We start from the raw sequence: 64154 nt of genomic DNA on the forward strand, positions 1-64154 counted from the left end.
GGTATGTTAAAAATGTAGATTTCACACCTCAAAGTACGTACCTGATTGCTCTCGACAACCTATGAATTAAGCAATGAAGGATACAAAAACCAAATACGGATCTTAGATTGGAGGGATCAACTTTACTTTAAGTGTTCTTAATTTCTAGATCACTTCGTCAATGTCCGGAAGGCTCAGCCATATCCGGTATTATAAAACTGCCCCAGGACGTCACAATTATTTGAAGTTCAAATCACATTTTAATGTTTATTTTTCACTCCAGAGGTTGGTGTACGAAAACAAATTTATGTCAAATATTTTAAAATACCGTGGTACACGACACATGCGTCACGAACATTTTTTCCGTGATAAATATATACCTTGAGCGTTAACATCATGATAACTGGTATATTCAGTTTCCATGTTTGAAAATTTGTGGTACATAATTTTAGTACATTTTAGGGTAAGTCAGCAGGATTCGTATTTCGCTATGTCACAACCGTCCGGTTTGGTATATACGCTACTAAATCGTCACCACATAGTCATATCAAAATAGTTTATAATACTTCGAGGCAGTTGTCAAAATTTTAGTAGATAAGATAAAAAAGAAAACTACAACCCTGCCGTCTCTGCCTATGTAGGATTACATATCCCACGTGGAACATCGATATGGAATAACTTATGACGTCATTATCACAATAGTAGTTTTCCCTCCTTCCTCCTCCTCATCATCCTTCCTCCGTCTCCCTCCCTCACATCCCTGTCCTCCTTTTTCCCGACCACAGAAAATAGCAAGTGAATAAGGCGTTTCTGTGTTCGCCTGTCGATTTCTTGAGTAACCTTTTTCAAACGAATGTAGCAAAGTGCAAAACACATGTTAGATATACTTAGCATTGTCATCCGATGGTACACTTCTCTCCCCCCCCCCTACCCACCCATAAAAAAATCAAATATATACGAACTTGCTTCTCCGGTGCTTGTTCTCGCCAAGGGTCGCCAAATCTTGTATTTCGTCACTAAGATTGTTGCATTTCTGCAAGCGTATTTCTAAAGAAAGAAAACATTTCATTGCGAAAATTTCCAGTAAAATGACATGACGAAATAAAAGGAAGTTTTTTCACTTCCCGATGCTTTCAATACCAAACTGATAAGTAATTGATATGAGATTGTGCCATTATTATACACAAGGAAGGAGCAGTAAAGGAATTTAACTACCTGCATGATCCTTCAAAATAAACATTCTAAAATACTGGTCTCGCAGTATCATACACTTGTCAAAGGTTGACAGATTTTGTGATATATACTCTCACGTGTTGAGCGAACTATTGAATATCGACGTTTCTCTCTGTACCGGTCCATGAGTGTATTTTGTATACAATATTACACTAGATTGATGTTTTCAAGATTCAATATCTCATAAAACTGATCTACACCGTTGATGCCATCACGGGGTACCTCATGTCAACCGTCACTCGGAACACCTTTAGGCTCCTCGTTAACGATAGGTCACTTCGTGCCTACGCGGATGGGGCGATGGCTTGCTTATTTTCAAGGGCTACCAAACCATATAAAATACTGCATACCCTTATAAGCGTTTTAAAGACGTTCCTGTGCGTCCCTCTTTAACATATTTCTATCTAACATTGTCTCGTTTCCCTACCTACTTCCCCGATGTTCTGTAGGCATGTGTTTCCATGGAACCGTTCCCACTTTCCCTAGATTTTGTGGGCATGTGTTTCCATGAAACCGTACCCACTCCCCCTATGATCTGTGGGCATGTGTTTCCATGGAACCGTACCCGCTTCCCCTAGGTTATGTGGGCTAAAGTGTTCATGGAACCGTACCCGCTTCCCCTATGTTATGTGGGCTGGCGTTTCCATGGAACCGTACTCGCTTCCCCTAGGTTATGTGGGCTAGCGTTTCCATGGAACCGTACCCGCTTCCCCTAGGTTCTGTGGACATGCGTTTTCATGGAACCGTACCCGCTTCCCTTAGGTTTTGAGAGCATGTGTTTCCATGGAAGCGTCAGACATGCCATCATCAGCCCCATCTTTCTTTTGAGCATTGTTCGAGTAGTATCACGAGGGGATATCATAAGTTTTGAGCCTCGTGCCTTTTTTTCTTAGAGCAGTACAATACACTTGATATAAAACCTTATCAAAAATTGACAAAACTGAGTATAGGGTTGTGCATCCTCGATATTCCTGGAATTTTTATAACATTCGCTCTTTGCACCGTTAGAAAATGTCATAACAAAATTGAAGGTTCCGTGTGTGACATTGGTTCCAGGAGAAAATAGTGACCAATCACAGGCTGATACGTTCCTTTTGAAGACTACAAAGGAGTGACACCCAGCTTCAAAGACATTACAATATACGTTATGCGACCTCGAGATTCGTTTGATGTACATTAAAAGATCAAACTAGTCTTCTCGTCTTGTTCACAAGGTGTCGCACATTGAACGTTCAATTTTGCCATGTAATGTACCAGGAATGGAGAGAGCGAAAGTGATTGTAGTCCCTGGAGTATCGTGGATGTGTTGAAGACACTTTTTCTCCGATTAATCCATAAGGTATGCGACGGACCTTCCCTATGTTGTTCTTATGATGTAGCCACCATCTGTACTACAAGGAGACCCCGCCTCAAAATGGCCATGGTTGTTGATGGGTCGATAACCCAAACAAACAGATATCCATTCCAGCAATACCCTTCCCCAAAATCATCCTGATTATTGCTTCCTCGGCCAATCTCTCTGAAATGATGTCTTAGTGTTAGCCTGCAAAACTCATTTATATTGATCATAAATATTACGTTACTAGTTCCTTGTTAACCTGAGGCAATAGATCTCCCTTAATCTAAAGAAGATGATGTGTTAAAGTCACGATGATGATGATGATGATGATGATGATGATGATGATGATGATGATGATGATGACTGTATATGGTATGACGATGATAATGACTAATAGAAATAATTATAACGTGCCACATGCCGTTTAGATAAATATATATCTTTGTCTTGTTTGACGTGAATCTCTGAAGTGATTGTTGATACAAACGTATTAGGAATCATCGGATGTGTATAGATCGCCCACTTCATCTGTACATCTACATATATGTACAAAACTTATACACGGAATTAATAGGTGACTAAGGTCATTATTCAGTTGTAAATATAGTATTATACCGAGTCCTGTGTATAATAAGCAAGGATTCAGGTTCAGAGGTCAGAGGAGTGCACTTTTTTAACTGAAAATCTCCCCCCCCCTGATTTTTTCTATATAGTTTTCGATATTGACTCTGTCCCTTTTCAGTATTGTATTGCTACATGCAAGAAAGGTTGACATAATCAATCGAAGGGGCGAAGCTCTGACAGGGGGTTTGGGGGCGAAGCTCTGACGGGGTTTGGGGGCGAAGACTTCCCCTCCCGCTATTACTTGCAAGGAATAAAGGCATCCATCTCGCAAACTTAGTGCGAGTATGTGACGGTTTTCCTGTGTCCCTGGTTTTTTATGTTAGTTTTTGTTTTAACAATTTAAAAAGAAACGGCCTATAGTAATATATGTATTTTGGATTTCGACAAATCGTCAAATCAAATTCCATATCTACGTTTTCGCTAAGGCTGTCTTATCCATATAGTAGCTACTTCAAATTCTGAATATAAGAAAAATAAAGGGACCGTTCTGCATATGAATAACACGATACCCGTCTCTCGAGGTCCGTTCTTACGCACATAAAAGAATGAGAACTAAAGAGCGTCTAAAGAAAAAAATACAGAAAATTTTCGATGAAATTACAAAGTAGCAAATTATCAGGGTCTGATTTATTATAAAATGTTCTTCGCATGTGATTGAAGTGTCGTTGACAGATAAGTATGTGTGAAGATATAATCTGAAGTTCTCGCCAATGGTGACCTGGCCAATGTAAGGTTGGGGGTGGGTGGGGGATGTACCGTCGTCTAGATCCACCAGTGGATATTTTTGATATTGGTGAAATAACGACAATATTGGTGTCGGTGTACTATGCAATTATTACAAGAGTTTGATCATTCATTTATCAATCACTCGGTGTATGCTATGTGTCACGAGCCTATAGGCTGGTGAAATGAAAAAAATAAATTACATCAACACGAGTATAAGATTCTCTTTATCATATAATCCGTAATAAAGCGAAAGCTCTCAAATTAATTTCCTTTAACCCGGCTGGTACCCGTTTCAATACCGAGACAATCACGTGAGTCATCAAGACGCGACATATATGTGACGTCACAATAGTATTATTACATATCCATGTGTCTTACGATAATAACTTATGACATAAAGGCGAATTATGTGAACAAATGGGACTTGGGTATTTATGATGGATGTTTGTTCCTGGCAATATGTTGAAATCTAATGAAAATTTCAGCATTGGCATGTCGTCAGATTTGAGTGGATGGGTGATGCAACATATGACGGTCAATATATTGTACTTCTAGTTTACAATAATATCTAAAATATGGCGTATTTTTTTCAAACTCTCTCGGTGGGCGTAACGATAATCAGGGACATACATGTACATCGCTTCAACTGATGTTTCTTTTTTTATTAACTGGATCAGCTATTTTTTAATTATCGTTATATGCATATTTTTCTTTGTATCTACTTAACGTGTTCGGTGGTTACTAGGGGCTGTATCGTCAGTATAAATAAGATAAAAAGTTCACTTAATCCATATATTGAATCTAAATACAATAAAAATTCCAAATAGTGTAGCAGGATATGCCCATCCCTCTTACACTAATTACACTAAATATATTTCATCATCCGACTATATCGAACCTGGTCACGTGCTTCAGTTTATTAATAGCGAAAGATAATAATGTACAAGTTATAGATCGAGTTAAAATGTTCCAAGTGCAACAAACCTTCAAAATGAAAACTTAGTTCTCCTTCTTCTTCAAATATGTAAAATAAGTTAAGAAAAAGAACACCCTCCTTTTCCATATTTAGAGTTAAATGGTTGAAACATACGGTTATGTGTATTTAGTTTTAGTCTACACACGTGTAGGTGGGTGTGAGTCCTTCCAACCAATCAAATGCGCTTATTTTATGTTCCAGATAGATACATACCGTACCGGTCGACCAGCGTCATTTGATTTGATAACCGTGAAAAATCACGCACAGAAAGCATGGCTGAGGTAAGTGTGTTATGATCACTGTTTCATCATAGTATCGTATCATGTATTTGTGACGTTCAGAGTCAGAAAGGCAGCAACATACAGGAATATGGCGTAGAATAACGCGTGAAGGTCACGAAGAGTCGATCTGCCAATTAACATGGGATTGTTTGTGTCATGTTTTGCGTTCCTACAGAGAAATGGTTTGCTATTTTACTATTTCAATACGCAAGAAAACAGAAGCTGACACCACTGTCTTTCGAGGTTTCATTCGTAATGTGAAGTGTTGGTGTAAGAAAATGTTTTTTACTATCGTGTGCCATGTGTTTTGATTGTGTGTCCGCCATTTTCTCAACGTGTTGTAAGCACTACTGTACTACGGTAGCAGTGTATAGTGTGTATGTTTGCTGAACCGTAACGGAGGCCATGACCAGCAAAGTTAGCTACTTGTATTGACCAAGTATGTAGTACGGTGACTGGTACAAGTACATATTTCTCTCCGCAAGCAAACCACGTGTTAAAGGTAAACAATACCCGGGGGATTTCCCTGGTGACGTCGTAAAAAAAAGAGGGGCTTAAATTATATCCGTGTCCTTGTTTCTATAGAAATAATATTCTTTGCATTCTTTGGCAGCTCTTGATCAACATTACGTATCGTATACAAAATTTGAATCTGAATGCTTACAAAGCGATTTCATTTTGTTTTTAAAACTGTTCCAAAGTCAATTAATATTCTGAATGTCTATCATAAGCTTTCTGTTATGTAACAAATTACATTTAAAAAAAGGACAAAAAAAATCAAAATACAATTAGTATGGATCTAGTATCAAATGAAAAATATCAAATCTAAACTATGCTTTGGTGTGTCAAGACCTTAAAATGAGCATAACCAGTAAAAGTATAAATATCAATAACACCATAATAACTGAAAATTTTAGAGACAGAATTTCTTGGTATAAGGTGTGCCTCGCGTGACCATGTACTTCCTATTTGATTAAGTCAGGGACTTGGGTACAGAATACTGTATATCATATGTCCCTGATTAGTACAGCAGTAATTTTACCAACATCAGTCAAGCTGACATTATGTGATTAAGTTAAACAAACGTAACCAAAGATTTCCTCTGTTTTTTCAATTTTTGATCTGACACTTCAACTGTATTTACACAGTAAAAAACGCCATGCAATCATTAAGGTAAACATGAAAATCAATGCTTGTATACAGTACTGGTTCATTTTAGTCAAAATTTGTACAGAGTAGTTTAAGAAACAGAAAGATATTAGAATTAAATCTTAAAGGCCTAAATTTAAAAATTGGGGGGGGGGGGGGGTCCTGTGTCTTTACGAGTCTGAAGGGTTCTGACTTCCTATCTGCGATTTTATTTTGTTTAAGTTACAGTTAAAATTTTAACAAAAAGACAAAAATGAAATTGCTAATGGATAGACAGAACAATTTTCTCCACCAATCCATATGACACAATCTTTTTTTATTCTATCCTAAAGGTGTTTTTAACAGTGTTTTTAAGGCTTAAAGAAAACATGAAACGGATCTTTACTTGGCAGCTGAGGCTTGTTACTTACCTGTGCAAATCTTTTATGGGAAACCTTTGAAAGTTACATGTGAAAACTGATTTACTGTATGGTGATAGCTGAAACATCAGTGCATGCACAAAAAAAAACATTATGAGATTTCAGATGTGAATGAAGTTTAGTGGGTCATGCATGAAATCTAGGTGTATTTATGAGCTAATGTGTGTAGTATGTTGTAACATTTTGTAATGATCCACTGTTATTTACCAAGATCTAATAAAAAAAACTACTGACAGACAGCTGAAAAGGTCAAACAGACATTTCATTTGTTTTGTTATATATGGTGTCTACGTTGACCTGTCACCTTTCGTCTACCTGGTGTAAAAACAAACCACATAAATGTCATTTATCACAAACAATCTGGAAAATTTTGATAATTTATTTTCTCCTTATGGTGTGTTGATGTCCAGGGATTGTCATCAGTGACACAACTACCAGAACAAACTAGTCAATAAAACATACAGATTACTTCAAAATCAGTTTTAATCTATTGCATATATAATGCAAGACCTAGAACTCTTTCAATTCATAACACTGGGGTAACCAAGGGAAAACCCTTGAGTTTTATCGATGTCAGCAAGTTGTAAACTGAATGACCTAGATGTAGCATTTGTAACATACAAGATACAAGGTATGGTATATGTCAAAGGTCAATATGTAGGTCACCACAGGTGATGTGTACTTGTAAAATTGTCCTATATGCACCTGTCAAATTGTCTTTCAATTTTCAAACATATTGGAACAAAAGTATATATATATGTATGTCACCAATTGTAAAGTTTGTGTTATATTGTTAAGTTTAGTAGTGACAGATATTAATCTAAGTTGTAACATGTCGTTTGTCAGGCCTTTGTCAGTGTTAGCAGCAGCCAATAAAAAATTTAAAAGCTATGTTTGTATATTAGATGAAAAGATTGGGTATTTTAATAATTTTGAATTTATCATTTTTCTCCAGAAACATTCTTGTTTTCTATTGGCGGCAATCTTGTTTCCTGTTCCAAAATTGTGAACAAGAAGATTTTGTGTATGTTAAGAAACTATAATGGAAAATTTCTGTACCTTCAAACGTGGGACGCAGGAGTCATCTTCCTCTGGTTTACTATCTAAAAAATCAATTTATCAATATGCTGCGATCTTTACATAACGACAGCTGCGGGATGGTTTACATTTAGGACAGATAATGGATTTCATTAGATACTGTCAGCTTAATCCCAATATCCGGTACATAAGTGAATACATTTATCCTCGACCATAAAGAATTAAAACATTTTTAGACAAAGTTCTAGTCATCCGCGATATTCCAGGGGTTACAATCACTTACTGTCTGCATCCCTGAAAGGGAACAGGACGAAAAGACTAGTTTGACAAATCTCGAGTGGCATAAAAGTATATTGTAATGGCTTTGAAGTTGGGTATGGTTTCTATGTAATCTTCAAACGGAGTGTATCAGTCTGTGATTGGTCAGTTTTTTTTCTCCTGGAACCAATCAAATTACTTTGCTTATGCGTTCAATTTTGTCATGACCTGTTCCATGTTCCAGCAAAATGATTATAACCCTTGGAGTATCGAGGATGAGTTATGATTAAATGAAAAGATTAATGATGACATAATGAGTTTAAGCTCTTCTTGTTCTAACTATGCAATGAGAAAATTTCACAAGTGAATAAAAAAAATTACGAGACATGAAAGACTCCATATAAGAATATCAGTTTATTTTAATGTATAAGCAGCAATTGTTTAAAAGTTTGTATTCTAAATATTAAAATATATTTTTTGAAGAGTTAAACTGTAGCTTTCTGGCTGCCTTTCAAAACCTATAAGTTAGCCAAAGTTGTATAAAATTATTTACAAAATAGACATATGCGGTGAAGGACAAATTCAAAATATATGGTCAAGTGCTGTATATATTTATAAAAAAATTTGCAAGTAATCTCAAAGCCCCATTTACTAAAATCCTGATGCAATGTTTTCAAAGTCTTGGCACGGCAGCCAAATAGATACATAGATAAGCCAAAGGCATTGATGAAATAGCATTATATATATTCAATAGGCATACTTTATAGTACATGTATAAGGTAACACAATGAACTGTTAATTGTGGTAGTACAGTATCATTGGATATATCAAATTCTTCAATTTTTTGACCTTCTATGTTTTTCACAGAATCTGACACATATCAGAATTACCATTTCAGAATGTTTATTTATAGAACATCAGTTACCGATATCTTGGCATTCAAATGAATCAATATATAGAATACAAAACTGACCTTGTCAATTCTGATGTTTCATTTGAAAATTTTCTTATGGCGCTTAATTATAATCTTATGCAATGTTTATATGTCAAATACATGTACTTGCCAAATCAAATGAAATTCATGCATGTATGTAGTTCTTTAATTTGATTGCATTTTAATTGATCCCGTGATTTAAATTGTGAGCCAAGTTTTCTCCCTGGAGATTTAAAGAACTTGATTGTTTGAAACAATTTCATTACATGTATCTAGAATTTCACAAAGAACAGACCCAAGCAGTTTTTGAAAGCTGATCTCTTATTCGGAATTGAAATGTCTAAAGTTTGACTCCAATATTCTAAAATCTTCATAATTTTAAAGTAAATATCTGTCAAATGGGAATGAATGGAAATTATTTATGACAGAAAACATATATATTTGAACACACATTCAAACACACCCCACGTGCGCCCCCCCCCTCCCCCCCCCTCTCCTCCAAATGGAAATCCCTAAAAACGAGATAGATAAGAAATCACTAAAGACTGGCTGTCAAGTTTGAAAATTTTCACAAGCTTCAAATTCCATAAAGACATAATGCAAAATGCACAAAGAATTTTTTCATACCTTTGATAAATGTTGGCATGTAATCAAGTAATGGTAATTCTATGTTACGTTGTCATTATAATATAATCTTGAAGTCCCACAATGTGAACTCTGTTCGCAAGTTTTCCATTCCAATGTCCTGCTATAAAGTTGATACACATTATGACTAAAATTTAACAAAATAAAATAAACATTTCTTAGTAGTCAGTTATATATTTTGGCTATAGTTTAGAGGTAAAAGTTGTTTATTTGTCCATGTTAAGTTTTAAGGGATGGGGTACAAAACACTATCTCTGACTCAAAGTTAAGGGATTGACTTGTTACAGGAAAATGATACAGCATTAGCCAGCATTTTTTATCTAAAACTGATGTCAGTTGTCTTAGTATCATGTGTGGGCTTATTGTTCGATTAAAAATTAAAAATTTAAGTAAGCTGCACCTTTGATGTGGATATTTAAATGTATGCAGGGTGATAAAATAAAATATTCAAACTAGATATTTAACTAAATAGTATATAGAATTTTTCATCCAAACAAGCAATAGATTTTAATAGGCATGATATATTATAGAAGTGTTGTAATGAAATATCTGTAGGCAATGGATTATCTGCCCTTTGCATTTGTTTATGTTTACTACTTATCTATAATGTCATAATATAAAATTAACCCACTTTTAGTATTTTTAGGGTAGAATCCAATGTATTAGTGCCCTGATGAAGTCTCGTATTAGAGGCAAAATGAGCCTGCCAATAAATATCCCACTCACTGATGATTCGTGGTGTTTGTTGTAACTAAAACTTGCTTAGATTCATTTTCATATATTATTTCATTGCCCTACATGACTTTCTGTATCCACACCAAACACACAACGCCACACTTATCATTCAGCCAACTCACTTGAAACTGACGTTGGTTTAAGTTAAAAATTCAAGGTGTGGTGTCAGTCCACTAAAAGTAGAGTCTGAAATATAAAATAAATACTTAAAACATATCAGTGCGGCTTTTTCAACAAGCCTACAGCTGTGAAATCATAAGATATATTTCCAAGTTTGTTAAATTCATGTTTGAAAATATTCGCTAACCGCTGGTTATCTGTAACCAACCTTTGAACGACTGTGGCCTCAATGCTAAGTCAGCACACGCAAGTTCAGGTGTACGAAACCGATGTACAGGTGTACTTAAATTTCGTTATAAGATGGACAACAGGTAAAATAGAGGATTGTTATCTTCTTTGTAAATAAATTTCAGCTTCTACTTCAAAAACACAAGTAAAATTGAAACATTTTTAAGATATATTTCCGATGTCCGAGTCATTCGTAACACCAATACAGTTTTGTATACAGCTGTATTTGAAGAATACGGGACACCTCTGATGACCCAAATAACTTGTCTGGTATGCCTTAGTGTGTAAATTGACCTACTCAGGCATTAGTAAGTGAATCAATGGAAAGGTTTTGTCTGTTTGACATTTGTATTTAAGATACTCTAATCCAAGTCTAATCTATAGTGTGTAGTATTTTGTGTACCGGTTATTGTTAAATAGCCCTTAATTGACAGCTTGTGTTGGGTTATTTTGTCAAATTGTGGTTTATTATAGCAAAATGTTGAACATTCAGAATAAATTGTCAGTAATTTGATCAGAGCTTGATTTTTAGATATATAGCAGTAGATAATTTCTGTGATGATATCATTAGGGGTATTGTGGGTATTTTTTTAAGAACTTGTAAATGTCAAGTAGACTATGCTGTTCTGTGGTCGACAGCTAAGGATTTTCTCAAGTCTATAGACAGTAGCTTGATTTGAACTACAAGACTTAAGATTTATAGAGCCGTACTTGCTAAATAAAGTATGTAATGTTTATAACAATGAGAATTAAAAAGACAGGTTATTTTTCATCATTAATATTCGTAAATCTAGATCACTTTGACCTAGGTAATGTTTAAATATGCTTCGGTGCTATTATTGTAACCAGGCATTTATATTATGTCCTTGTCAAATGTCTTGGACGAAATGAAGAATTCATATCATACAAAATGTATGTCAAAGTGCACATGAAAGGACATGTCGGCATATTCGTGAACAAATAGGAATAATTTAGTTGATAACTGTTATGAAATCCTGAATTTAATTATCTTATGCAACTAAAGAAACGTGACATATTCCATAATACACGTGATAATATTTTATTTTCATAACTGGACTAAGATAGACACCCAAGTTCATGTATTAGACTATACATGTATTATGTTCCCCAGGCATATTACAAAACCTATTAGAGGTATCAACATTAAACTGTATAGTTATAGGTAGATAGATCTTGGCATGGAGAAATGCAGTGTACAAGAATCATAACTCTCTTTCGCATAATTTAGGAGTAATTGAAACTTGGTATATACATTGGTCAGAGAATTTGCAATATACAAAATTCAGGATCTCCAACTTCTTAATTACAGAATTTGATAAAATTTGGTGCCCAGTAAAGTCGTTTTTGCAGAGCATTTGTCAGTTTCACCGATACTGATATTGTTACAGGATGAAAAATATCTATATTGATTTTTGTGATTCGGTAGAGGACAAAGTCTGACAAACTCTTACTGAATGCAGGTGTGAGTGATTACAATTTTCCTCTACAACTTCTTCCGTGCTTATCATTTGTTACCAAGGAAACAAACAGTCGAAGTAGTACTATATATAAAAAAATATTTATAGATCACTTTCTTCTTTCTATCTTTGAGTGTTAATAGGACATCAGTTGACCCACATGTCATGTAGATATCATTGTTAGTTATATATAATAACATGTTTTGTTACATGGGCTTATTACCAGACATGGGTGGGAGCTGGTATACGCAAACAGGATTAAGTCATATGATGTAATTTAGGGCGTTAAGTGCACATACATGCACCACCTGAAGAATTAATGTCCAATGTTAAATACTCCATGAACTTTCATACCTCGATGAATTTCTACAAAATGTTTATGTGTATATCAATCATCACGTAAGTCATGTCTCTTTTAAAATGATCAATGACAGCTAGATTTCAGTGTCTGAGTTTATTTTGAAATCCAAAAGGGTTATTAATTAATTAATTGATTTATTTATTTACTTTATTTATGTCTCAACTCTTTGTCTTAAACCTAATCTTAAACTATGCATCTGAAATATTAACAATATACATTGTCAAATCAATACATTCATCAAAATTTTAAACAAACCATTCAATATTGAATTATTAGAGACAGATCTAGGTTTAATTTACACAGGAAATGTAGAGCCAATGTTAGTGACCAGGTAGGTGTTTTTCAGTGGGGTACATCACTTGATCTTGGATACCTAGACGTACGCAGGACGATTGACAAAATATATAAAAATAAGAAGGGTGAGGAGTCGATCGCAACAAATTTCAAGTGTCACCAGTTAGTGTGTAGATAATGACAAAATATTAACTATAAAATAACTAAACACTAACTGGTGACACTTGGAATTTGTTGTGATTGACTCCTTACATTTCTTAGGTTTAATTTAATTGCAATTATCACATACATTTACATATTGTCACATACAGTTTCATCAGGTACATATTGTCATATACAGTTTCATCAGGTACATATTGTCATATACAGTTTCATCAGGTACATATTGTCACATACAGTTTCATCAGATACATATTGTCACATACAGTTTCATCAGGTACATATTGTCACATATAGTTTCATCAGATACATATTGTCACATACAGTTTCATCAGGTACATATTGTCACATATAGTTTCATCAGGTACATATTGTCACATACAGTTTCATCATGTAGATATTGTCACATACAGTTTCATCAGGTACATATTGTCACATACGGTTTCATCATGTACATATTGTCACATACGGTTTCATCAGGTACATATTGTCACATACGGTTTCATCATTTACATATTGTCACACACGGTTTCATCATTTACATAATGTCACATACAGTTTCATCATTTACACACTATTAGATTTATGATACTGTGTATATGACCACAACGGACCACAACTCTGTCCTGGTCTACCAGCTAAAGTAAATAAAGTCCAGTGGTCAGTGGCTTGACCAATTTAATTTTCCCGGTCAATGAAAGCCGTAGTCCCAACTGAAATCTATTGACAAATATCTCAGCTTTGTAAATTTCGATTAATAGCTTCTCATAGTAAACTACATCGTCATGAGTATTTAATCAATGGACATCATGAACAAGCCCATTCAAATCAATAACCCCATATGATGCCTACACAATGTAATACAGACGTATACGTGTACTGGTTCTAGGTAACATATGTATTCCACGTCACCAGAATTTCTTCCTTGTATAAAATGGGTGTGTTTGGTGGGACTTTCTGATTGGCTGAAGTTCACACACGTTAGTTTTAAGTTTTGTTATGACGTTAGTAAAATGTAAACATACAAACATTTATTGAATGGTGTCATTATCATACGGATAATGCATTACCAACTTGTCGACCTTAGTTCTGTGAAAGACCCACATACATAAAGTGTTATTAAGTGACGTCAATGTCTATTTACCTGTAGCCATGCACACTTTTTAAAGAACTTTAAAATGAAACTTAAGAACTAGTACTAACCTCTCTAGCTTGTATAGTCTTACTTTTATAATTAGAATTATGACTATACAGCCCACAATTTAACATTTTGTCGGAGTTTTGTTAATAGCCTAAAAAAGTGGTAAAGAGAGAATCAATGACGCAGATCCGAAAATATGTCAATTACTCTCATTTAACATCATGATCTGAACTCACCATAAAAAGGAATGAGTAGAATTAGAGTAGAATAGCATATGTGTGTTAAACTACATACAGTGACTTATCCATTTCTGGATAGCAACATCCCTGGTTCCCCAACATATGGTGTTTACATGTTGCAGTTGATTAGATATTCAAGGGCCTGCTTCCATTTTCATGGAAGATGTTAACTGACGGACAAGCTCGTAACACAAAGTTTCAAAAGATGCAGCTTGATGGTTACTGTTCTCATTTGAGAACATGACATTACTTACTTGGATTGACCAAGATTGACACATTTTCTGGAACAACTGGTCTTATTCTCTTTGTACTTGTTCAGGATTCTCCATTTAAATCTTTTGTTCATATTCTGCTCTTGTGTTATTGACTTTGTGTTTGGATTATGTTAACATGTTTGGTATTTTCTTGTTTATTTTTTTATTATTATCTGTAATGCCAGGTTGTACATATTTAAAAGTTTGTGACTAAAATTTGTTGGTATTTTAGTTTTGGTGGCATTTTGTGTGATACTTCTTACAGGGCTCTCGATCTGCCAGATTTGGGGCCAATATTCGGCCCATTCCCAATGCGAAATAGTATCTTTTTTTCCCATTTTAGACCCCAAGTTTTCCCATTTCTAAGGAAAACACCATTATTTTTCCCAATTCTGAGGGCCCCGGGCCCCAGTCCCAAATGGGGGGTGAGAGCCCTGTCTTATCATTATACAGAAAGAATAAAGAGATGTTTTAAATCATATTTAAATTCAGTCTTTTGAAACAAGTTGACCTCCCCTGATTAACCGTCTCGTCAAAACAGGATTTAATAGTTGTCATTTTTACAACACATTGTAACACACAGCAGTGTAATGCTTTTTTGGCATGAAGACACTTTATCACAATACCTTGTGTTTCTTATATTACAAAAACCTTATTGTAGATGGAAAAAAATACACCTTGTCTATTTGCTGTAGTTGTGTATACTGAGACTAATAAACATTCCTGAAATGTTCTGGTTCCTCAATATATACACACTGCAGTCTGTTCCTAATTAGATTTGTTTATTATATACCTGTCCACAGGTAAGAAATGTCACCAGTTAAGGTATGAAATATGATATACATATACTAAGTTTGACATGAGTAATGTTTCATATTTCTAGGTATTTTTCATGTAATACCTGGTGGTTTAATGGTGACAGGAAGAAGCATTAATTTCATTCATATACATATCACAATTAGTTAAAACTGTTTCAGAGAAACAGAAAATACTTTCAGCTTAGATAATGTAATAGTTTCATGTGATAATCATTCCTGGCACCAAATTAGTGATTTGAGAAACAGTATATTAGACTAGATAAATTGCTCTGTTTTGGGCTTTTCATTTTAATGCTTTCTAATAACAATTTTGAAAACTTAAAAAAATGATTGTACTCATCTAAATGTGGGGCTTGATTATTTGGCCAAGTTGTCAATTTTCCCTGTCACTGTTCCTATTTGACAAATATACTATGTTGATTGTGACCTTCCTTGCGAGATCTCTGGAATCAGGAGATTACTAATTTTTCTATCAATCTGAATGGGAGGTGGGGCAGGGGAGTGAAAATCAAGGAAACTCCTGACTTAATGGGGAAAGTTGGAATGTTGCAGAACTTTCAATTTTCTTGGTAATTTTTCATAAAGATACAATTTTTAGTGGAATGGTATGTATGCTCGAACAGGATCAATGTACAAGAAGTTAAGTCAAGGTCATAATCTGGTTTTTTCGTTTGACTTTGCAGGTAAAATGTACCTGTATTTATCAGATATAACTAAGATTGTGTGGTTGTACATGAAATTACAAATAGTAAGCTTGTGAGCTGTTAAGGTAGGTGATCCTGTTACGTAAACATTCCTGATTAATGTCAAAAGGCATACAACTGCCACAGGTTTTACTGAAGTTTCAGATTGGAACCTTTATCCTGCATCTGAACTGTAGCATTTTGTTTACCACATGTGCCTTTAGGGCCCTAGTGTACTCAATGTAATCAATATGGATAATGTTAGGCTTTGATGTGTGATGAGAAAGTCAATTGATATGGGTTCCCATAGACTGTGATTTATGATATACTGCAGTTATGTTACAAAGCTTTGTATTTGTATTGTCTGAGGGCTCGTCTTTTGTGCATCATTTCTGGTGGGAGAATCTCTCTTTAGGGCTTGTCTCTTGTGCATCATTACTGCTGGGAGAATCTCTCCTTAGGGCTTGTCTCTTGTGCATCATTACTGCTGGGAGAATCTCTCTCTTCAGGGCACAATTCTTGTACATTATTAGTACTGGGAGAAGCTCTCTTCTGTCAAATTTGTCAAAGTTACTGGTATCTATCAAAAAATCTGATGATAGAGGGACACCAAAACTTAAACTTGAAATTGAATTATTTATATCAACAAATACACATAGTTTAGATTAACTCGAAAAACCATCAAACAAGAACTTTTCACTCTATCTGGCTTTGAATTTTCTTAGACAGTCAGCTTGTACATTGGTAATGCACTCGCCTTTCGCTTAGCCATTTAAGGTTCAATTCCCGGCATGGGAGTGAAAAGCTATGGGGTCACCGTCACCTTTTAGACCATGTGGGTTTTCACAGAGGTACACCGGTTTCCTTCCTCAGTAAGACCCTGGCCCCCTCCCATTTTGGTGTCGTAGAGCTACATATATCTCTAAACATTTATTAAAAACATTCCCATTCCACAGACAGCTGTCATAACCATTTGATCTTGTGACCTTTCACATCAGGTACCAAAAAAAACTTGATATCCTAAATGTGAAAGATTCATGCTTTGAAAAACTTAAACTTAAGAATATGTGTTTTGGTGTGGCTATATACATTTGCACTGACAGTTTTAGTGCAAAAAAATTTAAATTAATTTAAATATCTGTTCATATCTGTATACATAAAGAATAACAAAGTACATGTATATGCATAATTTTATAATATCAAATGTAAAAAGTTTCTAAATATGTTAAATGTTTTCACACTTTGTTACATACTGCCAGCTGTTAAAAAGGGTATGATAAAAGTGTGTGTGGGGTGAGTGTGTAGATCAATGAAGAATGAATTTGGACTGAAAATGTTCTGCTTGTAAATGGTTGTCTACAAATTAAATACAAGAAATAGTTCATTACAGGTAGAATGATATTAAAGCCAACTGCACTTATCGAAAATAGGGGTACTTCAGGTTCTAGTGGTTCAGCATGTCATATTGGTGACTCAAAATGGGCGTACTTGGTTCTAGGGTTCGCAGCAGTATTGATTGTGGTCCATTTATAGGTACCATAGAGTGCAGGACACTCTTATGTGTACACGAGATGTTCGCTCACGAAGGAAGAGGGTCCCCAATGAAAATAGCACAACATCAAAGTCAAATAATTTATATAACAAAATGACAAACGATATTTGCATGATTTTGAATTTAGTGAAAGTTAGTGAAAGGTCTTTATTTGGACATTTTGTTTAAACTCAGATGCAAAAGTTACATACTGAGATGTTTTTTTAGTGCAAGTTAATTTATCTCTGTTTTGGTATTTGCATGCCTTTGACAATTGCTGTCTTAAGGAAATAGTACAATAATGTGCTGGAGTCAAGTTTGGCCAGGTGTCAACAAATGTTATAATGTAGGTACAGATTACAAGGCAGCTTTATTTCCATAAATGAATCAGTTATAAATGATACACATCAATTTTGTATATAGATGGCGTGTTCAGTAGTATTAACTTTTCCACTGTGCGCTGTTTGAGATGAACTCAAGAAATTAGAAATTACCTATCACTACTTATTGTTGTATAGGGGTATTTAGCAGATTATCATGGAAATTCATTAACATCATTGCAGACATTTTGATTTCTATTGAAAATATTACACAATTAAATAAATTAAATAAGCTTTGGTTTCAGATAAGTACTTTTATAAAACTATCTCTGATCAACTAATTATTTATAAACTTTTTCATTCTAGTGGTCTTCTTTGCAGTTGACATTTTAAGTCATGTCAGGACCTAAAATTTGCCTAAAATTCTGGACCAAAATTCAGGAGCTTTATTGAATTTGTGAATTGCTTGAACTGTACGTAGAAGAGTGAGAATTTAAATTATTTCCAGGGGCAAAGTTTTTGTTGTTCATTTTGAATTAATGTTGAAAAGTATCTTCTTATGACAAGAATTATCGGATGATGTGACTATGTGAACTAAGGCCTGGATATAGGGAAGTTTGATTTAATTTGTTCATAACATCCTTATCAAAAGAAATTAAAAATTCACATCACAAATTTTAAGAGGAGTATGGCAATTTTGTTAATGTAAAAGCAAAAAAAAAGTATTTTAAGGTAAATTTATCCATGCGTGGGTACCTGCAAAGGGACATATAGTTCAATTAATTTTGACAGTCTAATGACAACTCCTGACTGATATAAAAAAGACAGTTAGAATTACTTCAGGACTTCAGGACATGCTCAAGAGTTCTAACATCACACACATAAGGTGACGGGAGATTTTGGTTGGGTGTTTGACTCTGTCTTAGATATCAGTAAGGTTGCCCTGGTGACAGAAAGGAAATATATGAATCCACGCCCATGATTCAAAGATGTTGTCAGTGATCTGAGCCATCGCAGCGGAACAGATAACAAGAACATAACTAGTATAAGTTTTCTGTCAAAACCTTTTCAATAAGGTTATCGGGACCAGGAAATCTAGTGAATCCATTCATTTCCATGTTGACACGCAAATAATAAAGCGAGTCGTCTTTTCTTAATGGGAAAAATATATCAGGGCCATCAAAAATGCAATGCTTTCATAGAATGGAAAAATGTCCCATGTTTTCCATTCAGAATTTCTGATGTACAGTCATTTTAAATGTATGTGATATGAAAACCTCATTACAGTGTCTTCAAATAAGAATTGTGACAGTTATTATAGCTAAATTTATTCAAAGGCCATTGGAAAGAAAATTGAAATAACACAAACCCCAATATAAAAGGGAAAGATATCTTTGTGTCTCTTTAAATTTTTTTTGTGTTTTGCTGTCAATGATTTTTCTTTGTGGTTAAGTCTCAACTCTATTAGCTGAAATAATTTTTTTCCTTAAGATATTCTGTGAAAAACTTGAATTTCTTAAAACCATTGAAACGCCACCAGGCTACAAATACACTGTTGTTTATCAAAACACAACATAAACTACAGAGAGGATCCGTTTTTCAAGACCATAATAGCTTAAAACCTATTGTAAACACTCAAAGGTCACAGCGTTTGTCGGTAATTCACTTTCTCATGATATGATGTAACAAATTCACAACAGGCTGATCACTGACATTTATAAATCCAATTTGTGCTCGAGGGAATATTTGGTTCTGCGCAGAGATTTTTTTTCGTCATTAAGTTAAATGTTAAACTTAAAAAAAAAAATAAAAAAGATGAAAAAGTATTTAGAATTAAATTTCATCCACTGATGTTGAACAAATGCAGATTTCTTTTTGAATCAAGATGATCGGTAGCATATATTCCCAGGATAACACTCATAGATATATCATAACTATATAAGTTGTGCTGTACAGAATACAGATTACCAGTTGATTGGTCAATCTTCATACAGATCTTGTGTTTTACATCTATATATCAAACAATAACCATATGTTTTGTAATAAGCCAACCCACATCTATCGTCTATTACAGTGTATTGTGACGTGCTATTATTGTTGCCCTGTAATATCATTAGTCGACCTAAGGTGGTGTATTGGGCTCGCAGTGATGTTTATATTTGACATGGGTACTATTACTACTGGTAATTTAGATCTGAAACCATGGTAGCGTATTGGTTAGGCAGTTGTAGAATTTCTAATTGGCAGGGTGCTGTAGATTGTAAGTTCAAAGCCCAGACAGTGCAGGAGTGAAAACTGTGTTTCTTCCTCACTTGTGTTACATTTTCAAATATGCAAAAATAAATGATAAAGTAAATAATTTTGAAAAACCACGATGTCTAAGGACAGTAGGTTTTGTCTGGTGACATGTATATTCCTAACGTGTCTTAGGACAGGAAGCTTTGTATATTAATATGTATATTCCTAACGTGTCTTAGGACAGGAAGCTTTGTATATTAATATGTATATTCCTAACGTGTCTTAGGACAGGAAGCTTTGTATATTAATATGTATATTCCTAACGTGTCTTAGGACAGGAAGCTTTGTATATTAATATGTATATTCCTAACGTGTCTTAGGACAGGAAGCTTTGTATATTAATATGTATATTCCTAACGTGTCTTAGGACAGGAAGCTTTGTATATTGATATGTATATTCCTAACGTGTCTTAGGACAGTAAGTTTTGTATATTGTATTTTTGTGTTTTATAGCAAGAAGCGAAAATGACCTTGAGTCTATTACTCAGTATATTTTTCACCGTATTTGGCAACAGCTTTTTATATGGTTACAACATAGGAGATGTCAACAACCCGGCACCTGTAAGTATATCCTCTTCCTCATCACATCATATTTATATAATTATCTTATTTATCATGGTAGCAGTCAAAAACTACCAGATTAACAGCAACATGTACCCAGTGAAATCTCTTGAAATTAATACAAACTTGATCTGTAATTTAAGGGTTGTGGGCCCTGAATTTCATAAACTGCACATTGTCTTAATATGACCAATGAATTTCGATATCCTAGTTCAAATGCAGGCAAAGTAATGCTCTGGACACAAAATCTTAACAAAGGACAATAACTCTGTAATTACAGGATTGTGGGCCTTCACATAGGTACAATGCACATTGTCTTTATATAATCAATTTATACACCAAGTTTCATTAATCTACTTTAAATGCATGTAAAGTTATGCTCTGGACAAGTTATTTTTAACAAAGGGCAATAACTTTGTAATTGAAGGGTTGAGGGCCTTGAATATGGTATGCAGCACATTGTCTTAAAATGATAATTGTATACAAAGACAAGATATTGAACATATTGATTGCTTTATTTTTTAGGTTATACGAGAGTTCTATGCTAGGGTACTTTTAGAAAGAAAAGAAATCTTTCCTCTTGCTGAACTCTCGCCCAATCAATCTGCAGTATTTTTTGCCGACCTTGCCAAAGGAGCAGATTATGATGCTAACAGCTCTTCAGCCAGCGCCATGACATCCTTATCCAATATGTCTCTGGAGCAGATTGAGGTCCAGATCGTCAAAAAAATGGTTGATAATGAACCGGTGATAGAGATCCTCTGGTCTATCACAGTTGCTATATTTGTTCTGTTCGGTATGATTGGAGCTTTCGTATCTGGAAGCATGGCAGATCATTTTGGAAGGTAAGACTTTATGTAAAGGAATTTTATTCATTTTTTTCAGTCTAGAAATAAAGATTAAGATAAAAGTTTTTTTCTAAAAAATAGGTTTTATTTCTTTTGTGGTTTTAATATCAATTTAAATTGATTTTCAAGTGGTTTTGTGCAGGTTAAGGCAATTATGGAGATTTGCATATATCAGTATACTTAGTTCTTAATAAAAGCCTACCTCTGATCGCCCTGTTCTTTGCCAACTGTATACATCATAAGATTGTTTAAATGACAAACTAGTGAATAATACCTAAGTTATGAAAAAGATCAGGAGAATCAAATCTGGTTGAAGGAAATGTCACATCCGAATTCTTTGTAACTGTTTTGTCGTGTTACAGGAAGAAGAGCATGTTAATGATTACTGTGTTGATGTTCCTGGCCGCGTTGTTCGGAGGAATCCCAATCGTGACTGGGTCGTTTGAGATGTTGATTGTACACAGGGCCCTGGTGGGCCTCCATTGTGGTAAGGAAGATCAAAGATATACTTAATATATTACAAATATGATGTTATTTCTTATTTACTGGATTAATACACTAAATAATTGTAAAATGTTATTAATTTTTTACTGTAAGTACTTTTGATAGTTTCTAGTTAATCCTTCACATATCTGTACCTCAAAAATAAAAGAAATTATTTCATTGGTCTAACACTGTAAACTGTATGTACTATCTACTATATACTTCATTGTAGTCATGGTAACCAAAAGCACAATTGTATATTTTTATGTTCATAAAAAGGAAATTTTCAATTTTTACTGGATTTTTGTTCCTAAGAAATACTTCCACCCAGGAAAGTGTCAGTTCCATGTAAATTAGGTGTTGGCTCTTTATCACATGAACTTCATCAACAAAATTAAACTAATGCCAAGTATTCTGAATATTTCAAAGGTATTAACATCAGTTTGGCGTCCATGTACCTTGCCGAGATCTCGCCGCGGAGTATCCGTGGAGCGGTCGGCACCTGTCATCAGCTCTTCATCACCATCGGTATCTTGTGGAGTAACATCATGGGAGTGTCCAAGCTCTGTGGTACGTTGCTTTATTTTCTCTTTATTCTAGAATAATGAACATTAAAATTATGTGAGATTGACAAGTAAATTATTAGCCAGGTGAGGTAAAAAAAAAATACCTGGTGTTGATTTTCATGGTTTGACAAATATGCACTTCCGTTTGCAGAACTATTAACTTTTAAGTTGGAATTAATCATTGATTAATTATCCAGGTACTGTTGACCTATGGCCATGGGTGTTTATCTTCAATGCCATTCCCGCTGCTGTCTGTCTGATTGGGCTGCCTTTCTGTCCGGAGAGTCCCCGTTACATGTTGATCAAGCAGGGCAAAGAGGAGGAAGCCAGAGATGGTGAGATTGCTATTTTTTTTTTTTTTAAAGTTTTGACATATTTTGACATCTGGTAAAAATATTGGTTGACGATTGAATAATTTCTTTCTGTCTGTATTATTGTCATAAACTTTGCTTCATTCTTGACATGATCTGTTTTCTTCACAATAATTTGAAAAGCTATCTATAAAAGAGAGAATTTTTTCTGTGAATTTGTTTTGATTTAAAAATCTTGTATAAGAACGGTTTAGATAAGATAGTGTGTTGGTCAAATCGCTCTTTGTCCATGATCTGTGTTCTGTCATCAAGCCATATACATTAGCTGTTATCCCTACATCTTTAGAAATTGTGGTATGGATCATTCTCAAGTCATGAGAGTAGGTTGCCATTGGGCCCTAGTGTTGCATCGGTCATTTGGGACAGATTCGAGAAACAATATGATTGACAGGCAGCCATCTTTCTTGAAGTACTCCATTTGTCTATTGCTGTTGTGATATGATAAACTCACCTTTCAATATAATGTATAATTAAAAGCAAATAGTGTAGAAGGGAACAGAATAGGACAAAAGATCTGCATCATTGAGAGAACTAATAAAGGTAATACAATCTTGGGTGTCTAGATCCATCTTGGATCTCCGGGACATCGCATTGGTGTTATGTTTCATGCTATTTCCCTACCAAGGTCTGTCTTGGATCATGGGGACAGGGTGTAGGTGTAACCCTGTTGCATTCTGTTTCCTACCTATAATGTCCTGTATTTGTGACAGGATCAAAGCTGACACCAGGTCTTCATTGAGAATGTTGAGGATAAGTTTGTGTCATTAGATTCTAAAATTAAAGGTCATTGTTTCTACTTATAGAAACTCTCATAGAAATACTTCAGAATTTTTATTAGTGTGATAGAGATGATATTCATGGCAGACACATGTTTAATTTAATTACTATTTCTGTTTCCCAGCCCTCAAGAGGTTACGAGGTTACTCCGATGTTGAGGAGGAGATTGACGAGATGAAGGTGGAGGCACGTAAGAGCCAGAGTGTGGAGAGCTTCTCCATCAAAAAACTTCTGACCACTCCAGACCTCAGAATTCCTGTCATCATGGCCTGCGTACTCCAGGTCTCTCAACAGTGGTCTGGTATCAATGCTGTGAGTAATGATGGCCATACCTGTCTATAAAGGTCATTCAAAGGACAATAATGGCTTCTTTTAGGCAGGTTTCCTTTATATAGAAGTTTTTTTCTATAAATTGTATTCTATTGAGAACTAGAAGATGTGGGTGTTATAGACAGGTAATTGTCACACAAGAGTTAACCTTATATTGGGAACTAGAAGATGTGGCTGTTATAGACAGGAAATTTTCACACGAGAGTTAACCTTATATTGGGAACTAGAAGATGTGGCTATTATAGACAGATAATTGTCACACGAGAGTTAACCTTATATTGGGAACTAGAATGTGTGGCTGTTAAAGAAAGGTAATTGTCACACAAGAGTTAACCTTATATTGGGAACTAGAAGGTGTGGCTGTTATAGACAGATAATTGTCACTTAAGAGTAAACCTTATATTGGGAACTAGAAGGTGTGGCTGTTATAGACAGATAATTGTCACTTAAGAGTAAACCTTATATTGGGAACTAGAAGGTGTGGCTGTTATAGACAGATAATTGTCACTTAAGAGTAAACCTTATATTGGGAACTAGAAGGTGTGGCTGTTATAGACAGATAATTGTCACTTAAGAGTAAACCTTATATTGGGAACTAGAAGGTGTGACTGTTATAGACAGGTAATTGTCACATTCCATTGAGAAATATGATTGTCTCCATTGACAGGTAATGTCCTTCTCAAGCTTCATGTACAAGAATGCTGGAGTGCCAGAAAACGTTGTTGAATGGGTTGTGTGTGGGACATCTACAATCAACGTTCTTACCACAATTGTTGCCGTACCGTTGATGGAAAAACTGGGACGACGCCCTCTCATGATCTATCCCATGATTGGAATGGCTTTGTCCTTCATTGTCCTTACCATCTTCCACAACCTCCAGAATGACATGTCTCTTGCTGTAAGTATAAGTCACAAACACTTCTTATTGTGTCGCCTGCAGAGCTGGCAGACAATTAGGGATCACTTTGTCCGTTGTCATGCGTTTGCGGCATCTGTACGAAAGTTTTCCGTACTTTTTTGGGTTATCCTTTGAGTTATTGAAATGAAATTTGGTATATGGCTTGTTATTGTGAGGGTACAGATTAGTTTTGATTCTTGACAGTATGTGACCCTTCTTTGCAGAGTTATTATGCCTCTTCGAGAATTCTTTGAGAATATGGTTTTTTGTACTTTTCTTGATTATGCTTAGAGTTTTTGAAATGAAATATGAGAAATGGCTTCATGGTCGAACATTGCAGATAAGGTTCGATTCAAGGCTTTCTTGACAGTTATGCCCCATTGAACTTGGAAAATTTTCTTGGTTATGCTTCGAGTTATCAAAATGCATTTTTGTATATGAATTCTTGGTCAAAAGTTACGCTTCTTGTAACCCTTCTTGGCAGTGATATGTCCCTTTGAATTTGGAAAATTTCTCAGGAATATTGCTTTGCACAGTTTTCCCTTTAAGCTACGAGTTATAGAAATGTAATTTGGTTTTACAACTTTATGGTTGAACATTGCACATCCAGTTCAATTTCTGGTTGACTGTGACACTTTATGCAGGCGACACATACAGTTCTGAGGAACTCTTGTGGGTGTAGTAACCATGGTTACAAGTTTATGTAGTAAATTCATCTGAGTTTTCACCCCCCCCGATGCTTATCTGAAAACCACTAAAATGCAATTATATTGTAAATCTGTAAATTGTAGATCTGTCTTGGATCTTAGGGACAAGGGGTAAGTGTTATCCCTATCTAAATATGTCTTAGGTCTCCTGGACAGGGGTTGGTGTTATCCCTATCTAAAAATATATATATATATATATACCGATATATATATGTTAACAAAGGCACAAGTTCATCAATCACTAATTTGTTGAAAATTAACGATGTGCTCAGATAGTAATAAAATTTAGTATCTTCAAAGTACAAAGATAGATTTTTAAAAAGTGACGTGTTAAAATGATGAGCATTTCAAAGGTCATTATTGATGTATTATCGTCCAGTAAATATCCAGTAAGCTGGCTGTGAGTGTTAGACATCAGTAGTTCTTCATGATCATATGGTTGCTTTGATCACTTAAAAGTCACTGGTCACAATATCATCACTTTAAGGATGTATTCCTCTGAGAAATAAAAAAGTATTTAACTTTTCTGGTGATGGTTTTTACGCTCCCCCAAGGGAGAGCATATGGTCTTCACTTCATCATTCCATTCATTTGCTTGTCATAATTTTGTGCGGTCAGATACATGAAGATCATTTAAACAATTCTCAATAACCATGATGCCCGCCCGGAGACATGATTTTGGGCTGTTAAGATGTAGGCCTACCACGTTTGCTGAAATGAATAACCGTAATTTCCATTCAGTGTCATAGAGGTCAAATATGGCAAAATCGTAAAACAACTTCCATTTAATATCAGACATTTTCTGATATTTTCATGACCACCTATTTAAAAAAAAAATGTTCGTCTTTTAATTCAAGGTAAGGTTATGATACCTGGATATCAAAAACAAAAGATGTGAAAATGCTAGAATTTGACCATCTTCTAGTATCAAACTTCCAAAGACTTTGTGTCTGGATAGAAAAACTGCCAATGATTGAAAAAGAGGGGGTCTCCGTGCTTTATTTTATGCATTTCCGCCCACATAGCCAATTTTTCGGAGATCAAGAAACAAGCTGAAATCTTGGTGTTCTAGTCCTAAAAATCTCGGAAAGTGGTCTGCCATGTTGGAATATGAAATCATTCTTTTGTAGTGATACTCCATGCAAACTTTTTTGGAAATCATCTACCAAAGACTTACATAATAGAATTACCTTAGCAACCAGAAAATGTAAAAATTGACACTATTAACCGTGTCACATGGTCAACTATGCTGTGGAAAAAAGTAGTCCGCAAGTGAAATTTCTTCAGTAACTCATAAGAATCACCCTTTTTGAATCAAAAAGTACAACTATCAATAAAAATATATACGAAAATAGCAGTCCAAGATATTATTATGTTGGAATTAATTTTATATTGAATTATGTCTTACTTCCAGCCAACCGTCAAAGGAATACAACCATCATCTTGTCATAACATAATCTTAGATCAGCATTCATAAATACTTAATCTTTTTCTCAAAACATTAATTTTGCACTATAGCAACTTTTCTTCTTATACAATTATATAAATCATGTACAGCTTAAATGTCACTAGTGCTTGGCTATACTAATTGATACAAACTACATGTCAGGACCCTGTGGAACAGAAATTTTATTCAACAGGTTTTTTAATCTTCAAAAAAATGGATTAATTAAAATAAAAATAAAGATCTGCTTATTTGTGGTGGGATAAGTTTATTTTGTAAAAAAAAACTAAGATATTGATGAATTTTCTCTTCAAAAGAACAAACATGAAATTTCATCGTGTTGGAAAATTAATGGAACAGGATCCATTACTTTGATATGGTTTAAGTATGACCCTATGATCTGTACTATTGTTCAGTGAGTAACTTCTGTGTTTTAGGATAACCATAAAGCATTTGCCTATGTCGGGATTGCTGCCATGCACACCTATGTCATTGGATTTGCTCTCGGATTGGGTAAGTGTGATTATAAGCTGTTTTCCCTGGGTTTGGGTAAGTGTAATTATAAGCTGTTTTCCCTGGGTTTGGGTAAGTGTAATTATCAGCTGTTTTCCCTGGGTTTGGGTAAGTGTAATTATCAGCTGTTTTCCCTGGGTTTGGGTAAGTGTAATTATCAGCTGTTTTCCCTGGGTTTGGTAAGTGTAATTATCAGCTGTTTTCCCTGGGTTTGGGTAAGTGTAATTATCAGCTGTTTTCCCTGGGTTTGGGTAAGTGTAATTATAAGCTGTTTTCCCTGGGTTTGGTAAGTGTAATTATCAGCTGTTTTCCCCGGGTTTGGTAAGTTTGAGTATAAGCTGTTTTCTCTGGGTTTGGGTAAGTGTAATTATCAGCTGTTTTCTCTGGGTTTGGGTAAGTGTAATTATCAGCTGTTTTCCCTGGGTTTGGGTAAGTGTAATTATAAGCTGTTTTCCCTGGGTTTGGGTAAGTGTAATTATAAGCTGTTTTCCCTGGGTTTGGGTAAGTGTAATTATCAGCTGTTTTCCCTGGGTTTGGTAAGTGTAATTATCAGCTGTTTTCCCTGGGTTTGGGTAAGTGTAATTATCAGCTGGTTTCCCTGGGTTTGGGTAAGTGTAATTATCAGCTGGTTTCCCTGGGTTTGGGTAAGTGTAATTATCAGCTGTTTTCTCTGGGTTTGGGTAAGTGTAATTATCAGCTGTTTTCCCTGGGTTTGGGTAAGTGTAATTATAAGCTGTTTTCCCTGGGTTTGGGTAAGTGTAATTATCAGCTGTTTTCCCTGGGTTTGGGTAAGTGTGATTATAAGCTGTTTTCCCTTGGTTTGGGTCAGTAAATATTTGTCATTTGTTTAAATAAGCTTTAATATCTTGACTTTTGACCTCAGTAACACAGTGTGGATGTTTCTTGTGTAGATGATTTGAGTATTTGACAGAATATAAATAAATCTTTCTTTATTTCTCCTACATTATATCCAGTCAGCCTGTATATATATATATATATTATATATGTCCACAGAATTTAGATTCTGCAATGAGAATGAAATTAGGCTGTGAGGAATGGTTTCTAACACAATATTATCCATTAAAAATTGTAAAACCTGTTGAAGATTTGCTGTAATATTTCTTTAATGTTTCGTTAACAGGTCCCATCCCATTTATCATTGTGAGTGAAATCTTCAGACAGGAGCCTCGTGCGGCCGCCATGAGTATCTCCCTGGCTTTTAACTGGGTGTGCAACTTCACGCTTATGTTGGTATTCAGATTCATGCAGGTAAGACATCAATAAGTATTCTGTTTACTTTTACCTGACTTGTTTATTGGTAAAGTGGTATGACTGGTCTTAAGGGTAAGTGAACTCATATTTAATAGAAGTAAGTTCGTAGTTGGGGTATCACAGGATTAAAATGCTACACAATAAGTGTCTCACTCCATGACAGTAAAAAAAATAAGCATAATCTTGTCCAATGTTTATTTTTGCAATTTCACTTCCAATGTGCATAATTGCCAGCTTTAATTCTTTGGTGGGATAGATGTTTTACTGGAATAGACCTAAACAAAACCTGGAGTCCTGGTGTGGGATAGATGTTTTACTGGAGTAGACCTAAACAAAACCTGGAGTCCTGGTGTGGGATAGATGTTTTACTGGAATAGTCCTAAACAAAACCTGGAGTCCTGGTGTGGGATAGATGTTTTACTGGAATAGTCCTAAACAAAACCTGGAGTCCTGATGTGGGATAGATGTTTTACTGGAGTAGACCTAAACAAAACCTGGAGTCCTGGTGTGGGATAGATGTTTTACTGGAATAGTCCTAAACAAAACCTGGAGTCCTGGGGTGGGATAAATGTTTTACTGGAATAGTCCTAAACAAAACCTGGAGTCCTGATGTGGGATAGATGTTTTACTGGAGTAGACCTAAACAAAACCTGGAGTCCTGGTGTGGGATAAATGTTTTACTGGAATAGTCCTAAACAAAACCTGGAGTCCTGGTGTGGGATAAATGTTTTACTGGAATAGTCCTAAACAAAACCTGGAGTCCTGGTGTGGGATAGATGTTTTACTGGAATAGTCCTAAACAAAACCTGGAGTCCTGGTGTGGGATAGATGTTTTACCGCAGTAGACCTAAACAAAACCTGGAGTCCTGATGTGGGATAAATGTTTTACTGGAATAGTCCTAAACAAAACCTGGAGTCCTGATGTGGGATAAATGTTTTACTGGAATAGTCCTAAACAAAACCTGGAGTCCTGGTGTGGGATAAATGTTTTACTGGAATAGTCCTAAACAAAACCTGGAGTCCTGGGGTGGGATAAATGTTTTACTGGAATAGTCCTAAACAAAACCTGGAGTCCTGGTGTGGGATAAATGTTTTACTGGAATAGTCCTAAACAAAACCTGGAGTCCTGGTGTGGGATAGATGTTTTACTGGAATAGTCCTAAACAAAACCTGGAGTCCTGGTGTGGGATAGATGTTTTACTGGAATAGTCCTAAACAAAACCTGGAGTCCTGGTGTGGGATAAATGTTTTACTGGAATAGTCCTAAACAAAACCTGGAGTCCTGGTGTGGGATAAATGTTTTACTGGAATAGTCCTAAACAAAACCTGGAGTCCTGGTGTGGGATAAATGTTTTACTGGAATAGACCTAAACAAAACCTGGAGTCCTGGTGTGGGATAGATGTTTTACTGGAGTAGACCTAAACAAAACCTGGAGTCCTGGTGTGGGATAGATGTTTTACTGGAATAGTCCTAAACAAAACCTGGAGTCCTGGGGTGGGATAGATGTTTTACTGGAATAGTCCTAAACAAAACCTGGAGTCCTGGTGTGGGATAAATGTTTTACTGGAATAGTCCTAAACAAAACCTGGAGTCCTGGTGTGGGATAAATGTTTTACTGGAATAGTCCTAAACAAAACCTGGAGTCCTGGGGTGGGATAAATGTTTTACTGGAATAGTCCTAAACAAAACCTGGAGTCCTGGGGTGGGATAGATGTTTTACTGGAATAGTCCTAAACAAAACCTGGAGTCCTGGTGTGGGATAGATGTTTTACTGGTATAATCCTAAGTTCAATTCAAATTTAGAATCGAGGCTCTTAGATATATCATCATTACATGAAACTGTGTTACAATCATATTATTTATGTATCGTTTTACAGGATGCCATGCAAGGATATGTCTACCTTCCTTTCATTGTAATCCTTGCCCTTGCCGTTGTATTCATCACCATAATGGTCCCGGAAACAAAGAACAGGACATTCGACGAGATTGCAGCTCAGATTGGTATAGGACGTGGTAAAAAGGGGTTGACATATGACCAAGAGGAAGGCCAGGAACTGAACAGCATGAAAACATAATGATCGCAATTAGAGTATTATCAGAACATTTACAAATGATGTCCGAGATGTATGGCCTGTATTTGTTAATCCAATTTAGCTTTAATCTGTATTTTAGTGGTTATAAGAATATACATTTAGTAATATTTATTAATTCTTTTCTTTTTTAAAAAAAAAAAACAAGAAAAACAAACATGTCGAGATAATCACAATCCAAACTCAAAATCAATAAAACTTCGGTAAAATATTAACAAATTAAATATTTTTTGGTTACTAATGGCTTCATACATACTATTTGACATGAAAATATTACTGTTGGTTTAATTATTGAAAATCTATGACAATTTGTTTTTAAAATTAGAAGATACACTATTTCTACATCTGTGAAGAAGATTAATTTTGTTCTGTTGAAATTTTAAGCACTGTTGTTATTGTTGCCACTACTTTCACCGTAATGTTGAATGGCAAATTTTTAACAGGCAAATTTCTGTTGAGAAAGGGTTCTGTTTTACTGTATAATCAATCATTTTCATGAGGAACTTATTTTCATTGATTAGGTGGGTACTCCTTATTCATAAATTTATAAGGCCACTAAATGGTAAGATAAATATAAGTAGGTTTATTGAGCTGTTTATCCATGAAATCAAATGTCCATGTAAAAATATAATAAATATATCTAAAATAAAATGCAAAAAAAAAAAAAAAAAAAAAAAAAATTTCCCCTACAAAATTCAATGTGAAAAAGTTCTTTGATACCATCAGTCTTGTCATTTGTAATAAGTATAAAATTTAAAAATTAACATGAGGTATGTAGAATATTTTGAATCTCACAGAAGATACTGGTACAATGTAATGACAATGTAATTGTAATTACCGGGTATTTGTTGTATAAAAAAAAACTTGAAGTGAAATCAAAAGAAAATGAAGAAGAGTTCAGTTATTATTCTTTGTTGGGTTACACAGAACAAATATGTATGATAGAGAACCACATCTTAAATTAAAAATGAAGAACTTGTAAAGATCAAATGTTTAATTTTTCTGATCAGTCGCTATGTAATGTCTTGTAATGAGTCATGATATTCATGCACATTTCATTATTGAATTCAAATCTGTAGTTTTCTGTAATATTGTCAAGTCCTGACCCTTGACTGTCATTGTATTTAAATGTAAGTTGTGGTGTAGTGGTAAAGTAGCATTATTGATGCATGTTCTGTTAAGTGTTTCATTTCAAACAAGCATCTGTATCTTCCACATTAATATTTTGTGGGTTGTTAAATCGAATATGAATTTCATTCAGAGCTATTTTGACGATGGAGATATATTTTCATGAACCAAATTAGTTATTTATTTCTCGAACCTGCTATGTAAAATATATATTTTTTTTATTTCTTTCCATCATTTAAATTTTTGAGACACATGTCCCCTCACCCTTACTAACTAGTTGAACAATCCCCGCTGTTAAAGGCACATGATACCATGTTAGGAGGGTTGATCGCTTTGTGAACAGGCATGTTGATTGTTGATTTTGTAGTAGCTGGTGACTCACTCACAGAACAACATACAAGAGGCTAACCACATGCCATGAAGAGCAGTTAGGGTAAAGTGTCTTGATTAAGGACGCAACTAGGACTGCCCAGTTGGCCTCTCTCTCGGCTTGCTTTGAAACTCTAACCACTATAGGCAGGGAGTGTCAAACCACACAATGTGCATCTTTACACTAGGTAACCCGATAATTCTGATGATAAATGATGGGGCGGTACAGAATCTTAGATATTTTCATGGAAAATAACTTAATTAATCTATGGCTATGTAATGTGCGCATCTTCCAATTTGGACATTCATCTACCCGAAAAAAATATTAAAGCTATGCACATTACAGGGTTTTTATGGTAAATGAAACAACTCTATTTGAGTTATTGCAGCTCCCCCAGGTTTTTTTATGGAGAGATTACATATAAAGCAAATTACAAGTTGCCAAGATACAGTCATTGCAAAAATACAAAAAACAATAAAAAGAAAGAAAACAGATAACTATTGAAAAATGTAACAAAAAATTAAAGTAATCCTGTGAGAAATGGAACATAATTTATTTGCCATGAAAATTTTTAAAACTAAAAAAAAAAAAATCTAGTTCACCAATGAAAATTTGTAAAATGAAACCATCAACATTGCAAGTATTACTAAAAATACAACTTCAAGCAGAATTACGATATATTATAGATGATACAAATTTTTGTGTGACAGAAAAATGATTCTCATACTTTTTCCATGTCACAACCATTCAAAGGTTAACATCTGATTATATAAAAAAACATAAAAAAAAAAATGAGAAAAGAAAGTATTAAAATTTTTTATTAAAACCAAGCTCAGGAAGATTTTACATATAATTTGATTGTATGTACATGGTATGAACATATATCTTAAAGGTCTATTCATAAATTTATTTTTGATAAAAAATTTACTCTAAAGTATCTATGATTTAATGTATTTTTATTTTTTTATGTATATATATTGGAAATTATAGATATATCTTAATCTCTTATTGTAACATTTTTATTTTTTTTAATTTTAAATTTGCGTATCAGTATTTATCGATGCATTCTTTTTATTTAACTAAAAACATCTATTGAATGTGTTTTCCTGACCTTTATGTATATCTATCAAAAAAGAAAATTTTGTGACAGATTTATTTTAATTGTTTTTCTTTAACTTTCCCTTAATTGGAAATGTACTTAGTTTTGTCTGAGAACGGGTTGAAAGCTTCCAGAATTAGTCTATTTTTAGCCTCCTCATTTCAAAACAGTACTCTGGCTTTCTTTCACTCTCTTAAGTCTGCGATGACAGAATCAGAAACATGTAACAGAAATGAAATAGTGAATACATTTCTAAATTAATTTTGAGATTCACATCTTAAGATTTCTAAGATATTTACAAAACTGTGTACATATACATCTTTCTCCTTTCCAAGATATTCCTGAATTTTTTTTTTTTTCAAATCAATAACCGGATCTAGCATTGACATAATTTAAATGCTAAAATGTGTTTTTACTACTACTTGCAACTCTGTTGACACAAATATTTTTTCTCTAAAACATTAACAGTTAAAAATAAATAATGAAATATAAACGGTTGTAAGTAGATGTACTCAGGTACATATGGACATCTTCTTGGCATGATGTAGTTACCTCCCGTCCTCCTGAGTTTAAACAGTCTAAGATACTTATATAAGTGAATATCTTTTTCAGTTTTCACAATCATTATCATGATATTTCGTTATAAAACTGTATTTCCTCTTTAAAAGGAAATCCTTCACACCAGAGATAGCAGCTGGACTGTAATCAAAATGGCTTAGATTGCGTGAATACATTATTTTGCAAACTTACCTCACCCGCGCGCTGGTCTAGAAAAATGACAAATTTGCAATTGATGAGATTTTTAAGACCATGACTCTGCAAAACTCTGATTGGGTAACAGAACCAACATGGATATATTACAGAGTTTTGTACAAATAATCTACGAATTCAAATCATGATTAACTCTCCTCACGTATTCACACAAATATAAATCCCACACGGTATGTAAATGATTCACAGTATTAATTTTTATTTCATTCGTTGATTTTTTTTAAATGTTATATACCAGATGTTTAAATTTCATATCAGACTACTAACTTCAAAATTTCTAATGAAAATAAAGTAATGTTGCCCATGAATTTTAGTCACAGAACTAAATAATTTTTATGAAATTACATTGTGGGTTGGCTTTATACTTACATTAGTAACATTTTTACATAGATTGGTTGTTTGACGTTGCAAGCCATGAAAAGTGCTTAAGGCTCAAGCTCAAGGCTTATAGTAAGCCTATATGATAAATTTCTTATGTAGTGCTGAAACAGAAATACTAAAGACCACTAAGTGTATATTTTATGTAATTTCTCTTTTATTTGTTCTTATTAGATATCATTCATGCATAAAAAATAAATATTTCTTCCAATTTCTCCAATAGACATGGAAATTGCTGGAAAAAGTGTTTGAATTTTCGGTTCTGAAAAGTACTGGAAAAAGTGTAAAAACAAGATTTGGCCCTAAATAGTGCTTAAAGAGTGTTAAAATTTTGTTACTGATTAGTGCTGGAAGAACTGTTTGAATTTCAGTTCTGAAAAGTGCTGGAAAAAGTATTTGAATTGTTTTCCTGAATAGTGCTAGAAAAAAAAATTGTCCTTGAAAGACTGTATGATCATATTTTGTAAAATTACAAAATTTGAACCGTACACTTTAATAACAACATACGTAAATGTGTATTGCATGATTAATTTGTTGTAGATTTAAGTCTCAGGTTACACATAAGTGGGCATATTTACGTATTTTTATTAAATTATTTCAAGATATTTTCAATAGAGGGTATAAATATTTAAAGATATTTTGTTGATTATAAAACAATTCAATGCAGTTATGATCAAATTAGTCATGTGTTGTGTGTGTTACATATGTATTACATATGTATTACATTTGTATGTGTGTGTGTATTACATATGTATTACATGTATGTGTATTACATTACATATGTATTATGTGTGTATATTTCATGTTACATATGTATTACATATGTATTACATTTGTATGTGTGTATATTTCATGTTACATATGTATTACATATGTATGGCATATGTATATGTGTATATTTCATGTTACATATGTATTACATATGTATGGCATATGTATATGTGTATATTTCATGTTACATATGTATTACATATGTATGGCATATGTATATGTGTATATTTCATGTTACATATGTATTACATATGTATGGCATATGTATATGTGTATATTTCATGTTACATATGTATTACATATGTATGGCATATGTATATGTGTATATTTCATGTTACATATGTATTACATATGTATGGCATATGTATATGTGTATATTTCATGTTACATATGTATTACATATGTATGGCATATGTATATGTGTATATTTCATGTTACATATGTATTACATATGTATGGCATATGTATATGTGTATATTTCATGTTACATATGTATTACATATGTATGGCATATGTATATGTGTATATTTCATGTTACATATGTATTACATATGTATGGCATATGTATATGTGTATATTTCATGTTACATATGTATTACATATGTGTATGTTACATATGTATTACATATGTATATGTGTATATTTCATGTTACATATGTATTACATATGTATGCATATGTATATGTGTATATTTCATGTTACATATGTATATGTATTACATATGTATGGCATATGTATATGTGTATATTTCATGTTACATATGTATTACATATGTATGGCATATGTATATGTGTATATTTCATGTTACATATGTATTACATATGTATGGCATATGTATGTGTGTATATTTCATGTTACATATGTATTACATATATGTGTATGGCATATGTATATGTGTATATTTCATGTTACATATGTATTACATATGTATGGCATATGTATATGTGTATATTTCATGTTACATATGTATTACATATGTATGGCATATGTATATGTGTATATTTCATGTTACATATGTATTACATATGTATGGCATATGTATATGTGTATATTTCATGTTACATATGTATTACATTTGTATTACTTATGTATGTGTGTATATTTCATATGTTACATGTGTATTACATTTGTATTACTTATGTACACATATTCTATATATAAATATGTGTTACATATGAGTTATATGTATTACTTAAGAATGAGTTACATATGAGTTATGTGTTACATATGCGTTATATGTGTTACATAAGTATGAGTTACATATGAGTTATGTGTGTTACAAATATTTTTGGTTTTAGTGAACAAAATTGACTTCTCAAATGATGAAGTAGAATAAATGTACAAGGTCACTTGTTTGTGACAATTTGTTTCACTGATAGTCATTATAATTAAGTTAACACTGTATGTAACTGTATTTAATGTCTTCCTGTGCACCTAGTTACTGTTAATAAGCCCATGTCCCTTATTTGATGTATTATATTGACAGAGATAACATGTGGACATCAGTCTTTATTATAACAAGAGTCAGCAGTTGGCTCGTGTCTGGTAATAAGCCCATCCCAACATCTGTGTCTGTTCAGTAATGATACTAACAAATACTATTTCATTTTTCTGTAGTAAGTCCCTGACTTGGAGATAGCGTGTCAGACTTATTTCAAGGACCATCCTCGATACTCCAGGGGTTGCAATCACTTTCGCTCTCGGCACCCATAGAACATATCATGAAAGTTCTGTGTGCGAGGATGATTACAGGGAAAATATGATAGTAATGTAACAGTTTCAAGCAAATGTTGGGTGTGAAGGCCTGTTGGCTTATTAGTAGTAAAATACATTATAATGGTGTCCGTATGTGTGTTCTAATTCATGTAAAATTGTCATGTTTTTACTAGAGTCGATTACACATACAGGAACAACATCAGTGGCTTGATTCTAGAGTATAGATATATGACTGATAGAGAAAGTCATTTTAAGATTTTTTTTCTGGGTATTTATGCACTTGGTTATTTCTAAAATTTATTGCACTTTCCTGAAAAAACTTTTCCCAGTTTGAATATTTATTTGTTATGGAGTTTCCGTCTGTTTGCTACAGTATATATATCTTGTGGGGTAATTTTTACTGTTCCTGATTTTCCTGTTTTAAAGGGATTACATGTGTATTGTTATCTGTTGATCGGGTAAGATTTAACAAATCACAAATGGCTACATTGTTGTGAGTGGTCTCCCTTAATGAGATTTGAAAACTAAAGTCTTTGATCAATCTTATTTTGACTTAAAAACTCCCATTAATTATAATATGGCTTTTGATAAATAAATATGTTGGTATTTACTGTAAAGGTTTTTCTTTCTACCATGAATTAAAAAACTACTAATTTTATATTTTTGAATCATTTGGTGTTCACAATTTTTTTTTTTTAGAAATTTTACAAATTTGATAAAAACATATTTAGTGCTGAAAATTAGTGGCATTGACTTTTTTTTTCTCACATATTTGGAAATCATAAATGTGTCACAAATGATTTGCCATTTGTACTGTTAGAAGCAGCATTATCTACTTTGTGTTCTGATGAAATATTCATATTTTGATCCTAATAACACCTTTCCTTCATTGACAGCTTTTGACACCTCTAGTTCATTTGTAGAGATACTAGAGCAAATATCATAACATGAAATGCCCTTATTGTGATATTTAATTTAATACACCCTGAATACTAGAAATTTTATTGCCGAGAATCTCTTTTTGTTAAAGCAAAATAGTTTTGCGGAAATATTATTTTTAGATATCTACATTTATGTAATGGGAAACTTTATGGGGTGTCAAACAGAATCATTAGTGGTGTGTTTGTTCATGGCCAGTTATATCATTCAGTACCTCACTTACAATGCACATTATATATACAGGTCCTCTGTTGATACGAGAACGTTGGACCTAAAAAATGAAAAAAAAAATCTATTATACGAGAGGTCCCAAACAAACACAAAAACAAACACAAAACAATTAAACACAATCCAGGCGAGTTTATGATTTGGTCAGTCAGTGTAGTGGTCAGTGTTGTGGTCAGATAACATAAGAGAATGACCAAGGAAATGACATACTTGGTATTCTATACATCACAGAGTAAAGGAATGTTTTACAATAATTATTGGTTTAACAAAGATTTACAGGTATGTTTAAACCTACTGAATTGTATTTGTGAATATTTGTGTAAATAATACCATCATTTTTTACAAATTAAAGTTAAGAAACTTCATTTTATTTCACTTTCATGTCTTGCAGAATTTTTTTTCATTTTATTATATGAAAGGATATAGCTTCAGCATGACATTGTACTTTAAAGACAAAAGCTATTGGCCAGTTTGAGCAAATTTTTGCATACCATCCTCTAGAAGATTATTTATGATGTGTAAATGTAAAAATGTTGGAAAACGGTTTTGGAAATAGATTTATATGGTAATATTCAGATTCATGTTCTAGAGAATCTATTCATCTTTTGATGTGTGCTCTGTAAAACCAACAATATTGGTAGAGGATTTATTTCTGTTCATTTTGGGGTTGTTCTTAACCTACAAATTCATTTCTTTTTAACTTTTAAAATTTTGATAGAGAAAAATTTATCCGTGAAATTAAGTATCTACAAAACAATGAATTTTTTCAGAAACCATGAAAATAAAGCCACACAAAAATACATATTTTACAGTATATTAATCTCATGGATTTCGTCCGATTAAGTGTAGATTTATCCTAAATTGAGGTGTCAGAGCTGCTAAGGATGTTTTTGCAAACTAGTTTTAACAATCTCAGTGAAAAACCAGAACTTCACATCAAAAGAGGAATAGATTCTTGTAATTATATTATTGGTCATATTTTTCATGATCTGGCATTGATATTGCCAGTAATGTAGAACAGTTTTACAACTGAAATTATTTTGAAGACGTATAGAAGATTAAATTTTTAATTGGGATGTTAAGGTGTGATGTTAAAGTATGTTGCTTTCCATTATGTGTATGTTATGAAGTGTATGTGAAGAGACAGTCTAATTGTGTGCCGTCATCATCCATCACTGGGGTATGAATTATATATTTGATATTTAGATGTACATAATAGTTTATAGTGAGGTGTGGACTGCACATTTATAATTTCATTTTTTCTTTCTTCATATTTTATCAAAATAGCATCTTAATTCTTTTCTTATTAACACGTGGATACATACAACATTGTGGACATGATATGAAGATATTTATGTATGAAGTTTTTTTTAACTGTTTTAAAATCAAATTCACTAATGCTGGTAATCATCTTCACTTACTACCTTCATGTCTGATGAATTGAATTAGTGTCACCAACTTTCTGTGATCAAATATCAAATCATAGCCCTTCAAAATCTAGGGTCCATGGCTATTTTAAAGGGAAATCTTGACGATATCCAATTGCAAATAAGAATTTGATAATAATGATAAAAATGCATTTGAATATTCTAAATATATTCAAAATACCAAGCATATTTAGTCCAAAATTGTTCATGATTTATCTGGTCAGTATATAGCTGATATTAGGTTGACAACATCCTCGATCCTCCAGAGTTAACAATCACTATCTGCACCCCTTGATTATGTCATTACAAAATTGAAGGTTCCATCATGACAAGACATCAAACGAATCTCGAGGTCGCATGAAAGTATATAGTAATTACTGTAAAGTTGGGTATTGCTCCTTCGTAATCTTCAAAACGAACGTATCAGCCTGTGATTGGTCAGGTGTTTGCTGGCTTGTGACCGATTTGTATCTAGTTATTCCATTTTGCTATCCCAGGTGTTGAGTACCTCTTGTTGTGGTAGTGTGTGGTATTTGAATTGTGCTCACATAGACATATTGATGTATATATGCTATTTATTGATGTAAGGAATGTGCTACTCGTCATTAAGTCACTGAATGCTATTTGTTGTAGGTTGTGCCTTGTGTAAAGAAATTCAGTCCGGGATGAAGTAGATATACCTTAAATTTTGTGTGTCTATCAATAAAAATCAGTAATGGAATACAGCTTTGTTATTTGATTCAGTTAGGAAGAAATTGGTATTCCTAAGACAACGGTTTGTCCAGAGTGAATTACCTCCCCTGTCCATGTATATGTATCATGGCTATGTGTTGACTCGGTGACTTGACATGAATTCTCAACCAGTGAATCTACACTGAGAAAACAATCAATCACTACAGGATGTTAATAGCACTAATTCTTGTGTAACGTTGCTAACCTTATCACATTTCGATCTGATGTCTGTAAAGGCTTGACAAGACACATGAATAGACTGACAGCAAGGACAACAAGAGGCCCAAGGGGCCTTAACGGTCACCTGAGGAATGTATGTCAATAATCTGGGGATTTTAAAATGTTGCAAAAATGTAACAACACTTGTGCAGGACCGTGTGTAAAACATCTTTTGAGCATCCCCTAGTGGGACCGTTTTTGACCCGATTTTTTTTTCATTCGCAAACTTTGTAGACCTTGCCATAATGACCCTAAATATCAAATATGAACTTATTCTGACTGTTAGTTCATGAGAAGATTTTTAAAGAATTACCTAATTTTACCCCCTTTTCCCCCCTATTGGGGCCACACCCTTTTTCTTCGCAAACTCGAGGGGCTTCCCATGGGGATGCTTTGTGCAAAGTTTGGTCAAAATCCATTCAGTGGTTCTTGAGAAGAAGTCGAATATATGAAAAGTTAACGACGCACGATGACAGACGGCTTAGGTGACCTAAAAACATATCCTAACACGTGCATAATAGACTGGCAGACAACACACACAACAAAAACCTACCCTGGTTCATGGATAGACTGATAGAAAGACGACAAAAATATATCCTGACAAACAAATAGACTGGCAGACAACAAACGTAACAAAAACATACACTGACGCATGGACAGACTGGCAGACAGATGGGACAAAAATATACCTGACACATGGACAGACATTGGAACGAAAACATCCTTACACATGGACAGACTGGCAGACAGATGGGACAAAAACAGATCCTGGTACATGGACAGAATGGCAGACAGATGGGATGAAAGCATCCTGACACATGGACAGACTGGCAGACAGATGGGACAAAAATATACCTGACACATGGACAGACATCGGGACGAAAACATCCGTACACCTGGACAGAATGGCAGACAGATGGGACAAAAACAGATCCTGGTACATGGACAGACATTGGGACGAAAACATCCTTACACATGGACAGACTGGCAGACAGATGGGAGAAAAACATACCCTGGTACATGGCAGACAGGTGGGACAAAAACATACAATCAGCTCAGCTAAAGGACAAGAAGAAATAAATTTGAATCATACTTTTGAAGCAACTAATGATAAATTTGAGTAAGTAATGAAATGTCTCAGAAGGCAAGGAAAGTCAATTGAAGGCAGAAAGAGGACAAAGCTTGAGGAACAGAAGGTAGAAGGTCCAACACACTGCCCATCACTATTCAGTTTAGCTATTTACTTAGGCTAAAGGCCCATCAGAGGCGAAGTTCAATTTAGCATATGTCCATATTGTTGGAGAGACTAATTGTTTCAGTATTAACATGTTTGAAGACACAATTGATAATGATACAAAGTACATAAAAGTACACCAGATCCTGTTGATTGACACATACAGATCTAAAAATGCAGGTCCTACTAGTCTACTCAGACTTCAAGAGAGTGCATGCAAGTTGCAATTTTGTATAACATTCTAGCTGCTCCAGGGATTAAGCTCGCTATTGCTTTCTGCACCCCTGAAAGATGTCATGGAAAAATTGAAGGCACAATTAAATTGATTGGTCTAGATTGGGCTTCAGGGAAAAAATTTAACCAATGACAGCCTGACTAGCTCTGTCAATGATTACATAACAGTGACACCCAACTTCAAAGACTTACAATATGCCATTATGTGATTTCAAGATTCCTTTGATGTACTCAAAGGACGAAAAAAAGTCTTGTCCACAAGCTGTCCTACATGGAACCTTCAAATTTGCTATCAAAGGTTCCAGGGGTGTAGAGAGCTATAGTGATTGTAAACCTTGTAGTACTGAGGACGGTACAGGTCAGGAAGTTGTGTCAAACTTCTACAATCTCCATATTTAAAAATAGCCAGTTCTAATCCGTAAGTCTGGATAATTCTGCTTAATAATGGTAACACATTCTAAACGCTAAATATGAACGCCCAATTACCTTCTAAATGTCTTTATTCAATTCCATATTCTGTTACAAGACATGACAAAATCACATTAAACATTGTAAACAATGACGTTGGCACAAATGCTATCTCTTCGTGGCCATTATAATTTTCCTTTTTAATCCTTTCAAAAACATTGTATTGTTTTTAAAAGTTTCCAAGAGTGCAGTTGAATATGCACTCTGTTGCACAATTGAAAGAAAATATGCATTTCAATTTGATGATGCTATTAATAGACTTCCTTAATTAAGTAGCATAACAGGTAAATTTTAATTAGTCATTCAGACACAATATTTTAATCCTAATTCCTCTATGACAGGAGGAGAAATGTACTTTTAATAAATCAATGGTTTTCGACAAGCGAGTCAAAATGCTCTTTAACAAAGAAATGCCATATACATCTAATAACAGTAGTTTGAATCCATTAAACAATTCAATGCTTACAGAGAAATAACAACAAGCAGCAACATGAATTCATTGGAATAAACCATCTCTGTGTCCACTCCTACAAAATTTCCCATAACACATACTGTAGAATTATATATTGTCGTGGAGTTCAATTTTTTAGTTTTTTAAGAAAATGCCATTTTGCTGCACTTAATTTTGTATTGTTTAATGAATGTACTTAACAAATTTTAATAGTTCATGGATATAAATTCGTGGATCAAAAAAACCCACAAAATCAGGAAAAATAAACTCCACAGGAATATTAATGACTATACAGTATTTCTTTTCTTTTCTAAATATCTGATCAAAAGAGTCACATGCTTCTTTTACATATTGTATGTTTATTCAAAAATTTCAAAGATTACACATTTTTTACCTGAAAACTGAATCTGTATACATGAACTCTAGCCTAAATACCCATGGTTATCACACATGAACTGTATCCTAAATCTCCATGGTTATTATAAAGCAAGTTGTACACACTATGATTAACCTACTTATCAAATTTCTTACTATTTATACTTTGAGAAAAAAAAAATTAAATTACCATTGCCGAAAACTTCAAAAGTGCCACCTAAAAGAGCAGAATTTCAGAGTGTTTATGTACAAATTTTTGATTTCATTTCATACCTGCAAATGAATTCTTGACATTCCAGAGGAAATCAATGTAAGGAATTCCTAATGATGAGTGATAATAGATCACAGTATTTCATCACTTCATGATCCAATTTTGTCCAAAACATGACTCCTTCATATTGTACAACTCTCTGAAGAAATTAGGATAAATTGAATTTCTTGTCATTGATGTGGATTACAATATGAAAAGTAACAACAAAGAGTTTCTTCAACTCCTTAGCTGTCACCTGACAAAAAAAGATGATTTCTTATAAATTCCTGTCTACTTAATGAACACAAACAACTGTCTCTTAAGGATGTATCTTCCTACGACCTAACGGAATGAATTAAAACAAAAATGCCACTTAAGCACCATCACAAAAAGGCGGTAAGGGAAGTAACTCTTGACAAGTGGTATAGTGTGTAATAATGAACTAAACTGTCTTGCACCTGATTGGCCAATGTCTGCAGACAGCTTACTATTTTTGGACATCCTGCAATAAACCCATGCACCAAATTTAATTGCATATTCAGTGGTGAAAATTCTTAAAAATACTGATAGTTGTTTAAATATAAGCACCCCCCCCCCCCTTGATCAGAAACTTTTGAGTTGTCACCTCTAATCCAACGCCCCCCCCAACCCCCCAACCCCCCAACCCTGTGCTTATTGCAGGCGAAAACTGTCACCAAAATTTCAGTCCTGAAATGATATAAAAGCTCGTTGAGCTCAGCTTTTGTGGTTTTCACTCCAAAAATAACTAAAACATATTTCAATCAAGCTTTTAAACAGTTCATGGACACATGAATTCTTGGATTAATAACATCCATAAAATCAACAACAAAAAATTCCCTATCAAAAGTCAATCCTCAACAAAAATTAAAGATTTTACAGTTAAAAGGTCAATCCTTACTATGAGTCAGTGGTAAATGAATGGAACACTTGAACACCTGGGTACATTGTTAAACAAATATGTCGATACATGTGGGTATTAAATAGATAAATCCTTGTCATTTTTTCTGCCATACTTCACAAAATAATTACAGTTCAAAAATTGATCAACAACAAACAACTAGTGCAGACTAAAGAGTGCACAAGACCAAAATTAAACACAGTTTTTGTGCCTCAAGATCATCCGACAAATCCTCAATCTTCAGCCTCGTTCATTCAGGTTTAACGGTAATTCTCAATATATTCATTTATGTATTAATCTTGATATTCTTAATAAAGACAATTCTTAAAAACGATTTTTGAGGTAATAAAAATTCTGACCAATTATCTGGTCCCTGTCGATCAGTATAGAAAAATCGGTTTGCCTATTCAGAAAGAAAATGAATTTCCTTTCTTCATATACAGTGAAGCTCCTATATGAGCCCACCATCTCAATTTTTCGCCAACTCTTTCATAAAAATATGTAAATATATGGCATTTCATCCTTCAACACTGTGTAACGAAAACATCCAACCTGAACATTACCAGTGTTGGAAGCTACACCTATTTGGATGTATAATATCCACAGAGATGCCCTGTGTTTATTTCTATATAAACTTATTCATTAACTAACAGAGTGTATATGTACCTAAATCACACATATTGTAGGTAACAGCTCTGTCTCTGATTCATAGATTTCATACAGGTATTAAGGTATATACATGTATAATCTTTCATCAAAGCTTTAGTTTTTTTCTAACTCCTTCAAAACTAACCAATGATTGCAATAGAATTTTTTCTTGTTTCTAAGATGTAATTAGAACTTGTCCCTGTTTCTACAACGTAACAGAATTTTACCTTGTTTGCACAACATCAACATAACTTTTTCTTGTTTTTACAACATCAACAGATATTTTACCTCTTTCTATGACATCAACAGAACTTTTTCATGTTTCTAAGACATTAACAGAAATTTTTCTTGGCTGAGGTCTTTAACCTTGTAAATGAAGTACAGTGTACCTTGTACACATAATTTTTGGAAATATTCTGTAACATTACTTATGTCTCTGAAAATCAAAAAAAAAAAGAAGATTCAGGAAATAAACGATATAGCTTCATCAGAAAGATTATCATGAATTTACAACAGTTTAATAAATCATAACAAACACAGTACACCATTCATGTCAAATAATCTAGAATTGCCACGATATTGTTCAGACCAGTAATAATGCTTTACATTACCATCATGGAGGTACAAGTCTACCTGGCCTTGTTAATATTGAACACAATAGACTATCACTGTTTCCTAAACAGACTGAAAACTTCACTTGTCTATAATGTTCTGAAATATTTTTCCCCTTGTCATGAAATTTATCTATCCTTTTTACTTTCATATTCATGTTCATCAACATCTTCTTCTTCTTCATCATCGTTTTCTTCATCTTCATCCTCCATATTTTCTTCATCTTCATCAACATCCTTCTCATCCTCTGATAACTTCTTCTCACTTTCATCTAAAGTTTCCTCTACATCTTCTTTTTGAACCAATTCAAAGCCCTGGTCCTGTGCTTCCTGTTTTTCTTTCACCTCCATTTCTTTTTTCTGTTTTTTATCTTTCTTTTTCTTCTTACTATTCTCATCTTCTTCTTCCTGTTTCCCATTGTAGATGTCTAATTTATACAAAGGTTTGAAAGAATCGAAAAATCCAACGTCTTCTGTCAGATTTGGTAAAAACCAAAGATGCACTTTACCAACAGTCACAATCCAGATGACACAAAACAGTACGAAACGAACTAAAATAAAAAACAAAGAGACAAAATCAGTAAACGATATCATATTTATCAACAACCTCAAGTTTAAAACAACCACAAAAGCTATATTAATCATAATGCAATCCAATTCCAAGATTTTTAAAACAGGAAATTTATTTCATCAAATTGCTACGAAATAAAGCCGCAGCAGAGACGATGTGATATTCAAGTACTATAATAATAATATGATACTGTGTCTTTTCTATTCCATCATGTGGAAATTTAGCCAATTTGTATCAAACCATGCAAACCTTTAGTCCTGTAATATTTTCGCCACTGAAGAGCAACATACAAAATGTTGCATTTTCTCAATTGAAATTTGCCAGTTTATTATGCCAAAGCAGTCTTTTGAAAAAAAAAGGTGAAAACTAGATGCTGGCAGAGAAAAAACCAAAAAAAATAATGTATTATACAATATTTGTGTCACAGTGAAATGAAAATGACTATAAAATACACTTACAAGATAATTAATGATATATGATAATTTAATTCACATTTCTTACCAAATACAAGAAACAAGATAAAGCCAACAAAACTGGCTCCGGCTAAACTGCAGTAGTATACACCCACTCTTAACTCATCAGGCCACAGGGGGAATACGCACAGGGCAGCCGCACCAACCACTGGATAAAAACAAATACCACAATCTTATAACATGTAGTAAGCCCATGCTTGGTAATAAGCCCACCTATATAGAAAAGTGTCACATTTATCTAGAAGTAAAGCCACTTACATTGAATAGTATGTATTTTATTGTTAATTACCATTAAATGTCATTATATTGTCCTGTAATACTAGTCTATATCATGACGCAGAGTCTGAGGTGAATGCAGGAAATATTTTGGTAGTTATAAATATCGTGGGTGGTAGATTAACCAAACAAATTTAAGCAGAAACATACCAGAGGATATTTTTTGTGTTTTCCTTTTTATTATCAAATATTACACTTCAAATCAACCTGATATATCTGAGAATTTGTTTTATACTGAAAAAAAGCATTTTTTCTGTCTGTACATCTGTGTATTTGTTAACATCTGTTTGCATGTCTGTCTGTATGTCTGTACAGCTGTCAGTATATGAATGTTTGTATATTTCTGTCTGTATATCTGTAATTTCTCAAACAAATTAGACTTACCCATTAACAGACCAATAATAAAGGTCTTTGCTGGAACCGGATCATATATCCAGACATATACCTGAAAAAAAATGTTGAAAAATCATTAGACAACCATTAGTCAGTAAAACTATTATTCACTGTCCAGATAAAAGAAGAATTTTAGTCAAATTCATATCATAACTATGTGAGTATTTAAACCCATGTTTCATTCTACTACAAATTGCTCATCGCAGTAAATGAAGGAAAGTTACGAGACAACTGTGGGTAACCAATGATGGTCTTGAAAGTGACGGACCAAATCTATAAAATTGTGAAAGAAATATGTAAATTTTAATGAAACCTACGTTCCGGAAGTTTGTGATAAAAACATTTACCACGTCACTAACAGTTGGAACTGGACACACTGTATTAACAGTAAGCATGTAGAGTTTTCTAAGAATGTTCTGATCACACACACAGGACTTAATCTCTACTTATTCATAAAAAATGATTTAAGAATACTGCAAAGTTTTTATACTTGTTTGCCCTCAACAAAATATTTCATGCTGATGATAATTTACTTAACACTTACGTCATTTCCGTCTAAGAACACCTGGTCATCATGCATGTCCACTTTCAATTTTCTTTCCTTCTTCTTCTTTTCATCATCTTTTTTCTTTTCATCATCCTGAAATGAAACCTTAAGAAATTAGTTCCTAGATATACATTTATGCCTGTCTTTTCATCATCCTGTCCTGAAATGAATCCTTAGGAAATCAGTTCCTAGATATACATTTATGTCTATAGCTATAATATTTGTTTACATCTACTCCTGAGACACTGATGTACCAATTTTACACTAAAACATTAACAGTAGATATTGAAATATATAATTACAGCATCAATGAAAGTATGTCTTTATGTACAGAAATATTTTATCATACATCCTCGATACTTCAGGAGTTACGATCAATACATTCCTGATTCTCAGGGTTTGCAATCAGTTTAATTCTCTGCATTCCTGGAACATGTCATTGAAAAAATTGAAAGCAAAAAGTAATTTGATTGGCTCCAGAAAGGAAAAACAGACCAATCACAGGCTAATATGCTCCTTTTGAAGATTACAGAGGAGCAACATTTAACAGGGTGTTCCCGATTTGCCCACTTTTTTTAAACAAAGAAAGGTGTTGTTTCAGGAAGACAATAGAAAACTAATTATAGCCAGTTTCAGATTAACTATAGATTTCACCTGAGTTCATTTACCTGTGTTTTTACCTGCGTGAGCTATTACCAGAGATTCTACCTGTAGTCTACACTAAGTACTTTTCATTACATTTTAATTACACACCAAAGCAGAAAGTTTATCATTTCTTATACGTATAAATACGATTAAACATACTTTTACATACCTTTTACATAGGTAAATTAATATGAAATAGACTATATTCCTTATCACAACATTCTTCTGCCCATGTCATTTTAAAACGTGGGCAAATCGGGATACGGCTCATTCAACTACAAAGCCATTACAATATACCATTATGCAACCTGAAGATTGATGTAGGTTGAAGAGGGGTGTTCCCGGAACGTATACATGTCCATGACAATAGGTAGAAACATCAAAGGGATGGTAATTATAATCTGTTTCATATAGGTACTGCATTTACCTGAGATATTTTACCTGTGGATCTACCTGTAATTTTTAGATATTACAGATATATCATTATAAATCAACAATTAAGTATTGATATTTTGCCTCTTAATACTTCAGTATTTCAGGCAGAAAGTACATGTATACATGCACATGTCCTTCTAAAAATTGAATCAAATTCTTACTCTGTCAAATTGATAAATGATATATATACGCACAACCATTTACATAATCATTTACCTTTCTCTGTGAGAAGACCTAATTCTGTATAAATGACCGTTACATGCTAAGTTGTTATCCCCTTTTCTATTCTGGATGAACTTAAAATCTAACTGAGCATTAGCCATGATTGATTTCTAACAATATCACTTAAGTGTCAGAACCTATTAATGAATGATGGAATTGGGGATTAATTCTGAATCTTATCTAGATAAATAAATATATTATTTTTTATCTATATAGATAAATATATAGTTTGGATAATCACCTCAAGGTGTCACATCAGATGTAGCTTGGTCAACGTTAGCACAGTATTAACACAGTTCATCATGTTTTAAAAGATTGAACTAGGATAAGTTTTCATATTAAAACATTTCACTGGAACAATATCATCTGAACCCAAAAAATATTATAACAAAAAATTATATAGTGGAAATGATATCACAATATTTTATATTATTTTGGAATATACAACAAAAATAATATAACATCATTAAAAATTGCATAATAATTACATGTACATTATGTACACAGCATAATAATACATGTACATTATGGCATAATAATTACATGTACATTATGTCACCATACACGGCATAATAATTACATGTACATTATGTCACCATACACGACATAATAATTACATGTACATTATGTCACCATACACAGCATAATAATTACATGTACATTATGTCACCATACACGGCAATAATTACATGTACATTATGTCACCATACACGGCATAATAATTACATGTACATTATGTCACCATACACGACATAATAATTACATGTACATTATGTCACCATACACGACATAATAATTACATGTACATTATGTCACCATACACGACATAATAATTACATGTACATTATGTCACCATACACGGCATAATAATTACATGTACATTATGTCACCATACACGACATAATAATTACATGTACATTATGTCACCATACACGACATAATAATTACATGTACATTATGTCACCATACACGGCATAATAATTACATGTACATTATGTCACCATACACGGCATAATAATTACATGTACATTATGTCACCATACACGACATAATAATTACATGTACATTATGTCACCATACACGGCATAATAATTACATGTACATTATGTCACCATACACGGCATAATAATTACATGTACATTATGTCACCATACACGGCATAATAATTACATGTACATTATGTCACCATACACAGCATAATAATTACATGTACATTATGTCACCATACACGACATAATAATTACATGTACATTATGTCACCATACACGGCATAATAATTACATGTACATTATGTCACCATACACGGCATAATAATTACATGTACATTATGTCACCATACACGACATAATAATTACATGTACATTATGTCACCATACACGACATAATAATTACATGTACATTATGTCACCATACACGGCATAATAATTACATGTACATTATGTCACCATACACGGCATAATAATTACATGTACATTATGTCACCATACACGACATAATAATTACATGTACATTATGTCACCATATATTTTTAATTATATTACGTCTTTAATTATTTTTATTTTATTTCCTTTTTTGGCTGAGTTTTTTTTATACATGTACAGGTGAGAACCACAGGTAAAAACACAGGTAAACCGAACTAACATTAATGATGTAGACTATAATCACTGTAAAAAAAAAATTTCTATGTAGATGTTTATAATATGTATGCATTCCGGGATACAGCCGTTGAAGAATCTCACTCACAATATCCAGTCACCCCTAGCATGGCACAACTCAAATACAGATTTCTATATCTGTAAAGTTCTGGAAAAATAGGTTTATACAGGATAGTTCTTATCATGCATATCTTTCAACTTTCATTAATTGAAATGCAGGATAAAAGCCATGAACAAAATTTTCAACACATGAAATCATGAATATCTATGAATACATGAATGATTTATCTCCTGTCACTTGCATAATCATATTTTTATATATATAATAGATCTGAAAAATACAAAAATGTGTTTATTTGTTTACATGGTGTATAACAAATAAGAAAGGTACAAAAAGAGGACATGATATTTTTTACCTTACAAACATGACCAGCTGAACTTTAGATTTCATGTCATATGACATCATACCTTTTTATCCTCTTGTTTATTTTTGTCATCACTTTTGTCTTCTTCTTTTTCATCTGTTTCTTTCTCCTCTATTGCTTTGTCTTTTTTACTTTTTTTGTCTTTTTTCGTGGACTTTTTATCCTTCAATACCAGAATGGCATATTTAATATCTCATGTACATCACTACAGACAGTACAAAAGTTTACATACAGTGAGCCAACTTACTCTGAGATCCTACAAACTGTTTACTCCAAACATCTAACTAAACAGAATATTGTCCATGTTGTATAGAAAAGAACTTTATCCTAATTGTCAAAAGTGTACCCGAGTGATAAGGAATTACCTGGTATCAATAACTATTGACAAAGACTTTCATAACAATACATCCTGTATGAGTGAGAACAATTTTATCTAAATAATGTCTTTGATAAAAATTGGAACCTCTCAAAGCTATTAGAAAATACTGATGATTGAAAATGAGCTTAATTACTTTTCTCATCTTTATGACTTACAACAAATACCTTTAAAATTTCAGTTTTTATATTTTAGGTTCTCATTCTCCTACTTTTGTGGACAATAATAATTAATTAAATGAAAAGAAAGTTGGAGTGAATTATCCCCAGTTTCTTGTTTAATTAATAATTTGAAGGGTGCAGATTTGCGAAAAAGTTCATAAAAACTTTTGTAAAACATCTTAAAATATTTTTGATAGCAATGATAACTTAATAATTCTATTTAACTGTAATAATTATTCGGTTAAATTTGGTCATACTTTGTAAAGAATACTGTTTTTTTATCAAAACTGATTAATTCTGTGCTAGGCACACTACTGAGTTAGGACCAATATACATCTACCCTGACTGTTTCGTCTTAGCTGATACCTTTTCTTCCTCTACTTCCTCTTCTGTCTTCTTCTTTTTCTTCTTTTTATCAAGAATTTTGTCTTTTCGTCTCTCTAACTTTAATGCTCTGTGTAACAACCCCTTTTGTAGTAATCTGAAAATGAAGGAACACTCTGAGGTACACATGAATACAGTTAACACCTTTATAAAAAAAAACCTGTTTTTTCTAAAAATAAAAATTCCATAACAGCTGTTTTCATAATAGTTGAATGGTTTTACACATCTCACAATTCTCTACAGTTTGTATAGAAATCAGAAAAGACTCTTTACGTGAAGCTTATTTCAATACACAAAATTTAACATGACTAACAGAATTTCCACATTTTTCATTTTAAAATGTTAAATGCTCTTTTTACAACATTAATATCATTTAGAATAGAAACCCTTGGCTCAAAACGTCAAGATGATTTATAATCCTGTTGTTTATAAGAGACCAAGAGAGAACACTGCAATGAAAGAAAATCAAGAAATGAAAATCGATTCAAATTGTAAATGAACCTATTACAACTTTGAACTCTAGTTCATATCAAGTTTCTCTCAATGTCACTTTTCTTTGAATGTAATGTTTCTTTTACTGTCACATCTATTATTTCAAGTTTTCCTCTTAAAATTGCTTCTTATCCATGTATCAGGCAATATCACAAAAAAATTTTTCCACATCCCTGAGAAAAATGCTGTCGATGTCACTTTTCTGTTAATATCATGTTTCTGTTAATGTCATATTTTAGTTAATGACAAATCTGTTATCTTCAAGTTTTTCCCAGAAATTCTAAACCTTCTGCTCCATATCAATATATCAGGCAATATCACAAAAAATTTTTAGCATCCCTGAGAAAAATGCTTTCAATATAATTTCTATTTCATCACATCACAATAACTTTACATACCTTTCACAGAACTTTTCACAAGATTTCCTATCTGACAACAAAATATCACTCTTGCTTGGCTTGGCCCATTTTGATTTCAGGAGCAGATCAATTGCATCTGATGCTGAAATAAATTAATTCTAACATCAGCTAAACAAATCTGGTTTTGAGAAAATTCTTACATTATAAAGAGGTTTGTAAATGCATTTTTTTGAAGCTTGAATTTTAAGCAAGTGCTTTATATCTTCCCAGATACAATTAAAAAAACTTGCAATTAAATATGACCAAAAACATTAATTAGTCAATATTCTATTTATCATACCCAATGCTTCTGACAATAAAATTTATTCTATACTGTGATTATCTAATTTTAAAGTTTTAAAAATTTGAGAATTATTGAGTGAATGACAGCCTTATCAGGAAGGATAAGTTAGAATGATCTACTCTAATGGTTGATTAAAATCCCTTTTCTTATTAAGAAGCTGTTTTAGCTTGACATCTACAGCTGTACAACATAATCAATAAAACCCAAACCAATCATTGTAGCTACAAATTTGCTATGTAACATATTTTTTTTTTTTTTTATTTTCTGCTGCAGACTGACACCATGCTCTATTTATTGGAAGTTTACAACTTCACCATGAGACTGTAACAGGTTATGGTTAGCTATGTGGTACAGTGGTAACACACTCTCCTTTCATCAGTGTACGGGGTTTAATTCCTGGAACAGGGTCACCTACCCGACCATGTGGGTTTTTCCACCCAAGTAAGACACCTCACTGCTTCCATCCAGGTCAACAAGAATGATTAATATATGCTTAAAGCTTGTTTTGCGTATTTTTATAAAATAAATAAAGTTTATATTATATCATATATTCTAATATGGCTATCTATACTATACTCTAAAAGATATTCTGTCACCAGAATAAATGTCATTTTGTTAAGATTCACCTTAATCTAGATTGTAACATGTTAATCTAGAATATAACACATGTTAATCTATCCGTAGGGGTATACAGCCAATGTCGTTCTTTTTGTAGTGTTCGTAAGTTCCGTGGTCCCTAGCTTGGATACCTCCAGGTATGTAGGGCGATTGAGTAATAATGGTAACTAAAGGGTAATATTCCTGAAGGAGCCCACATGTTCAGGCGAAACCAGTAGACAGATTGTAACAAATATACTCTTCTGGTACCCTGGACTTGTTGCGATTCAATATTACCCACATGTTAATCTAGATTTTAATACACGTTCATCTAGATTATAACACACATTAACCTATATAACAACACAAGGTAATCTAGACCTGATCAGTGTTGAGTTGATTCTTTATGTTTTGACAAAAGTTGGAAAATATTGATTTTTATATCAGAAAGAAAAATCAGTAAAGGGGCTGAGGGGTATCTAAAAAATAACTTTTGTTGTTGGCTAAATGTAGAAAAAAAATTTAACTTCAAATTACACATTACTGACATTGCTGCATGCAACTCAGCACATTAATATGTAATAACTAGTGTGATATGACAGGCTGAGAAAGCTAAGTCTTGCTCTCAGAGATATATTGTTTAAAGTGCCTTCAGGGTATATCTTATGTTGATCCACGTATAACATGATATACTATGTCTGTGTGATGTACCCTCAGGCTAATCGACAAACAGGTATAGATCAGTCGTGTGACAGCTTGTTAGTATTCATCCTAAGAAACAGCTACCAGCAGGTGCCAAGGGAGAGACACACCAGTATTGTTTAAATTGTAACACCATATGTGAATTGCATATTAATCATGAGTTTTGAGAAAATGACTTAAAAATTAAAAATATTTAACCTGTTCATATAATGCATAATGCTTTTTTTTGCTCTCTTAAATCTCACTATTTGTATGGACAATTGATGGAAAACACCAACAAGACAGAAATATCTAGTATAGTTAATTTGTAAACAAAACAATGTAAATACCAGATTAATCTAAACCTTACCAACAAATGTCTTGACAACAGTTCCCATAGGAATAAATTTGGCATCTCGAGTCGCACAGTTGAAACGTAGATGTTTAGCGATTGAATATTCCTCTTTACTACAAGGTTTTTCATTGTCCTGTAAAAGAGATATTTAAAAGTTTAAAACATCACTAATAATTAGGAGTCATGTCTTCAATCAAACATTACAAAAAAGCTCCAATTATTTATAAGAATTACCTTAGTTTCAGCCAGCACACTAAGTGGTATGGGTGTAACATTATTTCAACACAGGTTGGATCATTAATCAAATTAATATGAGCCACACTAATTTAAATATTTCCTTGCTCATCTATCTTATCATAACCTGACAAAGTCCAAAAGATATAAAACAGCTGTTTGTTTTTTCACTGGTTTCGGATAGAAGATATAAATTTTTTTATAGTGAATTCATACGGGGCCCATTATTCCCCTGTGAAGTCCTAAAAAAACACCCTGACTTCATGCCAGCAAACCATTTTATGTTTAAGATTATCTGCCTCTGATACTATATCTTATAACAGGATTTGTAATCTTATCTTGTATTTCTTGGTAGCATATAATTAACACTGTTATTAAACAGACATTAAATGCTAGCTTCTCTATATGCCACCAGTGTAAATATATCACGCTGAAATTAAAATGAAATTATCCCAACCTCCACTACTGAAATATATTCATTTTGTATGGATAACATTACTTTAGTGAAAAATAAGCCCAGAAAATTTAGTGAAGACTAAAGGACAGTTCATTCCACAAGGTGAAAATTGAAGGTGACTACCATTTGCGAAGTAACTAGCTACAGAGCATGAAGAAGGTACAGCCTTCAATTCTATACATCAATGATTAATGTGCTGTAAATAAAACCAGTATTCAGCCAGGTTGTAACATACAATTATATCTAATACTGACTATTACTTTTAGACAACATACAAGTGGTATTCACCTGCATGCCAACAACATTATCAATAACAATCTTTAGTACAGAATAATTTACCAGTAATTTAATCCTAAATCAAAACTAAACCTGTCTGCGGTTTATGTGTTCTACCTTCTTTCAGCTGAGTATTTATGTCCCTACACTGACTGTATTAAATTTCACACAAACTTTCATATTCAGCACATGTATTATTAAATCATTTATAAATATACAGATATCATCTGGGTTTGCATTGCAAATTGGCTACTTTATAATTTGGGTTCTTTCATGTTAAATGGAATCTTTCTAATATGTATACTTGCCTAAAACTCACAATCCATGGCACAAATCGCTAGCCAAGAAATTTAACAACTGTCTAACCAACTACGCTACCCCAACATAAAAAGAAAATATATGGTACATTGGTGTTTTTTTTTTTTAAATTTCTATGCTTCAAAATGCAATTGGGAGGTCTTAAACACAAAGTCTGAAGATGCTAGGTAGCTGAGGATTTCTGACAGACAGACTGATGATTTCTACAATAGATAATAGACAGACATATCTATGTAATACAGCTACATTGTGTTACATTCATAATAATGTTTTTCTTCTTCATTATATTAACATGTGTTGAAAAGTATAGAGGGTTTGAGTGAAGTGATTAATATACCCTGCGACCTAGAATTGCCAGGGTATTCAACTTTCCTTGTTATACCATACTTTGGTCATTTAACGGAGCAGGTCTCATGCATATAATCTAACTATGATTTTCACTTTCTACACATCAGCTGGTTTCTTCTTCACAAATTTGATATAAGACCTATTCCTGATGATGAAATTCCTAAATTGAAGTAAAACTCAACCTAAAATAAATATCATATAATGAAAAAGTACAGGCCAGGATTTATAAATTTTATAAAAATGGCATGTTTGGAATACTTAATCAAATTGTTTCTATTAGATTTTAGTTCTGTAATATGTGGTATATACCTTTGATGGTTCAAGTCATGATTTTTAACAATTATAATCAGGTATTTAAATATTAATGTTATTGTCAAACCTCCCAAATTCAAATCAAATATGTTCGTCCGTATTAAATATAAAGGGTAAAAATCCAATAATGAATATTTATAGTCAAGATATGAACCTTATAAAACTGGAAGGACTTTTCAATAGGACTACATAACAGGCCTATGATCGATTGGTAACTCCAGCATTCCCATTTACCTCCTGTAGATTGTTTTTTACCCAAAAAATTTCATCTTGTATCCTCTATTTTCTAGATTCTGTTTTGCAATGGGTTCAAATACCTCACAAAATATTAATTTTACTCAAAGTTTGAAGCTGCTCCTGGTAAGATATATGATCATTATACCAGGATTACTTTCTGTCAGTTTTCCTAGGGGATTGCGGAGTAAACTCGGAATGGCTTATATCACTATACCGAATGAGTGGGAATTTTCAAGCTGTCTAAAGTCAGTTTGTACTGTCAACTAGAAAAATTACATTTTTGATAAAATACCAATGAATAAATAATGATAATAACGAAAGGGCTTTTTATAAGTTATCCAAATTGTGCCCAATCCCATTCCAATTAATTAATAAAATTCCTGGCTAGCCATTGTATGACCAGGGGATAATGTTGTCTGAGTAGGATCAGAAGGAGGTACCAGTGTCAAGGGAGCGGGGTGCACAATACAGATAAAGAGAGTTCCGCGGTTCATTTGCCAGACCTGGTGCGAGTCAACAGATACAGGCCTGTAACTTATTACTGAACAATATTTCTGTCATTTATGGTCTTATAATGTCTGTTGTCTATCCGTAGCTATGTCGTTTTCTGTTGTCTATAATGTCCCCATCTTTGTCTATAATGCCTCTGTTGTCAATATACCAGGTATTTGGGTTATGGAGGGAGTGTGAAAAGTGTGGTGAATGAGTGTTTCTGCGGGACTTGTAAATAAAATCAATTGTGAACCTTATTCTATAGTTGGTTATTCTGTCAGACTATATGTCAGAGTAAACCCACGAAACTAAGGAGTGCTTGCCCGAGTAAAATTAGCCACTACACGAAAGCTTCAACATGAAGTTGGCAAGTACATGATAGAATGTGTAGGAGTAGAAACCACTAACAGCAAAATGATGCCTGGAGAGAGATTCCGAAATCACCACTGGCGATTAATCATTTTGCTACAGTACACCATGTTATCATTTGATCTAGGCGTGAAACCAAATGAGGATATCCAATATTTGTAACACACTTACTGAACTTTTGAGAACTTCCGTACAATATTTTGAAAAAATTACGAATATTTATATTAGTTATGATGTATGAATTGTTTTTGTTACGTGATGATCATGTTTTAAACCTTAAAATCACAGATAAATAGATATACCTTCTCTGTTCTCTTTCGCGTTCGTCGCTTGTCCGCCATGTTTACGTGGACTCCATGCAAACGTTTGAAAACAAAGCAGTTATGTGACTACGATCAAATCATTTTTCAGATGGCGATTTCGGCTTTTCCGGAAAAATTAGAAAAATCCTAATAGTTCGAGGCTTAGCAAGGACAGATATTAATTTTCAGTTTTCGTAATTTTCAATGAACATTTATATATTTTGCTACATTCGAACTTTGAAATTTGAACTGTGAATGCTGCATTTTCTTCAATTCGATTTCTTCAATTAACTTGCCGTTTGATGAAAATATGATAGAGGATACATAAGAAGTGGCCTTTAACATGTGTTTCTTACTTGGATAATGAACCAATAATTCACACCTTAACTTTATATTGTGTACAGTGTTACATGTCAAAAGTCAAATAGTCTGTCAGAAAACGTTGCTTCAGCTGTATATGTAAATTAATTTACAAATAGGCTTGTTAATCACTGTAAAAACCAAGAACTTTATTTAATTAGAAATCAACAATCGAATATTGACAATAAAGTACAAGACCCGATAAACGTATTGAAAAATTATTATTTGTTGTGTATAAGTCTGGTATAAAGGACTTTGATAAAGTCCTGCACTAGAATAAACTTACCTTGTTGTTGTGTTTATTTACACAGCCCTTTTGATAGACCATGATAACCCAACAATTAAGAATATCTTCTTATAACAACACTCATGCTAATCTTTGTTCCCGTTTTTTTGTCTTCCTTTGGGAATAGGACAGGACAGGGATTTTGTGTTGTCACAAGATAAACAATTTCGCGTTATTTATTCATTTATCTATTTCATTTTAACCCCCCCCCCACACACACACACACACACCCATCCCCCACCCCCACCCCCGCCGCTCTCTCTCTCCTCTCTCTCTTCTCCCCCCCCCCTCTCTCTCTCTCTCTCTCCCTCCCTCTCTCTCTCGCTTTACTGCCGTCTATAATGCCGCCGTCTCTATTGTCTATGTTATTCAGCGACGTATTTTTGTATCACTACACTCTTCCCTAGTCAGATGTACGTGTGATACGCATTCCAATTTTTAAGTTTTCTATTCCCCAAGTCTCAGTGGTGATGCCGTTATTTCAAACCTTTGAAAATATTATCTAACGAAAACAGAATACTGAATGACAGTTTCTATATAAAACGATTGGAACACATCTGTAGGTGGTTTTAGTCGAGGAGATAAGAAAAATGTGATGTATTGAATCAAATGTGTGTTCGATCATGGAAGACTACGGTGAAATGTTTGTCTAATTTCGGTCTCTTTGTTGCAGTACTAGTAAAAGTGTAATCAAAGGGGAAAATTTTATGAGAAAGTTACTCATGTGAATTTATATAGAAAAAAATAGGTGGAACATGAAGAAAGAAAAATATGCAAACATTTTGAAATTCGTGGTTGAACATTTGGGATATTCAAGTTAGAAAGACATATTACCTATTATTGAAAGAATATTTATAAGAAAGTTGTGTGTTACGTAAGGTACTAGATGAAGACAGTCTAAATTTAAAACGTCGTAGAAATTAATTTCGAAAGTATACAAAAAGGTATGTGAATTGAGAAATAGATGTGAAAAGAATGTTTCTTTCTTACGTCGTGATACTTATGGGGGACGGGGAGGGGGAGGGGGGCTGGGGGGAGGACGGGGGAACTGGATGGCGGTTATGGAAATAAGAAAAACCTATTTCATGGGGGAAAGGAGTCTTGCTCAAACTTAAAATACCGTGGTTTTTTTCACGCACGCATGAAAATTGTAAAATTATTCACGAAATGTTAATAACTTCGGAAGATATGGGTTTCACGGGGAAGGAAAGTTATGCGTAAATTTCGAACGTCGTGGAACTTTTTGTGGAAACTGTGTGGCTCTAAAAAGAGCCTTTCAGGGAAGTGCCCTGCAATACTAGCAGAATCAGAAATTCTAGATGAGATCGGTGACATCGTTTTCACCTTCGTAGCTCGAGGATCGATGATAATCGTCGTCGCTGCCGAATATCTCTGTTCTGAGTTTGGTGACTTGGATAGCCTGCCAATGAGCGTAGTCGTAGTACGTATTTCTCATCCCCTCTACAACGGCCAGTCTCAATCTCAGGGAGTAGCGGAAAGCACGGTTATTGGTCGCCTTGGCCAGGTTATATCTGTCTTGAAGTCCGTTCAATTTCGAGTTAAGTAGAACAATTTGCTCGCAGGCTCTTCGGAACTTCCTCTCGGCGTCGACCAGTGTGAATCGCATGTCCAGACGTCCGGGACTCTCTTCCATCAGGCTGTGAAGTCCGGCGGCGTACAAATCTCCGTTAATCTCTGAGTCCGACATTATCAATATTCAAATGCGAATGTCTGGTGAACTGTATATTGTTCAAAGATGCGAAGGAACTCGATATCTTCTGTATTATGTAGCGTAGTGGAAGAATATCTTGGGTAGTTGTGGTTGATAGAAAGGCAAATTGGAAATGATGACCTCATGGACTTTATTCCTGTATATATACCTACAAACATCTCATAAAATGTCAAAGATGTTCTGTGTGTCATGTAGATTTCTGCTAACTCCAAGTGTCACCCAAACTTAAAGGACCATATAATGGTCAGTCGTACTTGACCACTCAGTGACGGTCAATGACACACGCTGAGCGATGTTATTTGGGTCTTCGCCACGTGGTTGACACGTGCTAATGAAAACAATTGGTCGTTGCAATGGTCAGTCCGAGCTCTGTGAAAACAACATCCACGTTAATCTGTCCACTGTCACTACCGGAAAACACATCCGTGTAGATTAGCTTATCAATAGATCAACGATTTACCAGTATATCTATTGATACTTGTTCCGATAATACGACGTCTACTGCTATTTATTTATTTAAAATATTTATTTATTTATTTATTTATTTATTTATTTTTATTTATTTATTATCAGCCTTCAGTCATACAAGTATTATAAAAGCACATAATTAGATGTGTATTTTTTAAATTCTTTATTCGTTCATGACTTTAAGTCCTTGTTTTTATCTTTAAAAAAATACTTTTTTCATCGTTTTGTTTCTTTTCATGAAATATTTAAATCAAGATCCTTACGACACAAACCCAATTTCTCTATAAACAAATGTTGTGTTTTTATGTTATATAACGATGAACGAAAGTAGAAATAATTAGTGTTTATCTTAACTATTCAGTTTTTATCAGCGTATGTGTCAATTATCAATTGTGTGTTTTATTATATTTACATATAAACTACTTCATATCATACAATTAAAGGTCGAGAAAGTGCGAACGACGTAGTTCAAATGCCGACATTATGTGATTTGTCTGAGATGCATATCGTTGACTTAGAGGCGACCACCTCGATTTAGGTCGCCCACTTCTGTAACGTCACAAAAAAATACGAAAAATATTAAAATTGCCGAATTTCGATGGAACGGACTCTGAAAAATTGCATATCGAACCTTTTAAAAATAAATAATGCACATTTATGATTATACACCTGGCGAGGCTTTAAAGATGCTATGATACATGTATATGTAAGACACTGGGGTACACGGATATTTCAAATATCATTAATGTCTACTTCCCTCTTCTTTACTTGTGTTCCAAACATATTTCTAAAAACAAACAAAAAACAAAACAAAAACAAAAAAAAAAAACCAAGTTATTTGTGCGCGCATACTTTCCTTCATCATCCATCAAAAGTGACACATTTATATTATGTGTATTTCATGTATCAAATTCAAAATTTATTTACGTTAGTATAAATGAGACAATAGCTTATAATGAAAATAATATCCCTGTGGAATTTCCATTCTTATAAATGCTTCAGATATTCCAATTTAGTGTCTACATTTACAAGATTATCGAGACTCCACAGATATTCCCAGATATGGAGCAGTTAGCCGAACGAGCTTAGTTTGGGATACTCAAGTCTGTTGCTGTGTCATCTGCACACACCATGTTGTGGGAGTTATTTCCCTTTTGAAGTCTATACATACAATACTTCTAGTGTGTGCGTGTTTTTTTGTTTTTTGTTTTTTTTTTTGTTTCTAACGACTTATAATAATTGTTTTGAACCATCTTCTTCTTTTCTTTTTTTTTGATTCTCCTGACCCGATGGTCTACTTTTAATGCACTTCATATTAGTGTGTATTGTGTCAAATTTTATAATTTGCTATATGAGCATATAATGTTAATTACCAGGGATTACGACCACATTCGTTCTCTGGATTATTGAGGATGACTTTTTCTATTGTGACATTTGTGTGACAGGTGTCCATAATTATTCATGTAACCCTTAGAAAAGTCTTTTTGTCTGATATATCTTCATTACAAAAGTACTGAACATTATTGTTATGTATATAATGTAATGTTTTATACATATGTTTGGCGCAATAATATCACTGCTAATGTTTTATTATTTACAAGCCTCTTGACTCTCATGACTCTAAGTGTCTACCTTTACAAGACTAACAGAACACTACAGATATTCCAATTTAGTTTTCTAACTTTTCAAGACTAACGGGGCACTACAGATATTCCAATTTAGTTTTCTAACTTTTCAAGACTAACGGGGCACTACAGATATTCCAATTTAGTTTTCTAACTTTTTAAGACTAACGGGGCACTACAGATATTCCAGTTTAGTTTTCTAACTTTTCAAGACTAACGGGGCACTACAGATATTCCAGTTTAGTTTTCTAACTTTTTAAGACTAACGGGGCACTACAGATATTCCAATTTAGTTTTCTAACTTTTCAAGACTAACGGGGCACTACAGATATTCCAATTTAGTTTTCTAACTTTTCAAGACTAACGGGGCACTACAGATATTCCAATTTAGTTTTCTAACTTTTCAAGACTAACGGGGCACTACAGATATTCCAGTTTAGTTTTCTAACTTTTTAAGACTAACGGGGCACTACAGATATTCCAATTTAGTTTTCTAACTTTTCAAGACTAACGGGGCACTACAGATATTCCAATTTAGTTTTCTAACTTTTCAAGACTAACGGGACACTACAGATATTCCAATTTAGTTTTCTAACTTTTCAAGACTAACGGGACACTACAGATATTCCAATATTCGATGAAAGACATAAAATTATTATACAGTAATTGGTATTACGTAATTTTGATGATATTCACACCATACTTAATCATTTTTCTTATTCTCTATATATATTTATATCATTTTTTGTCATTTTACTTCACAATAAACAATTATATCGTCACACGTAAAATTACCTAGTAGATTAACATTACAATGTCCATCTACCGGAACGTAATCCTCGCGTGCTCACCTGGAGTG

General features: G+C 33.5%; 2 protein-coding genes across 2 annotated transcripts; one reads left to right on the top strand and one right to left on the bottom strand.

Annotated features, from left to right (window-relative positions):
- The first annotated feature begins 5077 nt into the window (after nt 1–5077).
- LOC132555593 (solute carrier family 2, facilitated glucose transporter member 1-like) lies at nt 5078–31398 on the top strand. The gene is made up of 11 exons (XM_060219943.1): nt 5078–5158; nt 20714–20821; nt 21347–21666; nt 22032–22156; nt 22582–22722; nt 22916–23053; nt 23991–24178; nt 24864–25094; nt 27683–27758; nt 28900–29027; nt 30909–31398. Exons 1-11 carry the CDS (start codon nt 5150–5152, stop codon nt 31104–31106), a joined length of 1662 nt encoding a protein of 553 aa, XP_060075926.1. The 5' UTR covers nt 5078–5149; the 3' UTR covers nt 31107–31398.
- A 13184-nt stretch (nt 31399–44582) lies between these two features.
- Nucleotides 44583–58873, bottom strand: LOC132555530 (translocation protein SEC62-like). The gene is made up of 9 exons (XM_060219881.1): nt 58825–58873; nt 55495–55612; nt 53543–53645; nt 52635–52749; nt 51775–51894; nt 48347–48442; nt 47794–47854; nt 47162–47281; nt 44583–46640 (listed from the first exon to the last, which is right to left on the bottom strand). The coding sequence occupies exons 1-9, from the start codon at nt 58861–58863 to the stop codon at nt 46219–46221; spliced, it is 1194 nt and encodes a 397-aa protein (XP_060075864.1). The 5' UTR covers nt 58864–58873; the 3' UTR covers nt 44583–46218.
- Between the last annotated feature and the right edge of the window lie 5281 nt (nt 58874–64154).

The sequence above is a fragment of the Ylistrum balloti genome, unplaced genomic scaffold, assembly GCF_031769215.1.
Source record: "Ylistrum balloti isolate Yb309-2 unplaced genomic scaffold, AGI_CSIRO_Ybal_v1 Utg369646, whole genome shotgun sequence".
Classification (NCBI taxonomy): Eukaryota; Metazoa; Mollusca; class Bivalvia; order Pectinida; family Pectinidae; genus Ylistrum; species Ylistrum balloti.

Coding starts and splice junctions, on each gene's coding strand:
- LOC132555593 (XM_060219943.1), top strand. Junction 21,667..22,031: donor ATGGCAGATCATTTTGGAAG/GTAAGACTTTAT, acceptor GTCGTGTTACAG/GAAGAAGAGCATGTTAATGA. Junction 29,028..30,908: donor TGGTATTCAGATTCATGCAG/GTAAGACATCAA, acceptor ATCGTTTTACAG/GATGCCATGCAAGGATATGT.
- LOC132555530 (XM_060219881.1), bottom strand. CDS start 58,863: ATGGCGGACAAGCGACGAACGCGAAAGAGAACAGAGAAG. Junction 51,895..52,634: donor AGGAAGTAGAGGAAGAAAAG/GTATCAGCTAAG, acceptor CTGGTATTGAAG/GATAAAAAGTCCACGAAAAA. Junction 48,443..51,774: donor ATAAACAAGAGGATAAAAAG/GTATGATGTCAT, acceptor GTTTCATTTCAG/GATGATGAAAAGAAAAAAGA.